We start from the raw sequence: 71252 nt of genomic DNA on the forward strand, positions 1-71252 counted from the left end.
ACAGACAGGTTTTTGATTGATTTCCAAACAAACAATTTTGGTGTATAACTCAGCTCAGCCACTACCTTGACAAAGCGAAAGTTTAAGCCACAGGGTGTGATAACAGCACAGGTAGGCTATTTCTAGTCAGCTGGGTGGCTAAACTTGAAGAGCCACTAGTTGAAATGACAAAGTTATAGAAAGACAACATTAAATGATTTGAAGAACCACTGATTGCAAGTGTCGGATATAAATACTTAATTTTAAACTATTTTAATTCTGTTCATATTAGGCTTCCTTCTCTCAATGGATGCACACACATCAGGCTAGACATTTACATTCAAGATATTTACATTTAGAAATGCTTATAATTGCCTTTCCAATTAAAAACTGTGACAGACCCATCCCGTGTTGTGGTTTGAGCAGGGATGCCCATGGAAGTAATGAAAATAATGCTTTTTGTATTTCATCCCACATACATTGTATGTCCGTTGTTCAAGCATGACAAAGCCATAATACCATTTGCATAAGTAATGTGATTTGCAGCCATTTAAATAAGCCAGACTCTAGATATGTTCGTACATTTAAATTTTCTTTTCATAATTTTTTTTGTACCAACAGCTGTTTGGAAGTGTCACTGACTGAAATTGGTCCTTTTTAATATGGCCTTCATGAAAAACCAATTTGCCTCCGTATGCAAAACATCCAGCTACTCCCTAGTAGGCAGTAATAAAGTCTTGAGTGTTCCCTATGCTCCTAAATTGAATTTAGGGGCGAAAGGATTACATTTAGAGCTTCATGCTGAGTATTGACTTGACATTGATGTCATGGGGCTGCAATGACACAGTTAGAATACTATGCTGAGCATAACAGCCTCCAATATGACCGTGAATCACTGATTCCCTGATCATTTCTGCCACCGTGTGGAGAAGTGATCTACTCATTGAGAAAATTTGTCAATTTGAATACAAATAACCTGTATCATGCTATAATATACTCTAATCAATGTTTTGTCACACAAAAATAATAAACCAAAAATTATGTTTTTTCCCCCCCTTCGCAGTGGCTCCAAATATAAGGGAAGGCAGGGAAAGTATGGTAGGGAAAGCATGGTAGTAAGAGAGAGAAAAGGATCTGGATTAGGGACAAAGACATAGTAATGGAGAACGAGGAGTATGGTAGATAGTTCTGGAGCCTAAGAGTTTAAATAAACTGCATGTCAGGACCAGAAGGCTCCTTCAAAATGGAACCAAAGACTGATATGGTGTTGGTAGTGATCTTTCTCAGCATTGTGACCCTGATCACTGCCTTAATGAACAGTGCAGTCATATTGACGATCATTAACACACAAAAACTCCACCTGCCCGCAAACTACCTGATCTGCTCTCTGGCTGTCACTGACTTCCTGGTGGCCATCTTGGTGATGTCCTCTACATCGCCACAAAGAAGTGGCTGCTGGGATGTGTCGTCTGTGAGGCATGGCTGAGCGTGGACATGACCTGCTGCACCTGCTCCATCCTGCATCTGTGTGCCATCGCACTGGACCGCCACTGGGCCACCAACTGCCACCAACGCCCTGGAGTACGCCTGCAAGAGAACCCCGCGCCACGTCGCCATCATGGTTACCATCACGTGGACCATCTCTGTCCTCATTTCAGTGCCGCCTCTGTTATGGAGGCACAGCGGGGATGACAACTTCGGCAATTACACTAAGTGTCTCATCAAGCATGACCACATCGGCTACACCATCTATTCCACCTTCGGGGCCTTCTACATCCCAATGGCCATCATCTTCATCCTCTACTACCAGATCTTCATCGCAGCCCGGACCTTGTACCACAAACGGAGCTCCTCGGGAGCCCAGTGTAAGAGGAGAGCCAGCAGCCACAACTGCCTCAGTAGCAGTTTCAGTCAGTGACACTTCGCACCAACGTCTCTCTGTGCGTCTGAGCAGTCTGCCTCGGACCCCACGCTAAACACAGAGCTAAATATACTCAAATATGACCGGGGGGGACCTGTGATGAGAGGACCCAGATCTGTGCATCCAGAAGGCTGCCCGCACACTGGGGGCTTTTATCGTATGCTGGATGCCTTTCTTTGTTAAGGAGTTACTGGTGGGCCTCCGGGTGTTTCATGCCTCAGCACAGGTGTCAGACTTTCTCACGTGGCTGGGATACGTTAACTCACTCATCAACCACCAGCTTCAATGAGGACTTCAAGCAGGCCTTTAGGAAACTGCTCCGATGTAACGAGTGCAAATATGACTGCTTTCTTGGATATGTCTGGGCTGATTTTTTTACCCCCTTTTTCTCCCCAATTTTGTAGTTTCCAATTATTAGTAGTTACTATCTTGTTACTATCTTGTCTCATCGCTACAACTCCCGTACGGGCTCGGGAGAGACGAAGGTCGAAAGTCATGCGCCCACCGAAACACAACCCAACCAAGCCGCACTGCTTCTTAACACAGCGCACATCCAACCCGGAAGCCAGCCGCATGTGTCGGAGGAAACACCGTGCACCTGGCGACCTTGGCTAGCGTGCACTGCGCCCGGCCCGCCACAGGAGTCGCTGGTGCGCGATGAGGCAAGGATATCCCTACCGGCCAAACCCTCCCTAACCCTCCGTGCGTTGCCCCACGGACCTCCCAGTCGCGGCCGGCTGCGACAGAGCCTGGGCGCGAACCCAGTCTCTGGTGGCACAGCTAGCGCTGCGATGCAGTGCCCTAGACCACTGCGCCACCTGGGAGGCCCCCTGGGCTGATTGTTGATTGGCTGTAAACAATATATTAAAAGAAGCCATATGTTTTTATACATGAAGAATACATTTTCTTTTGGAATAAAAGCTGGTTTCATTCTAACTGAAACAATTGTATTGCTCCTTTATCCAGAAGAGTTCTAAACAGATAATTTACAATAAGTAAATACAGTGCATTTAGTTGACGATATGTTAATAAAAACAAAAGTAATAAAATACTAAAAGCAATTAGTCTTAATGCTTTACAGTAGCTTATAGAATGAACATTTTGAATCCAATAATACAATTACTGAGTGGAGTAAAGTTATGACTCATGACATTGTTGCTGAGCTAAGAAGAGCCTTTAATGCTCAGAGATTTCATGTGCCATCCTCCACGCTTATTGAGTTACATCTGCCAGGGCCTAGTGTCCAACGCAACCAAGGCCGGGAGACTTAAAAACACAGGTAAACGGAGAGATGAAGAGATACTTCCGCAACTTAAAGGGGCAATCTGCAATTTAAACAATAACAAAGCCCACCCCACCACTGTTTCGGTACAGCTAAAAGATGGTGCTGGAGAAATGTAACCACTCAAATTCATAAACAACAATAGATGCAATGATCAACATTATAGTTTTATCTATGTTTTTAGGCCATAAAGTGTTTGTTTACAATTACATGGAGTATAACAATGGAGTACAACAAGCTTATATTTTGGGTTCTGGGGGGGTATGACAGTTGAGCTAAGCTCATGAAGCATGTATAAGTTATAGTCTTCCAAGAATCAATGGGTAAATATAATTCATTTAAATGTCCACAATTATTTTCCCTTTGATATACATCCTTTACATTTCCAACTTTCAGAGGTGGATAGATGGATATATTCCTGATTATTCTTCAAGCATTCATGAATTGTCATTACCTATTGTAATTACAGTTGAAGTCGGAAGTTTACATACACTTAGTTTGGAGGCATTAAAACTCGTTTTTCAACCACTCCACAAATTTCTTGTTAACAAACTATAGTTTCGGCCAGTCGGTTAGTATATCTACTTTGTGCATGACACAAGTAATTTTTCCAACAATTGTTTACAGACAGATTATTTCACTTATAATTCACTGTATCACAATTCCAGTGGGTCAGAAGTTTACATACACTAAATTGATTGTGACTTTCAACAGCTTGGAAAATTCCAGAAAATTATGTCATGGCTTTAGAAGCTTCTGATAGGCTTATTTACATAATTTGAGTCAATTGAGGATTTGGCTCTCTGTGAGGGTAACATTATTTCACATACAGTATTTATTGCTTGCACACATGTTAGCACTGCCGCAGAGGATTCTAGATCAGGGCCAGGGTCTAGCCCTCATGGTTTATTTTAGAAACCCTGTTTATTTCATGAGAAATCTTTCACTTTTGTGTGTACATATTTACTCATTTTTGGGGTTATAATCCAGCATCGAAAGATTAATCAAATATTCAAAGTATTAAAAATTACCTTAGATGTTTTTAAATTTTTACCTTCATTTAACTAGGCAAGTCAGTTAAGAACAAATTCTTATTTTCAATGACGGCCTAGGAACAGTGGGTTAACTGCCTGTTCAGGGGCAGAACGACAGATTTGTACCTTGTCAGCTCGGGGATTTGAACTTGCAACCTTCCCGTTACTAGTCCAACGCTCTAACCACTAGGCCTTTGTAATGATTTACAAAGCAAAAGACCATGAACATAAGGTAAACTAATGAACCAATGATCCCGCCTCACCCCAGTTGCATAACAACAGTTACCTAGTAACATCCCATCTGTTTAAGGGATTAGAAGCTCCCATCCATAGTCAGGATGGAAGTTTGTTTTGTCTTTCGACTGCAGTGCAGTTCCTTTTTTCATTTCAAGGATTATGAGGCATGTGGCTAAGTGGCCAATGACTCGCACAAAGAGATCACTGATAAGGTTGGAGGGGTTTACCTAATCCCGGTTGAGCACATGGGCAGAGGGACAGCAGTATAAAAGTTCACGGTGGGAGCAGTATGCTCTTCACTGAGCACTGAACAGGCTTCCACCAAGAGAAACACACAACAGGTAATGCTTTTTCCATTCAGTATGTTGTTTCTCCAATGTATATTTTACAGTCTTTTTGTGTTTATCAGCTATCAACTTCTGATATGTTAATATGTTGGTTTTGAATGATTTGTTAATTTTTCTTGTCAGATTATTGCCACCCGCCACTATGATGTGCTTGTTGAAATCAATTGGAGTATCCCTCATCCTGTCCATACTTCTGTACATGGCAGACTCTTATCCAAACAGTGACATGCCAAACGGTAAACTTTACGTTACCGTGAAAGTACTGTTTTTGTCCAAATGACCAGTGAGTTATTCTTGGAGATGATGGCCTACTGTTGTCATTAGAGAATATAAATCGGTACATAACCTCCTTATTGCCAGTGTGTGTTTACAAGGATGAGAGACACACATTTGCAGTACAAGGTGAATAAAGTTTACAGATCAGATTGTTCATTCGATTTTCAATTAAATGTATGTCTTCACTATCTTCACAGTGGGCTGTGAGGAATGCAAACTGAAGGAGAACAAAGTATTCTCTAACCCGGGCGCCCCTGTCTACCAGTGTACAGGCTGCTGCTTTTCCAGAGCTTATCCAACCCCACTGCAGTCTAAGAAAGCCATGTTGGTCCCAAAGAACATCACCTCTGAAGCCACATGCTGCGTTGCAAAAGAAGGTGAAAGGGTAAGACAATATATTTATCTAATTAAGTGTAAGAGTTGGGATTGATATCCTCAGTTTGATCATCTGACATGAAGACATTCCTAGTGTCATGCACATAACGTGTAAATGTAACATTTAACAACAACTAGAATGAACCAGAATGTGGTTTTTCAAACCATCTCTCTTTCTCTTGATTCTTCTTCTTCTTCTCCTACTCCTCCTCTCTCAGGTGGTGGTGGACAACATCAAGCTGACGAACCACACAGAGTGTTGGTGCAACACCTGTTATCACCATAAGTCATAAACTGTCTGTGAGGCCAGAAATATCCTTATCGCAGAAGTAAAAGCTTGGCAACAGATACTAGGCATTTTGCACAACTTATTCCTGAAGTGTTTTAAGAGAAATCACATATTAAGAGATCATTGGCTGCATTTAAACAAGCAGCCCACTTCTGTTATTTTTTCCAGTAATTGGTATTTTGAACAAACACCTCAACTCTTTTCACATCACATATTTTTTCCAGAGTTGATCTGATTAATCAAAAGACCAATTAGTGAAAAAAATATCAGAATTGGGCTGCCTGCATAAACCCAGCCAATGTCATCCACAAAAGGTGATAGTCTGCTGATAATATTTATAGTGCTCTTAATATATTACTGTCACAATTATGAAGTTGTATTCCTGTAGCCTACTGTGTTGATCAAATGTAGACTTTACTATATGAATTGAATACTGATTAAAATGTTTTTCAGTATTTTACCACGTTGTGTCCTCTACTTCTTTTTTTGAGCAACGGATGCCTTGAAGTAAAACCAATGTTTATGGGTTTACGAAAAAAAGAAAAAAAAATAGTTTCTCTCCCAAGCCACACCACACAATAGCCTATGGATCAAAACTCAGGATTTTATCTTCACACAGCTGTCTCAGGTAGGCTTAGAAGGCTGTTACACAGGCAGCCCAATTCTGATATTATTTTGTATTATTAATTTGTTTTTTGACCAATCAGATCAGCCCTGAAAAAGATATGATATGAAAAGATCTGATGTGATTGGTCAAAAGACAAAATTAGTGGTTGAAAAAAATAACAGAATTTGACTTTAACTGCTGTCTATTCTTCTTCTGTGGATTACCCCAACAAGAGAAGGTCACAAGTGTTTCCCTAAAAGCTGTCTGGGTTTAAACACCTTCTATTGTACAGAAAGTGAATAGCTTAATCAATTGATAGTGACAGAATTAGATTACTTCGCAAGCAAAGTCAATTTTTTGTCTCCTCAGCTATGAAAGGTTATAGCTCAGCTTCTGAGTGTCAAAGAAACTAAACAATGATATCCTTGTTTCTAGCATAAAGCATAGTGGATCAAAGCACTGTTATAGGTCCCTTTATATAATCAGATCTGCTTAATTTTCTTCAAAATCTTAAGCTAACAAGGGGTAAGTCTGTGTTTTCTGCCATTTTCTTTAATAAACTGTAGGCCAATGGCATACCATCTCTCAATTCGAGTTTTAATTTAACAGCCTTAACACAGAGGTAGGCTATTTAAAGAGTGCATGGTGGGTGGAGGAATTGACCGCCAAATCTACGATTTTAACAGCCTATAGCCTAATTTTGTCTGTCAAACAGGTAGGCCTACCTCTTGTTTCTTAAATAGGAAGAGAATGGCTCCAATGGCTCCAACACAAAGACCTCTTGTTGTTAGTAAAAACGAATTAAAATGGAGATGGTTGAAATAAATAATGCCGAATGGAATTTGACAAGTTCCAGCACCATGAACTGCCCATTTCTGATTGATTTTATTGCGGCTCCTGCTTCAAGATTGACCACCACCAGTGGCAGACTGTCATTCAGGGATGGTGGGGCAGGTGTTGTGAGCCCCACATTTTTATCAATTGTTATTACAAAATTTAAATTAAAAAAACATTTTAAAAAATGGGGGGGGGGGGGGCTCTGGCCCACCGTCCCTGAATGACAGTCTGCCACTGGTGGTGGTCAATCTTGAAGCAGGAGCCGCAGCAAAATACATCAGAAATGGGCAGTTCAGGGTGCTGAAACTTGCCTGTTTGGCATGTTATTTTGACATGAATAAGTGCAATATATCAGTTCATAGGCCACAAATAAAATTACTTCAAATCACATTATATATTCAGTAGCGTTCAAAATCTTGGCTAGCAGTCATCATCATGAATCAAGGCGACAATCTACTGGCAAATTCCTTTTAATCCTTGTCATATGAAGATAAATAATAAAGAGAAATTATAGACAAAACGTATGCTCATCAACAATTGGACATAAATATTACACAAGTTGGAAATCTCAAATTCAATAAAGAGTGGTTTGGAAGGAATCAGTGGCTAACTGCAAGCATTGCAAAGCAATCATTAGCCTGCTATTCAGTGGAGTGGCTGTGAGGTCCCAAATCTTAGATTAAGGATCTGTTTTAAACATTGGCCATGCTGTCACTGAAGCATGATTTGTGCTGTGCTCAAAACAACTGTTAATTCGGAACTGCAAAATCTGACTTTAGTGAGTTCAAGACATCTGGAAACTTAGGAAAAACGAGCTACGACTGGGAAAATAGGTTTTGAACTTCCATCCAACTCGGAATTGTAAATCGGGAACTCGGGCCTCTTTCTTGAGCTACGACCTGAAGATTACTCACGTCATCATGATTCAACCATTTTTCCCCCTGAGTTCCCAGTTGTCTTGAAAGCACCATAAATCCAGACAGACTGGAATGACAGACTTTGATAACAAAATTTGCCCACGAAGGACCGCCACTCCACCTTCCTGTTCACAACAATGCTGCTGCATAAATGGCGTAATATGCATACTGTGGCTAAGAAAGTAATATTATGTGTCTCACATTAATAATTGGGTCTATTTTCACCTATTAATTTCACCTACTGTTCTGACTTTTTTATTTAACTAGGCAAGTCAGTTAAGAACAAATTATTATTTACAATGACAGCCTACCAGGGAACAGTAGGTTAACTGCCTTGTTCGGGGGCAGAACAACATATGTTTTACCTCGACAGCTCAGGGATTCAACCTAGCAACCTTTCGTTTACTGGCCCAACACTCTAACCACTAGGCTACCTGCTGCCCCAAACTTGGTGGTGCACATGTAGCCTATAACCCGCTTTTGAGAAACGGAATCATTGGATATTGTAAGAGCTTTCATTGTCTGCTTATATTCCCCCTTTATTTATCCTACGTCCGTCCTCTCTCGCTCATTAATGTCTTAATAGAAATTACAGATGGCCTCTTATCCGCTTGTCGTCCCCTTATGCCAGGACTGGGCAATTATTTTCCATGGAGGGCCACGTTAGAATATATATTTGCCTTTGCGGGCCAGAATCATATTACAGGATTATACATCATGTGTATGACTGTGTTGACAGATATATCTACTGTAAATCACATCCCAGATATGCTACTTATTTTACTTTTTTAACATGGCAAGAAATGAACCACATCCATGTTCTCCTTTTGGTAGGTATTTTCATTATTAAACATTCAATGAACTACACGGAGGGAAAAGTACACTGTGCATTCAGCACCACGGACAGAACTCTTGTTATCGGGTATGCACAAAAACCCAAGAAAGCGAGAGAGCTCAACATCACATTTAATCTACGCCATCAGTGTGAGGAGTGAATTCTCTGATGGGAATTGACTAGAGCAGTGAAGTCAGGTATAGTTTCTGACATCACTATGCACAGGATTTCTGAGAGGTGAGAGTCAGTAAGAGATGATCTGTGCCTTGACTTGTTATTTTTTCATCACTGAAAATATCTGTTCACATACATAGGTTGACCCAAACAGTACAAATATCTTCTGAGCATGACTCCTAATCTTTGGAAAGTTTTGTTCATCGAGAGATGCATAGAACCTCATTAGTGCCATTGTTTTGAATAGTTCTCCAATCACTGCATCAGACTGAAGATCAATAAGCTCAATTTGCAGGTCATTGGGAGCATTATCTACATTGATGGTGAAAGGAGAGGAAACCAACAGCATGTAATTTTCCAACACATTGAAATGCTCAAAATGACGAGAAAACTCACCGTTCAAAGCACGCAGTAGTGATGTATACTTCTCCCGCTGGTCATCTGATAGGGAACAGACTGGTAGTGTCAGAAGGTGGGTGAGATTGTTGGCTTCTACTTGGCGGGTCAGGAGGAGTAATTTTCCCTTGAAGGCTTTGACAAGGATGTACATCCGATGTGCAAAAAGGCCCTTCCCTTGTAGTTTGGAATTCAGTTCATTCATGAAGGCCATGATGTCCACGGTGAAGGCAAAATCAGCCAATCATTCTTTATCTTGCAGTTGAGGGAAATCCAAATATTTGCCTTTCATTTGCAAAAACTCAGCAATATCCGACTTCAGGTCCCACACCCTTTTAAGTACCTTCCCCAAACTCAGCCATCTCACCACGTTTGTGTGGTAGGGGAGATCTGCATGACTCTGTCTCATCCAACAGTGAGACAAACTGCCTGTGGTTTTAAGATTTTGCTCTTATGAAGTTTACCACTTTAGTGACTGTATCCACAATATGGCTCATTTTCAGAACACATTTACAGAGCACCTCCTGATGTATAATACAATGCAGGAAAATAATTTTCTGATCTGGCTTCAGCTCAGCTACTTGATCTTGTATCCTTTTCAAAAGGCCAACGTTTTTTCCTGTGAAGTTTGGGCACCCATCAGTGGTCACACTGGATAACTTTTCAAAACTCAGTACCAGCTTTACCACACACTTATTAACCTCCTCCAATAAATCTTTCCCTGTGGTTGTGCTCTTCATTGACTGCACTGAGGCTCCTCTGTAATTTCAAAGTCTGGGGTTATGTCTCGTCAGAATATCAACAACTGTGCCGTTTCGTGGGCATCCCTGCTCTCATCCAGGGCCAAGGAGAAATAGGTTAAATCCTTTACCTTGTCTCTCAATTGCTGTTCCATATTATCTGCGATGTCTCCAACATGCCGTGTCACTGTTCGTCTTGACAGGGAAACATTTTCAAACAGCTCTTTCTTGTCGGGGCAAAGTATTGCTGCAGAGTCAAATGGCTTGCTATGTTTAGAAATGTTGTGGGACAGTACATAGCTAGCTCTCACAATTCCGTTGTTTGCTGAATGCAGTTTTGTGAAATGTCCTTGCTGCTTTTGCAACTGAGAAAGCAACTCTTTCGATGCATTTGCCCTCTGCTCAGAAGACTTATTCCTATATTTCTCTGCATGCTTCGTCTGGAAATGGCTGGACAAGTTGTAGTCTTTCAAGACAGCGATGCTCTCTTTGCACACTAAGTACACAGCTTTCCCTGATACCTTAATAAATAAATAGTTCGATGTCCACTCTTGCTGGAGGAACACCCTACATTCATTGTCTACTTTCCTTTTCTTTAAAATCTTTGAAAAACACTTTTTTGCGCAATTTCGAGCTAGCTACTATTTATAACTGTGACTGTGTCAGCCTGTCAGTCACTATCTGTCCTCGTGCAGTTGTTATTTATACGTGCCTTCAAAATAAATGTCCCCCAGGCGGTGGGAGTTAAATCATTGCATAAAGGCGAGTATTCATTTGGCTTTTAATTTGAATAACAAATACATTTTTTCAAAACTTTTCAATCTCAAATTCTTTATGTGATCTGAGCATAATTCCACAGGCCACATTGAATCAAGTCGCAGGCCGCATATTGCCCCGGGCAGGCCTTTGCCCAGGCCTGCCTTATGCCATAGTTTGTACATCTCAATTGTCAGTAGAAACCACATTTGTTTAAGCAAGTCAGCCATCTCAGCTATGTTTTTTTAGTAAATGTGGCTGAATGAAATGTTTTGCTGCCAGACAAGGCTCCACTGATAGCCAGGTGTAGCAGTGGTAAAGTGTTGGGACTGCAATTGGGCCCTAACAGTTTGTGGGCACCGTTTGTCACCTTTATAGTGCAATTAATGTATTGTTTAGTGTTGTGTGTAGTGGCTTTGCTGGCATGCATCTAACATATTATTTGTTTTGCCTCACCAAGATTTACATGCTAAAAATGCCACTGACCACCATAATGACAGTTACTTGAATCTGTCTTATTGTGAGGTCAATAACTCTGATAAATACATCATAGGCAATAAACATATTGTTTTTAATAAAATAAATTATAGTAGTAGCAAGCTATCAAAGTTGACATCCAGTCTTCAGCAGCATACCACCCTGCATCCCACTGCTAGCTTGCTTCTCAAGCTAAGCAGAGTTGGTCCTGGTCAGTCCCTGGATGGGAGTCTGATGGAAGTGGTGTTGTAGGGATGGTAAGAAGCACTCTTTCATCTAGACTAAAAAACGTTATTGATCAGCAAGAGCAGAGCAGGCAGGGGCTCAGGGTTGGAACATCCATTGCAGTGTGTAATGCAGCCTAGTTGTATTTACCAGCCTCTATCTTGGAAATATAACTTTGCACTGTGCTTCTCCAAGCATGCACTTCGTAGCTTTAGGCTATGAATCACTTGATTGAGACCACACCAATCAATAGCCTATAGGCGCAATTGATATTGCGGCCCAGTACAGAATCAGAGGGGCAGCACCAGGCACACATCCATAGATAGCCTAAAAAGCAACTCTTGTAAACGCTGAGAAAAATCGACATTTCATCAATTACAAATTACATGACCCTCCCTTGGACTAGATTTAAAAAATAATAATACTAAACCCTCCCCTTGACTGAAAAGGAAAAAGCATGACCCTCCCCCATTTTCCTAACGGTAACCATTCGGTAAATTTCGATCCATCTCTTAGGGTTGGCGAAAAGTCACTTCGAAGTGGCGTGTTTTTAGGCAGACCCTCGCCTCTCCCTTCCCCCCTTTGCGTGTGCGTGTGCGATTCTGGCAGCGTAACATCTGTGCGTACGCGGTCGTGATTGTGTTGTGAAGATGGCGGAGGGAGAGACAGAGAAGGAATATGCCACAAGAAAAGCTATCGAGCGGCTCCGAGAACGGTTCCAGGAATTGACTACAACACTCAAAGAAAGCCCGGAATCGCCGTCGGACGCCTCTTTGCGTTTCTGCCAGGAATTCTGCCAGGTCCGCATGTTTTTCCAACTACCCATCCTAGCTAGTTTGCAGCCTTCCATCCAGCTTCCTGGCTGATGATGCGCGTGTACGTTAGCTACAACAATGTAGCTAGCTAGCTAGCTCGCGCTAGCCACATCAGAACAGATATATAAACACACACCATTACTCCCTGTTTTACCGTTTGATTATTGTAGTTAGTAAAATATATACATTAGTTTTTTTCCGATATGTAGTTTAATCTATTACTTTGGCATGATATCTTATCATCACTCATTTTCCCCTGCTAGTTGACGTTAGCTAGCTGCTAGATGAATGTTGGCTAGTTAGCTAGTTGATCAGGCTCCTTCATGCTGAGAAGAGCTAGCTTGGTTTTTGTGCGGATTTGCATTTAAATGCACCGGTGTTTTAGGTTTGTACGACACGAAACGAATTTCATCCATGTAAATGTGCATATTTAAAATAGAAATTAAGGCAAATTAACGTTTTTCCATTCGTCCATTGTGTTAGTGGATCAATATTGAGTGTGCCTATAAAAGTCTAATGTATAGGCCTGGCCTACCAAATACCTAAGTAGTATTTATTTTCATGCAACTCATAGGTTAACTACGTGTGTAAGGTTTTAATTGTTAGAAAAACAATTATTAACTCATCAGCCTGTCAGTTGGTAGGTTTATTCGGTTCTGTGTATTGTATGACAAACCTGCTGGGCCTTGTTTGAAACCCCTCCAGTGCGAAGTGATGAATTTATTGATTTATTTTACCAGGTAAGTTGACTGAGAACTCGTTCTTATTTACAGCAACGACATGGGGAATAGTTACGGGGGGATGAATGAGCCAATTGGAAGCTGGGGATGATTATGTTAGTGATGATGCATGATGCACAATCTCAAACTATCAGGTCAAATTTGGAGATAAAACTGCAATGGTGATTAATCATCTGACACAGATTAGTAACAATATACACATAAGATAGCCTTGTACCATATGTTTTCTTACTAAGAAATGGTATTTAGACAGTTGCAGAAAAAATACTTAGTCACTTCAAGATTGTGTTATCAAGTGTTTATTTTTTATTTTTTACATGTGCTGTGCAATGTATTGAAATACCATGTTACATTTAGCAATAGCCACACTTTGATGGCTTAGCTACAATTTGAAAGGGCGGTTATATGTGAATGCTTCCATACAGCTTATAGGCAGTGTTAATAAGCAGGGTTTCCCAAACTCGGTCCAGGGTTCTCACCTGGGTGCACGGTTTTTACCCTATCAGTACACAGCTGATTCAAATAACCAACTCATTGTCAAGCTTTGATTATTTGAATCAGTTGCATAGTGCTAGGGTGAAAACTAAAACGTGCAGGACCGAGTTGGTGAAACCCTGATGTAAAGCATAGTACAGAGAATTTTGGACCAACCTTGGTGATACTTTCTCAATTCCCGACATGGAAGACAATACATATTCTAAAGTTAGATATTTAGTTGCAGGGGTTTTGTTTTAAAATTGAGAAAATTCTTAAATTAAATTTAAAAAAAATGTTGCTCCATGAAGTAATCCAACAGCAATGCGCCATCGTGTCTATTTCCAATCTTCTCACATTGATTGAGACAGGTGGGTGTCCACTCCGAAGTGCTTCATGTCATGATTACATTAGTCTCTCTCGATCAATGAGAAGATTTTTAAATAGACAATATGGCGGCGTACACATTGTTGGATTACTTCATGGAGCAAAGAATTCATTGAATTGAATAGCGGAGCCTCTTCTAAATTCAAATTAACCCACTGCAACTAGACATGGACATTTAGCAGACGTGTTGTCTTCCAAGTCAGGAAGTTAGAAAGTATTTTTTCTGCGCAAAGGTTGGTCAAATTCTCTGTGCTATGCTTTACACTATCTACCTTGTAACAACTGTATGGAAACGTTCACATATCGCCACCTTTTCAAAGTGTAACTATAGAAGAGCCACACTCATTTGCGCAGAGATTAGGCTTCCCCTTGAATGGGAGAAGGGATGACGGACAAGGAAAAGATTGTCAGTACTTGTAGTATTCAAGCTTGTCTCACTCAACTGTGAATATTAGGCCTGCATCCTACATGGTTAGCCTACTCACTACTCGGTGTGGTTTAGCCTATTATAGGCTACTGCATGGCTTCCAATTAGCCCTCACTATAGCCTTGATTCAGCAGCCCGACTTATAGAATTTAAAGCAGCATCCCGTATACTGCTCGTCTAGCAGTGGTGGAAAAAGTACCCAATTGTCATACTTGAGTAAATGTAAAGAAACCTTTAATAGAAAATGACTCAAGTAAAGGTCACCCAGTAAAATTTTACTTGAGTAAAAGTATTTGGTTTTAAATATACTTAAGTATCAAAAGTAAAATTATAATAATTTCATATTCCTTCTATTAAGCAAACCAGACTGCACCATTTTCTATTTTTTTTTAAATGTATGGATAGCCAGGGGCACACTCCAACATTCAGACATAATTTACAAACAAAGCATGTGTGTTTAGTGAGTCCGCCAGATCAGAGGCACTAGGGATGACCAGGGATGTTCTGTTGCTAAGTGCGTGAATTGGACCATTTTCCTGTCCTAAGCATTAAAATGTTCCGAGTACTTTTGGGTGTCAAGCAAAACATATGGATTAAAAAGTACAATATTTTCTTAATGAATGTAGTAAGAGTAGTCAAATATAAATAGTCAACTACAGATACCCCCAAAAATAACTTAAGTAGTATTTAAGTGTTTTTTTACTTACGTACTTTACACCATTGTCATCTAGCTATGTTGGTTCATCTTACTTTTTTAATCACAGTAATAAAGAGGTTGTTAGCAGTCCAACAGTCTTCATTACATTGGTGATTGACATAAATATTCCTACCAGGAGACTTCACTAGGAATCGTATTATTAGCTGTTCTCAATGTTATATTTTAATGGAATGTAGCGTAATTTACCTAGAAGGACTAATAATTATTGCAATTGTGCAATTACACTTTGTATGGTAATTGTTAAGGAGTTAGCTAGTTGAAGAAATACATTAATTTAATAGCAGGCACTAATCAGCTTGCCATGCTTTTGTTTGCAGATCCTTGTGGAACATGCAGGTCGATGGAAGGCTGAGGAGGAGCCGCTGCCTTTACTGGAGGTGTACACAGTGGCCATACTCAGTTATGCAAAGGCCATCACCTGTCTCTCCTCCGAATGTGAAAATGTGCCACTCGTACTTGAAAACCTAGGACTGTGAGTACTCAAAGATAAAACGTCAATATCTGATTTACATGCATGAATGCTTCATGGAACCAGCTGTGCAGTTTTTCAGATGATGACAGTGAGCATTCCATTTTTATTAGCGCAAGTGACCAATACAACTGTACATTTCCCCACTAATTTGACAAGATAAATAAATTAGGCTTCATGTATATGAGCTGCGGCAGAAGGGGGTAGTGCTCCTTTAATTTTAGTAATCTGCACACAACTGTAGCATCATTAGCATGAACCAAAACAAACTCATTGAATGACCCTGTTTTACTTGCAGGAGCTGTGTGGAGCTCCTGCTCTCATTGCCTGAGAGTGTCCCTGGTGCCTTATGGGAGGAGTTCCAGTCCTGTGTCAAGGTTAGTCTCCAGTGCTGCTCTATTTTTCTTCGAACAGCAATGTTTGTAATGAGCCTATTATGCCAATTATCTTTTGAAAAATAATGACTAGGTGACCCAATCAAAGTAAAAAATATATGATATGTGCATGCATTGAAACATGCACATATCACCCTGTTTGACATAATTAGTTAATCTAGGCCTATGTTTTGAAAAGTTTAGTTTTTTTGTTGTGCATAGCTCTAAAGTATTAAGTTATATGCTCTCCTTTACAGTCGGCACACAGCCTTCTGCAAAAACATGGGAACACACAGCTTCACATGCTATCAGCTATGGCACAGGAGCCTGGCGTGTGGACCAACACCACTCTGTGCAGCATTCTGTCTAATGAGATGCCTGAAATTGACAGAGGTTAGTTTTAACCTACCTGTGTAGTTTTTTGTTGCAAGAACACATGAGATGACTGATTTTTAAATGTTGTGGTGACTGCTCAGTAGTGTTATTTGTAATCGTGTTCCCTTTTTCTACTCCCCAGTTCATGAGTTCCTGCAAATGGAAGGTCCCACACTCCTTAATATGCGAATAAAGCACCTTATCAAACAGAATCGAGCAGAGAAAGCAGCTGTCTTAGCGAAGATGTGCTCAGAGTATCCAGAGTATGAAGGAAAGGGGAACTTCAAGCAAACGTACCTTGTTTGCCTGTGTATGACAAAAACACAAGAACAACTCATGCAAGAGGTGAGTGGATAGCATTTTTTACATCAAGTCGTTTAACAGACTAGTGCATTCAAAAAAGGAGGTTGAACAAGGGCTTGTCTTTTTTAATTTTTTTAATTTAATTTTTATATATAAACATTTGAGTCATTTAGCAGACACTCTTATCCAGAGTGACTTACAGTAGTGAGTGCATACATTTTCGTGCTGGTCCCCAGTGGGAATCGAACCCACAGCCCTGGTGTTGCAAGCCCCATGCTCTACCAACTGAGCCAAACTGATGGAGTTTTGATGAAGAAATGAAATGACAATCTCCATTTGGATAATGATGAATGAAAATAACCCTGATGGAAAATCAACTGTGGGTGACTGTAGAATACCATAATTATGACATGTTATCTCTGGGTCAGATCATGCAGGTAGACTGTAAGGATGGATTGGAGATGATTTGTAACTTGGAGTCAGATGGGGATGAAAAAGGAGCCCTTTGTTTGTGCTCTGCATTCCTTGAGCGGCAGCTTCTCCAGGGAGATGTGTATTGTGCCTGGTGAGTATTGCCCTCTAATTTCCATTTTCCACTTGCTTTGTTTAATGTGGATGTGACGTAATTTGTATTTATTTAGTTATTTTTTTCCGTGGGGTGGGGTGTAACAGGTACAATATACATTTCTCTAAATGTTTTTCTTGAAATTATATGAAAGGTACATAAATACTAAGTATGGATGATTATGATCATATTACAGAGTTAGAAAAGTAATAATACATTTAGTATGTAAAGGAGACAAAAATAAGTGAGCCAACCTCCTAATGGATGTCGTATGTCGACGACAAACGTATCTCTTGTAAAGCCCTTCATGTGTGACAGACCAATGATGATACACTTTTCTTTTTACAGGGAGCTCACACTATTCTGGAGCAAGCTTTTAATGCGGTCAGAGTCTTCAGCTGATGCATTTCTTGGTCAATGCAGAAAGTTGGTTCTGCTTTCCAGGAGCGTCTGTCATATCCTCTTCCTCATCAAGGTTATCCAATCGGAGGTGAAATTCTTGAATGTGTAAAATTGTATAGGTTACTGCTTGTATATACCGTGTAACGATTTATATTCTCATGACTGACTTTGGCTTTATTTTTTCTCAGGTTGGAGAAGTGGGACTGCCGGTGTGCATTGAAATGTGCATTCAAGCTCTACAAATGGCATCCAGTGACAACACGGACAGCAGGACCACCATCTGCAAAACTATTTCCTGCCTTTTGCCCACTGATTTTGAGGTGAAACGGGCATGCCAACTAACAGAGTTCCTCTTTCAGCCAACTGTGGACTCATATTATGCTGTTGAAGCACTCTATAATGAACCTGATGAAAAGCTTGAGGACGAGAATCTTCCAGTACCCAACTCACTACGCTGTGAGTTACTGTTGGCCTTGAAGACACAGTGGCCTTTTGATCCAGAGTTCTGGGACTGGAGAACCTTGAAGCGCAATTGTTTGGCATTGATGGGTGAGGAGGGATCCATTGTGTCATCTATCGACACTCTCAATGACACTGATGAGGGACTTGAGGATGATGCAGCAGAAAAAGGTCCAGAATTCAAAGACCTTGAGGACTTTATTTTGAATACTACAAATGAATTGAATGAAATTGCAGATGAAAAAGAGAAGAATAGGGAAGCTAAGAAATTAAGGGAGAAAGGGTTTGTTTCGGCAAGATTTAGGAATTGGCGAGCCTATATGCAGTATTGTGTTCTATGTGATAAAGAGTTCCTTGGCCACAGGATAGTCCGCCATGCACAGAAGCATTTTAAAGATGGGGTCTACACCTGTCCAATTTGTGCTGACAGCTTTGACACTAAGGAGATTCTTGAGCCACATGTAGCATCCCACGTGAAGCAGTCTTGCAAAGAGCGACTTGCTGCTATGAAAGCAACAAGGAAATTGCCCAAGCCAACACAATCTACCAGTAGTCATTGTAATAATTTTAAAGACGGAGCTGTGGTGAAGCTTGAGGCAGAGACCATTGTCAGTCCAAATGATGCTCATTCTCTGGATGGAAATTGCAACAGTGCTGAAACGGTCAAAGTCAGTCCTCCAAAGCCTGTACAAACTAAGGTCAGTCCTCAAAAGCCTGTACCAACTAGATATGAAGCAGAATTTACTGAGGATTGTGTCTGCCCTGTTACATACTGTCAGAAGGTATTCAAGTTTTTTCGAAGTCTTGTAACGCATGTAAAAGCCCACAAAAATGACGAGGAAGCAACACGTTTTCTGGAGATACAACGACAGAAGGTTGTGTGTCAGTATTGCCGTCGGCAGTTTGTGAATTCCAGACATCTCAATGATCATTTGCAAATGCACTGTGGCGCTAAGCCATACTATTGCATACAGCTAAATTGCACAGCCAGCTTTCACTGCAATTCGGAACTTCTCATGCACAAAAAACAACACACTGACTTTAAGTCACAGTGTATGTTTCCTAATTGTGGAAGGATTTTCAACGAGGCCTACCTGTTGTATGATCATGAGGCACAACATTACCTTACATTCACTTGCAAAATAGCTAATTGTGGGAATATTTTCTATTCACAGTCCCAACTAAATTTGCATCAGCAGAACCATGACACTAATGAAATGCCCGTCGCAAGTGAGAACAATCCTATACCTGAAATAGAACCTTCCACCCAGTGCTCCGCTAGGCAAGAGGAAACTTGCTCTGCCTCTGTCAATCTAGATCAGAAGACGGCACAGGATTATGTGACGGAAGAAGTGGTTAAATCAGGTTCGTCAACAGTTCCTGAGAACCCAAAATGCCCAATGAAAATAAAACATTCAGTCGAGAGTATGTTGAGCAGTTCTGTTGTCAATCCCAGAAAGGAGTTTCGGAAGTGTTATGTTCCACTGATCAAAACTAAGCTGGGATTGGAGAATGCAAAACTATCTCCTGTCGTCCCACGCCAAGAAATGATAGCAAATCATGTGGATCCCCAATATCACTGTGGAACAAATCCTTTGAAAGGGTGCCCAAAAGAGGAGCAGAATAACAGACCAACTGAAGCTGTTCAGAAAGTGTTACCACAGGCCTTTCCTCCACGAGAAATTAAGAGTGAACCCCCATTTATTCTACATCCATATCAAAACACTCCTGCAATAACTGGTAGAGATGAGGATGAGTATAGTTGTCCACTTGAAGCATGTGACCGCAAATACAGTACCTCCAAAAGTCTCTCCCGACATGTAAAGAAAAACCATCCAGACATTTTTGAAGACTGGAAACTGGCAAAGAAGTACAAGAAAGTTGTCAAAATAACTTCGAGAAAGGCTCCATCAGTGAACAAGACTTCACAGGACCCAGAGAACAAAACATTACTTCATCAAGCACCACTATGCAGCAATAGTGGATTACAGCAGTTTGAATATCCGGTGGCATGTTCAAATTTACCTGTAATTTGCCCCGTTTGGGAAACCCCCCCAAACCAGACTGGTCTAATGCAGTCCGAGATGGGTGACTCATGGACATCTACATTGAACGATTGCTATGCAGAGGTCTTCCATCTGAATGAATACTCCAATAAGAGCATAACTCCTTGGCAATCAGAACCGTATCAACTGTTAGAAAGGGGCAGAGAACATACACCAGCAAATATGCATGATAGTGCCATCCAACCCATTAAATCAGAGTCAAGTCTGATGAATCAGATGTCGGAATATGTGTCAAGCTCTCTTATGCTGGATAATGGAGGACAACACTATGGGATAACTAATTCTGGGGATAATGTTGATGTTTCCCTAATGGGAAAAAACTATTCCAGTATGTCTGGCCAAGAAAGTAACGTTTTGTCAGCTGGAGGTTCCCATGCTTCATATGTCCCAAATGAATATGTCCTTAATTCAAGGGCATCAATAGACATTCCAAGCAATGCAGTGAGCCATGATGGCCAAGTAGCACCAAGAAACACAGTGGAGATGACCAACATGGAGGACGTAACTCATCTTACATCACCCAATTATGAGAATCAGATGAGCAGCTCTGTAGATGAAATGCTTCTTAGTCCGCATGCTTCTATCCAAAAAGATTTATCGTACAACGAGGACACTCATGCAGAACCTGAAGCTATCCCTGCAGACGAGAAGATTGCTGATCATGAGACACAGAAAGTAAAACGCTGCAGACTCAGCAAGAGAACGAAATGGCCTGCTATCATAAAGGATGGCAAAGTCATCTGCCGAAGATGCTTTAGAGAATTCTCAAGCACAAAGTCTCTCGGAGGTCATCTTTCAAAACGCTCCCAGTGCAAGCCATTAGTTGAAATGGACTTAACGGCTGATTTGCCTATGTCATTTCTCGACTTTCTCAATGATCCAAATGTTCCTGAAACTGGATCAATATACAACATACTAAATGGTGAATTCCCACAGGAAGGTGTTGGTAATCCCTCCACGCCAAATCCTTCTAATTTGTCACAAAAGGAAACCCAAAAACCCCTGGATTCTCAATCAAACACTTTTTCTTCAGTTTCGGCCGGTAGACAATCCAAACTCAGCCCAAATAAAACCGTGTGGATAGAATTGAAAGAGTCAAAGAATTATGCTGGCAGTCAGCAGGATGGGGAGTCAAAAGGCAGTCTTGCTGAAAAAATGTCAAGTGCAACTTCCTTTGCGGCATGTCAAGATGACAAGGTTATAGAAATTCAAAATGCCCTACAAATGTTGGATTTAGTTGAAGCTGCACATGAGAAAAGTTTGCAGGAAACTTGTTCCTCAAAGTACAGTGGCAGCCAAAGCAATGCCATCTCAAGCTATAATGTCATGCAAAAAGATAATGTTCAAAACACGACAACAAAAACGATTGTCAAGAAGGAAGACCAGAATCGTGACAATGGCCCCAAGCCGTTCAAGTGTGAAATGGATTATTGTGAATATGGGTTCATGACAAAAGAGGCATTATTCAGACACCTTGGTAGAGTTCATGATTACACCATTGAGATGATTGAGGAACTAAAGAAAACCCCAGTCAAATTCTCTCCATATCCTTGTTACATTTGCCCAAAAACATTTACCAGAACCACAGGCCTAAGAATTCACTATGAAAAAGTCCACCACCTGACGCAGGCAGAGATGAACAAGTTAAAGGTCGGAAATCGCAAAAAAAGGTCAAGCAACCCCAATATTGAAACAGAGGTAGAGAGTAGTCATGGAACTGGATCTTCAGTTGTGTCAACTTTCATCAAACAAGAGCCACTTGATATTGACACTGGCTGTTCAATTCAAAGCACAAATCAAGACAGTCATGCACAATCCTCTGAGATCATTACAGCTGGAGATGCCGTTCAAGAGGATTCCATGCATCAATTAACAGTTGAGAGAGTGCAATCACCACAAGATACCTTGGATGACTTGGACAAGTCATTTTACGAATTAGAATCACCATCAAAGACCAGATATACCAAGAATGAGACATTAATGACAGCCTCACAAATTAACCACACTCCAGTGTTGAAGCAAAAATTAGGTCAAGGTGACACTGCGGAAAGGCCAGCTGCACGTTCCGATGCTAGATCTTTTAGCCATGCAACAGAGGTGGCATCCAGCCAGGCTGTGAAACCCTCACCAGAAAAAGCAAGTTGTTCAAAAAACACAATATCCAAAGATGAGGTTCATTTCCAAAGGAAAGAAAAGGTTCAGAAAAGGTTGGGGCTTCAACTGTGTGACGCTGACAATTCTTTCAGCCCATATAGGCCCTACCGTTGTGTTCATGAAGGATGCGCTGCAGCCTTTACCATCCAGCAAAATCTGATCCTTCACTCCAGGGCTATGCATCAGTCATCCCTTCCCCTGTCTTCAGGAGACCTTGATACTGTAAAGGCTGTCACTGGTGAACAAGCTGCTGAAGTGGAGAATAATGAAATCCGATGTCAAGTGAAAGACTGTTCAAGGATATTTCCAGGGATTACAACCTTGGTGCAGCATTACCTATTGCTTCATAAATTCACTCGAGATAAAACCACTGCTATGATGTCAAGCCTCAATATAGGGACATTCCAGTGTGACCGGTCAGAATGTACACTCTCCTTCACCTCTGTGGAGAAATACATTGACCACATCAAAAACTTTCACAAGGAAATAAACATCTCTGAGAGAGGCAGTGTGGATCAGACTTTTAAGTGTGGGTATGATGGCTGTGACCGGATCTACACTACAAAGTCAAACCTTCTTCGTCATGAGATGAAAAAGCATGATTTAATTTATATTCCCAGAACACAGCAACAGAGAACAACATGCGTCAAGCCCAACAATGGCAAAGAGAACATTGAAAACGCAGTCAAATTGAACAAGAAAAACACTAAGAAAGATGACGGATCGCTCGACCACTGGACTAACTTTGGAAAACCCTCTCTGAAATCTATGGATGAGGCATCTGCCATCTGCACCCAAAAATTATCTTTGCAATATCCATGCATGATAAAAGGCTGCGACACAGTTGAACGGACTGAACGGAATATATTCAAACATTACACCACACATGGCCTCACCGAGAAATATATAGAGGATCAGAGAAGCCAGTTTATGTTCTGTAAAAAGTACCCACGCTCAAGAGTCAAAGATGCAAACAAATCCGAGGGTATGTCAACAGACTCCTCTGAGGAGACGGACCCTGACGAGGATGAGCCTGAGACTTCAGAGACCAACTGTCAGAGGCAAGAAGTGTTGGATGGTGATATTCAAGCAGAGGCTAAACTTTCAACTGATGAGATTTCTGAAACCCAGTATTTTACTTCAGAGGTCAAAAAGAGGGGTTGCCCCCGAAAATCAGAGCGGAGAGCATTAGCTTGTCCGGACAGAAGGTTGACTCTGAGAAATCGGCCGGCAGATAAAGTCCACCAGTTGACAGAGGCTTCGGACCAGGGCTCCACTGCTTCTCAAGAGGAAGAAAGCAAGGGCGGTGTTGCACTGGACAGTTTCCCGAAGTTCCTGGATACTTCACCATCGACCCACACTCCCAAAAGAAAAATTAGTGGAGGTTCAAGGAGTGAGTTGCCATTAAAACGACAGCGTACCCTTAAGCAGAAGACCGCTAATATTATGTCCGCAACACCTGATGAAGTTATTGGAGCCTGTCAAAACCTTGTAGACTTCAGAAATCCTCAAAATCTTCAATCCGTGAACAATGTGAAGATTGTAATGGACAAAACCTTTTCCGACGGTGCTGATCTTTTGCTAAAGCAACTTCAAGATATGCGACCCATGGTTATAATACAAAAGTGGCTTTATAGTTGATGGATTGCTCACAGCCTGATGCTTTTATTTTTGACTAACTCAGGATTAGAAAAGTAACATGCTGCAAACAGATCTGTTAATATTGTATCAGATATCCAATGGTAAACAGTTTTGACCATTAGACAATTGAAGATGGAGTATTTTCTACTTATGACATGTTATTGTTGATTTTAAGTTTGGATAATGTATGTTACTCATATAAGAACCAGGTAATCTGTAGGGAACATAGACTTTAGAACATGTTTGTATTTATTAGGCTTCTAGTACTAAAATTGTTTTTTGCTAAATTGATAATTTTAAGGAAAAACAAGTTTTTATATATCCCTATGGGATTTTATTTTTTGTTTGTATTTATTTTATTTTTAAACACTATCTGTAATATTTACATGTCTTCCACAAAGTGTTCAATAAAATGTAACTGTTTGCTTTTATAAAAGTTGATGTACAGAACTTTGTTTTGCAAGTTATTTATTTACATTCAGTCATTATTATAAAGCAACTCTGTGGAGAGCCTATTTGGTGTGAGATGTAGCTGCTGGTTTTAAGATGCATGAAGTTCAAGACAGCCATGACCCTTACTGAATCCATAAGGGCTGACGTTTAATTTGTCATGGATGTATTTTTCCAGTCACACCTGTAATAGTTAGTTTGAACCCTGACGCATTTTGGTGTAATTTTGTTATTTTACTATCCCCTCTTGTCTCATAAACTAGCAGCCTCTATCTACGTGGTTTTCAACGTGTTATTGTTATAAGTTGTGGGCCAAATTGGGCGATCCTCTCCCCCTATCGGTCTCCTTGCAACCTGTTCAAGTTCCGCAATATATTGCAACTCACTGTTGGAAAATTGCGAGCAACATATCCCAACCGGCCGGCAGATGGCGTTATTATTCATTTTACGTCTTGTCATCAATGGCAAACGATGTAAAATGAATAACAGCGCCATCTGCCGGCCGGTTGGGATATGTTGCTCACAATTTACGCAGTTCATTTTTTTTTTTTTTTTTAAACAAAATAACTCTCAAACAGTTCATCCTTGTTTGTTGGCTTGTTTTAACGATGTCCGTTCACATGAATCTTGAAACACTCAGCCAAGAATAAAATTATAATTGAATGAACTCACGGTCTATACACAAATTCATAGACGTCACAACGGCGGGAAAATAGAGGAAGTGTGGAATGGTTACATCCGGCTAACAAAGTTTTTGTTTGTTTCTGTCAATCGTTTGGTAAAAGAAGAAATATATTTTAATGAAGAAAGTATATATGGGATTATCACAGTTCTGCTGGAAATGACTTCATCGGTGTCAAAGGTAGGCTAACGACTGTAAATTGTTGAAATTCGATTTCCTTAGCGTATTTGGAGTGAGTGCTGCATTTGTAATTTTACCACAATGGAAGTCAGTTGGAGGGGCGATCCAAGGATCCCTAATAGCAAATAATTTAAGTATTTGCTGGCATGTTCATTTAATTGTTCCAGTGATTGCGTCATCATAATCTGTATATTCCCCGTTTAGGGTTGCTTTGTGTTCAAACCCAGTGCCAAAAAGAGAAGGAAGACTCCAACAGTGGGTGAGTGATCTTATAGATAACTAGCTGGGTCGCTGGTCATATTTAATCATATCTATACTTTAAATATTCAGTTTCAAGAAATAAAGTATCGGGTAACATTGACTATCGTGTGTTCTCCAGAGGATTATTTCACTCATGGCTGTGAGGACACGGAGAACAGCAAACTACGTTTCAGAAACTGTCAGACATTATGGGAGAAAATGAAGGCAGACACCGAGGTGAGTGTCCATCTGCACCTTGTTCATCATTCTCCCAACTTTGGGCATTGCCATCATTGTGCTCATGCCAGGATGCTAAGGAATGTTCAGACAGACCACCATATCGGTTTAATATAATTATGTCTGTCATGCAGAATAGGGGATTGTGCTAGCTTTACTTGCAACGTTTCTCTCTGTGACGTTGTGAACATTTCCTTCACCGAATACACCCCAGATCAAAGTTACTAGCTTTTGTCAGACATGACAGTTTACATTGTTTGCTTTCTACAGCTTCTGCAGGATGAGCTGAACAGGAAAATCTTAGACAGCCTCTTGGCGTTTATCAGAAAGAGCGTCTCCACTTTTCAGCGTGGCACGGATGACTGGGCGTCGAGTATGAGAGCCCACGAGATTCCGACAGCAGCTCTAGTGCTTGGTATGTGGCTCAAAAGACAATGCACATGCACAAATATTTTGGTATGACCTGGGCCCATGATATAGGCCTAAAGGAGTGTATTTTGATAAATGCCACAGTACAGACAGAGATTGCACTAGTATAGAGCGTTTTGGCTGGAGGAAAGAAAGTATGTAAGGCATATTTGTAACGTTCTCTTACTTAATGAGGCAAGTCAGTTAAGAACAAACTCTTATTTACAATGAAGGCCTTAACTAAGTAACTCTACCTGTAGGAGTGAATGTACCAGATCATGATATGACCTTCCAGTGCCTCTCTGACCAGTTGCAGCAGTCGGTGACTCCCTTTGTGGTCTCTGTACAAGCCACAGAGTGTGCAGGTCAGTCCTGTGTGTGTGGTACTCGAGAAATGTCCCTATTGCTATTAGCCTTTTTGTATTATGACACGTGGATACCTAACTCAAATAATAATATTTTAATTTGTTCTGTCCTCAGCCCTGAATCACATGCTGCAGAGGGTTCTAGAGAGACTGATGGGTACTAGTGTGTCTGTGGATAATGAGGAAGAGCCTGAGCAGCGCAGTACCAATGTAAACCAGAAGAGGGTGCACTGCTCCCTCATCACACTCTGTAACTGGTACAAGACTGTGACAAAGGTATGTAGCTACTGCAAAGAAATAAGGACTATTATGATGCTTTTATGTACAACTGTCAAATGTATAGATGTTGACCTTACAATTTCTGCATCAGTTATGAGCTTTTGTCATTACAAATCATGCATCCTGTGTAAATAATTTGCTCCTCTCAGAAAGCTGCTTCCGGCACCGCAAGAAAAAAGCGTACTTCCGTTGGCAAAGACATGCAACAGCATCCTCCTATTGTAGTGATCTTCAAAGACCTAGAGGCTTTCAACCCTAAAGTGCTGCAAGATTTCATCCTCATCTGCAGGTAGGAGTTCTAACCTCCATCTCTGTTAGGGGCGGCAGGTAGCTTAGTAGTTAGAGCGTTGGGCCAGTAACTGAAAGGTTGCTGGATTGAATCCCCAAGCTGACAAGGTCAAAATCTGTCTTTCTGACCCTGAAAAAGGCAGTTGATCCACTGTTCCCCTTGGTAGGCTGTCATTGTAAACAAGAATTTGTTCTTAACTGACTTGCCTAGTTAAATTTTAAAAATAATAATATTGATTGAATATATACATAATCTGAAAGTACACTTGTAGCTGTGTGATGGCACCTCACATGAAAACTGTTTATGCATTCCATGCTGCATAATCTCCCTGTTCTCTTCAACAGTCGGTACGTTGAACAGCTTCCGCTGATGTTCGTTTTTGGCATTGCCACGTCTCCCAGCACCATTCAACACATGCTGCCCCACTCTGTGTCCTCTCTGCTGGGCATCGAGCTCTTCCAGTCACTGTCCTGCACCCAGCACCTGGCTTCTGTCATAGACAAGGTAGGTACTTAAAAACGAGTCTGTAGCCACCTTGGATCCATCCAGTCACTTTGTGAATGTAGTTGTATTGGAGACACAGTGCGCATGCTTGTCTGTGCCCTTTTCCTAAAACCCAACAGGGTTCTCAAGTTGCAGTTTGCAAATGTCAACAAACATTTTCACTCAAGACCCCCATTGATGATGACATGTCTTGTGTTACTCATGTTTATTTCAAGTTAGGATTCAGACTTTAGTTTGAGTATTGTTTTCCCTCTCTTTCTCCAGGTGATCCTAACTTCCCAGTTTCCCTTCAAGCCCAATGGCAAGGTGCTGCAAGTGCTGGTCAGCATCTTCCTCTACCACGACTTCTCTGTACGCAACTTCATCAAAGGCCTGCAGGTGAGGACTGCCCTCTGATTGTTGGGGTGACTGTCAAATGTGTTGTTGGGGTGACTCAAATGTGTTGAAAGGCCATTCTCCTTTAACTGATGTTTAACCCACAATGTTGGTTGTGCTCTGTACCTGCTTTCAAAGACTAACTTTGAGATACGCTTGCTGGATGTATTCTGTTGGACTGTGTATTCCTGTGAATTTGTGTGTTGATCTTGGTGGGCCCCCCTCAGTTGGCTCTGCTGGAGCACTTCCACAGCCAGCCTCTGAGCGTGCTGTGCTGTAAGAAGGAGGCGGCCCTGGTCTACGCCACTGAGCTCAGCCACAGGGATGTAGAGCGGCTCCAACAGCTGCCCTCCTTCATGAGGTGACTGTCACTCACACTCTTCTACCCATAGGATGGTGGAGAACGTTATCAGAATGTTGTGTGATTTGTCTGTTTAAAAACTTGTTGATGTTCTGTGTTTACCTCCCCTTTCACCCAGGTACGTAGAGGAACAGGGTCCCCAGGAGCAAGTGGAGCTGTTGACTAGTGATGACCATGTGAAGGTAAATATTGAGGGCTGTCGAGAGGTTCTGAACAGTATATTGACATGAATAATGAGCTTAACAAAAATGGTCTTGAGTGATTGCGTGTCCTTCCCATTATTTTAGGAAGTGTGTCAGAAACTACTGAAAGATCTTTGCAAATACCACAATAACTACTACCCCACTCTGAGGTGTCTCCACATTCTGACGGCTTCTCTACCCAAATACCCTCTGGGAAAACAGGTTGGAACATTTTGTTTGTCAAGGTTGCCATTGAAATAATACATACATTAGGAATGGAATTGTAGAGCATGGCACAGACTGTTTCACCTGTTCCACATATGCCTCTATTTTTAGATAAGAGAGCTGCACATATCCTGTCTGGAGAAGAATGTGTGGGAGAATGATGAGTATGTGTCTGCCATGCAGCTTCTGAGGTGATACATTTGAGATTATACATTTATTAATTACAAAATCATTGATATAAAGGATAAACATTGCTTAGCAAAACACAGTTTTATATTCAAGCTGTCATACTCTTTTACCTGCTAAGATAAAGTTAAGTTTGTTTGCTCTCCTTTTGTCAACACTCAACTTTTCACTCCAGGATGATGGCTAAAGACGAGCTCACCTCAGCGCTGCAAAAGTGTGCTGAGATCCTGAAATCTGGCAAGACAAAGAAAATGAGGGCTGCACTGCTTCAACTGGACAATTTACTCTCCAAATTTGACCAGCCAGGTGGTAAGTAGTGATGATGGCTATAACAGTTGACCATTTCACATAATGCTTTCCTGACCCATTGAAATGTGCTTCTCTTGCTTCTGCCCAATCAGATCTTGTTGAGAATGCAGCAGGGGAGGACCCCACTTCTCCAGGGAAAGGCCTCCAGAAGAAAACAGACTTGTTCCAACTGCAAAAGGTAACAACTTTCTGCTATAACGGATAGTTATTTTGCTCAAACGGTTTCATACACTTCTGATGTATAATGGATCTACGCCTCTCTAAAAAAAATATTGTATGTAGTGCTTGTGATATGAAGGGCCTCAGCATTTACTGTCCTCTCTGTTTAGACTCTACTGGAGATGAAGAAATCTCGAAGAACCAAGAAAATGAGTCAGTTCGAGATACTCCGAGACCAAGTCTTGGAGTTCATTGACAGCCTTGTGAGGTGAAGTAGTATACAGTAATGATACAACCCAATCAATTGACTGACTCAACAGTGGCTGGATAGATTACGTTCATTCTTTTAGATGAGCTCGGTGTAAATGATGGCACAGTATTTGATGGTGCTGCTCACCTCTGTGTGTTTTCAGGTCCCACCTGGCCCCACCCGAATCCCAACCACTGTACGAGGTATGCTACTACAGCTCCTCTGCTGTCCTGAGACGCCACCTCAACGCCACGCCACGCACCTCCATCCAGACCGCGCTCAGCAACCCCTACCACTACCTGAAAGTAAATGGCTACCACTGAGAGGCTGTCTCAAAAGTGTCTAGTGAATGCTGTTCTTTGTATCCTAATCTGCACCAATCTGGAAAATTTGATGGGTGGGCTGCCATTATTGGCCTTTTACCTGTTCACAATTGTTTCAGATCAGTGCCGACGAAAGATAGACTGGCCGCATTCCCTGTCTTTAGACAACTCAGCCAAAGTTTATAGTGTTAAACAGTAGCTCATACTGATGCTAATCTGTGCTTCAGAATGAAGATCTGCGGGCCGAGGACGGGACAGTCTCCAATGCTGCTCCTGACATCTGCATTGTGTACAAGCTGCATCTGGAGTGTGGGAGACTCATCAACCTGTATGACTGGCTGGAGGTAGGTTTAATAAAGAATTAAGTGAAATACTATTGGTATCATATTCACTGCGTGTACAAAACATTACGAACACACCTGCCCCTTCCATGAGACTGACCAGGTGAAAGCTATGATCCTGTATTGATGTCACTTATTAAATCCTCTTCAGTGTAGATGAAGGGGAAAAGACAGGTTAAATAATATTTTTTAAGCCTTGTGACATGGATTGTGAATGTGTGCCATTGAGGGTAAATGGGCAAGACGAAAGATTTGTCTTTGAACGGGGTAAGGTGCGCCTGCTGGGTTTTTCATGCTCAACAGTTTCTCGTGTGTATCAAGAATGGTCCACCACCCAAAGGACATCCAGTCAACTTGACACAACTGTGGGAAGCATTGGAGTCAACATGGGCCAGCATCCCTGTGGAATGCTTTTGACACCTTGTAGAGTCCATGCCCTGATTTATTTCAGCTTTTCTTTCATCACATTCCCAGTGGGTCAGTTTATGTACACTCAATTAGTATTTGGTAGCATTGCCTTTTTAAATTGTTTAAACTTGGGTCAAATGTTTTGGGTAGCCTTCCACAAGCTTCCCACAATAAGTTGGGTGAATATTGGCCCATTCCTCCTGGTGTAACTGTCAGGTTTGTTGGCCTCCTAGCTCGCACATGCTTTTTCAGTTCTGCCCACAAATGTTCTATAGGATTGAGGTCAGGGCTTTGTGATGGTCACTCCAATACCTTGACTTTGTTGTCCTTAACACTGCAATACCTTGACTTTGCCACAACTTTGGAAGTATGCTTGGGGTCGTTGTCCATTTGGAAGACCTATTTGCGACCAAGCTTTAACTTCTTGACTGATGTCTTGATGTTGCTTCAATATATCCACATTTTCCTACCTCATGATGCCATCTATTTTGTGAAGTGCACCAGTCCCTCCTGCAGCAAAGCACCCCCACAACATGATGCTGCCACCCCTGTGCGTCATGGTTGGGATGGTGTTCTTCGGCTTGCAAGCCTCTTCCTTTTTACTTCAAATATAACAATGGTCATTATGGCCAAACAGTTCTATTTTTGTTTCATCAGACCACAGGACATTTCGCCAAAAAGTACAATCTTTGTCCCCATGTGCAGTTGCAAACCGTTGTCTGGCTTTTTCATGGAGGTTTTGGAGCACTGGCTTCTTCCTTCCTGAGTGGCCTTTCAGGTTATATCGATATAGGACTCGTTTTACTGTGGATATAGATACTTTTGTACCTGTTTCCTCCAGCATCTTCACAAGGTCCTTTGCTGTGGTTCTGGGATTGATTTGCACTTTTCGCACAAGTACGTTCATCTCTAGGAGACAGAACGTGTCTCCTTCCTGAGCGGTATGACGGCTGCGTGGTCCCTTGGTGTTTATTATTGCGTACTATTGTTTGTACAGATGAACGTGGTACCTTCAGGTGTTTGGAAATTGCTCACAAGGATGAACCAGACTTGTGAAGGTCTACAATTTCTTTCTGAGTTCTTGGCTGATTTTTCTTTTGATTTTTCCCATGATGTCAAGCAAAGAGGCACTGAGTTTGATGGTAGGCCTTGAAATACATCCACAGGTACACCTCCAATTGACTCAAATTATGTCAATTAGCCTATCAGAAGCTTCTAAAGCCATGACATTTTCTGGAATTTTCCAAGCTGTTTAAAGGCACAGTCAACTTAGTGTATGTACATTTCTGACCCACTGGAATTGTGATACAGTGAAATAATCTGTCTAAACAGTTGTTGGAAAATGTACGTGTCATGCACAAAGTAGATGTCCTAACCGACTTGCCAAAACTAGTTTGTTTACAAGAAATTTGTGGAGCGATTGAAAAACAAGTTTTAATGACTCAAACCTAGGTGTATGTAAACTTCTGACTTCAACTGTGTCTCTTTAGGTTTATACCTCTGTAGAGACATATGCCTTGATGCTGGTATATTGAATGAGAAACGAGTGTGTTAATTTTCATGTGTCTGCAGGCTTATGCTACTGTGGTCTCGGCTGCAGAGGGTAAGGATCCTGACTCTGCGGACTTTGGCAAAGTGGATGAACTCAAACAGTATCCTTTAATTGTTGTATGTCTTAAAATGCTTCATGGTGACTACTTTTGAATATATGGTAAGATGTTTAATAAACAAGTACTGCATGGGGCGGTAGATTTTTGGGGGGATTTTGCCCTTGAGCAAGGCAATTAAACCTTATTGGATAAGAGCATCTGCTAAATGGCTAATGTAAAATACTCTGAATAGACAAGTATCCTATCATAAGCACTTTCAATTTAACTGGTATGCAACTTAATATTAGGAAGATGTTAATGTTTTGTACAGTGCATTTTAACACATCAGACTATTCTCAATTTAATCTTATATTAGTAAAGACATACATTTATTTAGAATGTCCCGTTATGAAATTGGCAGGAACAGTGGCAGGGGGAAAAGCGCATGTCGTCCATATGCACTTGAATAGTGAATGGAGGCTGCGCCTTCCCGGTTCCTTTTTCAATCATGCCAGGTATGCTACTACGGTTTTACAGTGGAGCAATGTGATTAGCATGAGGTTGTAAGTAACAAGAACATTTCCCAGGACATAGACATCTTATATTGGCAGAAAGCTTAAATTCTTGTTAATCTAACTGCACTGTCCAATTTACAGTAGCTATTACAGTGAAATAATGCCAATCTATTGAGTGCACAGTTTTGAATTTGAAAAGTTATTAATAAAACAATTACACATTTGGGCAGTTTTGAAATAAAATTCTTACCATAAATGCAATGGTTCATTGGATCAGTCTAACATTTTGCTCATACACTGATGTCATCTAGTGGCCAGAATCTAAATTGCACAGGGGCTGGAATATTACATTACGGCCTTTTCTCTTGCATTTCAAAGATACAAAAACATTATCTTTTACCAGATCTGTGTTAGTTTCCTACAATGCTTTCACATTTCCACAAACTTTCTTTCATTTCAAATGGTATCAAGAATATGCATATCCTTGCTTCAGGGCCTGAGCTACAGGCAGTTAGATTTGGGTACGTCATTTTAGGCGAAAATTGAAAAAAGGGGCAGATTATTTTAGTAGCAGCTGAGAAATGAATATAGTAGCACCTGGGATCCTTTTTTTGTTGGCAAGTTGCATGTAGAAATGTCTGGGCCTATAAGAACCCTTATTTCACTCCATGCATTAACCACTGTTTGAGCAGCAGCCAGCCTCTTGCTGTGCGACAGGTGATATTCTGTATGCCATGAGCTCTCCAACCCTGTTCCTGCAGCTACCCAATGATTAGTTTTGGAAACCAAGTGAAATCTGTCCGGGAACATCAATAGTAACATGTTTTCACAAATTGTATTAAACTGTTGACAGCCCCTCTGTGCTCGAGAAAGGAATATAAATATGTGTATGCATGTTTTGATAAATTAAAATATGCTTTTTCACAGTTGTTCCTCAACTCCTACAAGTGCTCGTTTTATCCAGGCGGTATCTGAGCTGGAGTTCCTGGGATTCATCAAATCCACCAAGCAGAAGACGGACCATGTGTCACGACTGACCTGGGGAGGCTGCTGATTCACCGTCTGGGAGCTTGTGCTGTATAGTACATGTCAGTTGTTTTTGAATAAAATGTGATTTCAATTGAGTACCATGAATTGCTCATTGTGCTCTTAAAAGGTGTGGAAAATGCAAGTGGTTAACTCCAGTAACAAACACTCTGAAAGAAGTGTTTACAATATTATATGAAACACCATCAGTCTTATCAAGTAGCCAGGGGTACATTCATTTGTAAAGATGCTGTGGGAGCAGATGGGTCCTCATGGGTGGCGACTGCTGCGAGGTGATCATTCCACCACTTCAGGGCTGAATCAAAGATGAAGTGTTAACTGGGACTTTAACTCCATAGTGCTGGCAGGGAGCCAAGTTGTGATGCAATGCCAGAAATGACTGAATTGACATCTCTATTGTAGGTATTTTATCTACTTGATTACTCATTAGCTTAACATCAAATCAAACTTTATTTGCCACATGCGCTGAATACATCAAGTGTAGACTACTGTGAAATGCTCAAGACCTTAACCAACAGTGCAGTTCAAGAAGAAAATATTTACCAAGTAGGCTAAATTAATGAACAGTAACAAGAATAACAACATACAGGGGGCACCGGTACCGAGTCAGGGGTACAGGCTAGTTGAGGTCATCTGTACATGTAGGTGGGGGCGAAGTGATTGTGCATAGGTAACAAACAGCGAGTAGCAGCAGTGTACAAGAGGGGGGTCAATGTAAATTGTCCGGTGGTGATTTTTTAAATGAATTGTTCAGCAGTCTTGCCGTGCGGTAGCAGAGAAAACAGTATTACTTGGGTGACTGGAATCTCTGACAATGTTATGGGCTTTCCTCTGACACCGCCTATTATATAGGTCCTGGATGGCAGGAAGCTTGGCCCTAGTGATGTACTGGGCAGTTCGCACTACCTTCTGTAGCGCCTTGCGGTCAGATGCCGAGCAGTTGCCATATCAGGCGGTGATGCAACCGACCAGGATGGTATAGCAGTAGAACCTTTTGAGGATCTGGGGGCCCATGCCAAAGCTTTTCAGTCTCCTGAGGGGGAAAAGGTTTTGTCGTACCCTCTTCAGGACTGTCTTGGTATGTTTGGACCATGATAGTTTGTTGATGTGGACACCAAGGAACTTAACCCTCGACCTGCTCCACTGCAGCCCCGTCGATGTTAATGGGGGCTTGTTCTGCCCGCCTTTTCCTGTAGTCCAACATCAGCTCCTTTGTCTTGCTCACATTGAGGGAGAGGTTGTTGTCCTGGCACCACACTGCCAGTTCTCTGACCTTCTCCCTATAGGCTGTCTCATCGTTGTCGGTGAACAGGCCTACCTACCACTGTTGTGTCGTCAGCAAACTTAATGATGGTGTTGGAGTCGTGTTTGGCCTTGCAGTCGTGGGTGAACAAGGAATACAGGAGGGGACTAAGTACACCCCCCCCGAGGGGCCCCAGTGTTAAGGATCAGCGTGGCAGACATGTTGTTGCCTACTCTTATCACCTGGGGGCGGCCCGTCAGGAAGTCCAGGATCCAGTTGCAGAGGGAAGTGTTTAGTCCCAGAGTCCTGAGCTTCGTGGGCACTATGGTGTTGAACGCTGAGCTGTTGTCGATGAACAGCATTCTCACATAGGTGTTCCTTTTGTCCAGGTGAGAAAGGGCGGTGTGGAGTGCGATTGAGATTGCGTCATCTGTGGATCTGTTGGGGCAGTATGTGATTTGGAGTGGGTCTAGGGTGTCCGAGAGGATGCTGTTGATGTGAGCCATGACCAGCCTTTCTCACCAAAACTCAAAATTCTTGCTTGTTTTTCAAAAAACGGATTTACATAGTAACAATAGGTTTCCATTACAAGAGCCTGGGACCTCAAAAAAATAAATAATTCAGGTTGGTTTTTCTTCAGATCTTTGCCTGCAATATCAATTCTGTTATAGTCTCAGACATTATTTTAACAGTTTTAGAAACGTCAAATTGTTTTCTATCCAATGCTACCAATTATATGCATATCCTGAGTAACAGGCAGTTTATTAAGGGCACGTCAGTCAGGCGGAAATTCAGAAAACTAGACCCTATCCCTAAGAAGTTTTAACAGTTGGTCCGCCATGCTTTGTGTACACGTCCTGGTAATCTGTCTGGCCCAGCGGCTTTGTGAATGTTGACCGTTTTAAAGGTTTTGTTCACATCGGCTACCGAGAGCGTTATCACACAGTCATCAGGACAGCTAGTGCTCTCGTGCATGCTTCAGTGTTGCTTGCCTCGAAGCGAGCATAAAAGGCATTTAGCTTGTCACTGGGCAGCTCGCGTCTGCGTTTCCCTTTGTAGTCCTTCATAGTTTTCAAGCCCTGCAATGTCCGACGAGCGTCAGAGCCGGTGTAGTAGGATTCAATCTTAATCCTGTATTGACGCTTTGCTTGTTTGATGGTTCGTTTGATGGTTCATCTGAGGGCATAGCGGGATTTCTTATGAAAGTCTGCATTAGTCTCCCGCTCCTTGAAAGCGGCAGCTCTAGCCTTTAGCTCGATGCGTTGCCTGTAATCCATGGCTTCTGGTTGGGATATGTACGTACAGTCACTGTGGGGACTACATCATCGAATAACTTATTGAAGAAGCCAATGACTGATGTGGTGTATTCCTCAATGTCATTGAATGAATCCTAGAACATATTCCAGTCTGTGCTAGCAAAAGTCCTGTAGTGTAGCATCCGCGTCTTCTGACCACTTCCGTATTGAGCTAGTCACTGGTACTTCCTGCTTTAGTTTCTGCTTGTAAGCAGGAATCAGGAGGATAGAATTGTGGTCAGATTTGCCAAATGGAGGGCGGGGGAGAGCTTTGTATGCATCTGGAGTAAAGGTGGTCTAGGATTTTTTGTGACATGTGACAAATTAGTTTGCCACCTAGGGGAAACACTGACTAAGTTCATTGCAGTTTCAAATCTAATTTCCTGCAATTCTACACATTTTGCCATGGAGCAGAGAGAAAATATGCCGTTTTAAATAAAATTTCCTGCAATTATACACATTTTGCCTTGTTCTTATGCTATATTAGTGACTCAAACATAACAATCAATGGGGACCCCATGCCATTTTTTGGTGACTGTCAGTTCTCAAAAATGTTGTTCCATTTAAAAATAAGGTGTGTTTCCTGACCGATTCCATGTTTGGTTAATGAGGTTTCAACTCAAATGTTATTGGTCTCACACATTTTAGCTCTAACAGTGCAGTAGTATCTAACAATTCACAACAATACACACATCTAAAAGTAAAATAATGGAAATAAGAAATAATACGGTACCAGTCAAAAGTTTGAACACACCTACTCATTCAAGAGTTTTTCTTAATTTTGACTATTTTCAACATTGTAGAAGACATCAACACTATGAAATAACACATAGAATCATGTAGTTAAAAAAAGGTGTTTAACAATTCAAAATATTTGATATTCTTAAAAGTAGCCACCCTTTTCCTTGATGACAGCTTTGCACACTCTTGGCATTCTCTCAACCAGTCTCATGAGGTAGTCACCTGGAATGCTTTTCCAACCGTCCTCGAGTTCCACATATGCTGAGCACTTGTTGGCTGCTTTTTCTTCGCTCTGCCGTCCAACTCATCCCGAACCATCTCAATTGGGTTGAGGTTTGGTGATTATGGATGCCAGGTCATCTGATGCAGCGCTCCATCACTCTCCTTCTTGGTCAAATAGCCCTTACACAGCCCGAAGGTGTGTTTTGGGGTCAATGTCCTGTTGAAAAACAAATTATAGTCCCACTAAGTGCAAACCAGATGGGATGGCGTATCGCTGCAGAATGCTGTGGTAGCCATGCTGGTTAAGTGTGCCTTGAATTCTAAATAAATCACTGAGAGTGTCACCAGCAAAGCACCATCACACCTCCATGCTTCACGGTGGGAGCCACATATGCAGAGATCATCTGTTCACCTACTCTGCGTCTCTAAAAGACACAGCCGTTGAACCAGAAATCTTACATTTTGACTCATCAGACAAAAGGACAGATTTCCACAGGTCTAATGTCCATTGCTCGTGTTTCTTATTGGTGTTCTTTAGTAGTGGTTTCTTTGCAGAAATTTGACCACGAAGGCCTGATTCACGCAGTCTCTGAACAGTTGATGTTGAGATGTGTCTGTTACTTGAAGCGTTTATTTGGGCTGCAATCTGAGGTACAGTTAATTGCTGATTTCTGAGGCTGGTAACTTACGAACTTATCCTCTGCAGCAGAGGTAACTCTGGGTCTTCCTTTCCTGTGGCAGTCCTCATGAGAGCCAGTTTCATCATAGTGATTGATGGTTTTTGCGACTGCGCTTGAAGTTCTTCACATTTTCCGGATTGACTGACCTTCATGTCTCAAAGTAATGATGGACTGTCGTTTCTCTTTGCTTATTTGAGCTGTTCTTGCCATAATATGGACTTGGTCTTTTACCAAATAGGGCTATCTTCTGTATACCACCCCTACCATGTCACAACACAACTGATTGGCTCAAACACATTAAGGAAAGAAATTCCACAAATGAACTATTAACAAGGTACACCTGTTAATTGGAATGAATTCCAGGTGACTACCTCATGAAGCTGGTTGAGAGAATGCCAAGAGTGTGCTAAGCTGACATCAAGGCAAAGGGTGGCTACATTGAATAATCTCAAATATAAAATATATTTTGATTTGTTTAACACATTTTGGTCTACTACATGATTCCATGTGTTATTTCATAGTTTTGAAGTCTTCAATATTATTCTACAATGGAGAAAATAGTACAAATAAAGAAAAACCCTTGAATGAGTAGGTGTGTCCGAACTTTTGACCGATACTGTATATATTAGGACAAGCAATGTCGGAGTGGCATTGACTAAAATACAGTAGAATAGAACACAGTATATACATATGAGATGAGTAAAGTAGTATGTAAACATTATTAAAGTGACTAGCATTCCATTATTAAAGTGGCCAGTGATTCCATGTATATGTATATAGAGCAGCCTCTAAGGTGCAGGGTTGAGCAGCCTCTAAGGTGCAGGGTTGAGTGACCGGGTGGTAGCTGGCTAGGGTTGGCTATTTAAGTGTCTAATGACCTTGAGATAGAAGCTGTTTTTCAGTCTCGGTCCCAGCTTTGATGCACCTGTACTGACTTTGCCTTTTGGATAATGACAGGGTGAACAGGCTGTGGCTCAGGTGAGGGATGTCCTTGATGATCTTTTTGGCTTTCCTGAGACATTGGGTTCTGTAGGTGTCCTGGAGGGACCATGTGCCATCGGTGATGCGTTGGGCAGCCCGCATCACCCTCTGAAGAGCCCTGCAGTTGCGGGAAGTGCAGTTGCCCTACCAGTCTGTGATACAGCCTGACATGATGCTCTCAATTGTGCATCTGTTATAGTTCGTGAGGGTCTTAGGGGCCAAGACAAATTTCTTCACCCTCCTGAGATTGAAGAGCCGCTGTTGCGCCTTCTTCACCACACTGTCTGTGTGGGTGGACCATTTCAGATGGTCAGTGATGTGTACGCCGAGGAACTTGAAGCTTTCCACTTTCTCCACTGCAGTCCCGTCGATGTGGATAGGGGCGTGCTCCCTCTGCTGTTTCATGAAGTGAACGATCAGCGCCTTCATGTTGTTGACATTGAGTGAGAGGTTATTTTCCTGGTACCACTCCACCAGGGCCCTCACCTCCTCCCTGTAGGCGAACTCGTCATTGTTGGTAATCCGGCCTACTACTGTTGTGTCGTCTGCAAACTTGATGATTGAGTTGGAGGCGTGCGTGGCCAAGGAGTCTTGGGTGAACAGGGAGTACAGGAGGGGGCTCAGCATGTACACTTGTGGGGTTCCTGTGTTGAGGATCAGCGAAGTGGGTGTTGTTGTTTTTTACCTTCACCAGCTGGGGGCAGCCCATCAGGTAGTCCAGGACCCAGTTGCACAGGGCAGGGTTCAGACCCATTGCCCTCTAGCTTGGTGGGTACTATGGTGTTGAAGACTGAGCTATATTAAATGAACTGCATTCTTACGTAGGTATTCCTCTTGTCCAGATGGGTTAGGGCAGTGTGATTGCATCGTCTGTGGATCTATTGGGGCAGTAAGCAAATTGCAGTGGGTCTAGGGTGTCAGGTAACGTAGAGGTGATATGATCCTTACTAGCCTCTTAAAGCACTTCATGGTGACAGAAGTGAGTGCTACGCAGCAATAGTCATTTAGTTCAGTTACCTTTGCTTTCTTGGGTACAGGAACAATGGTGGAAATCTTGAAGCAAGTGGGGACAGCAGACTGGGATAGGGAGATTGAATATGTCTGTAAACACTCCAGCCAGATGGTCTGCGCATGCTCTGAGGACGCTGCTAGGGATGCCGTCTGCCTGGCGAGGGTTAACACGCTTAAAATGTCTTAGGTCGGCCACGGAGAATGAGAACCCACAGTCCTTGGGAGCAGGCTTCGTCAGTGGCACCGTGTTATCCTCAAAGCGGGCGAAGGAAACAAAACATCAATGTCTGACCCCCAGAATGAATTTAAGAGAACTCAAAATCTGTAATTAATTTTTACATTTTAGTAGCACAATTGTACATTAACTAAGGTGTTTGGTGCAGTATTTCTCAAGTAAAAAAAGTGTGCAACGTGTTGTCTTATGTAAACAGTTGGAGCTGCTGTGCAGGTCTTTCATACGGTCTATGCTATTGGATAGAGAGCCATTCACGCAACTGTTCACCCCATGTTAGTGGGCAAATAGACATGGTCAAATCAAAACCCAACCTTCATTTACCAAACTCACGTTTTAGACGAGACTTTATGACCAAACGATCCTATTTACACGTAGTCTTTGGATCTAGAATAACGGTTTCTGATTTATTTCGAGGCCACGTTGGCTGTTTTCAAAGGCATTCATGGTTTTAAAGAGAGTTGCACTTTAATTTGCAGTGGCGTCACAATTTAGCAGCGGCGGTGTGCCGTATAGGGGAAACACTGGTAGTACTTGACTTAGAGCATTACCCTGTTGTGACAGCATGAAACTTTTAAATCATAAGCCTTAAAACATTTTATTGTTTGGTTTTCCACTAAGTACATAGGTTTGAAAGTAATACCAGGAAAACAAAAATGACAAAATAAAATAAACATTTTGAAAGGGGAAAACAATTATAATATCTAACTTACACTTTGTAAAGTCCCATACAAAAAAAAGTAACTGGTGCATCCGCATATTCTCTTCTCCAAACTGTACTAACTTGCATCTTCCACTTGCTCATAGATTGACCAGCAAACCTTACATGGATTTCTACATTACTTTATCATATATGATATATATATATATATATATCATATATATATATATATATATATATATATATATATATATATATATATATATATCATATATATATATATATATATATATATATATATATATATGATATATATATGATATATATATATATATATATATATATATATATATATATATATATATATATATATATATATATATATATATATATATATATATATATACACACACACACATGTAACAAAGAAATAAAACAATGAATAAAGTTTGGAATTCCTTGTAAGAGTGAGGCCTTATCGATACAAGTACAGCAGGAGAAACGTAGGCCACTGATAGAGAGGGCCTATACATTTACATTAGGAAGCACCTAGCTGCTTGCGAGAGAGTGATAACCACTGACAACGGCTTATAAACCTTTGCCCAAAGGAGAAATATGGCACAGTAAGAAAAGTTTAAATAAACCAAATCTCTTGCGGTGATTTCCCAAGATTTAAACTTGATAGCTTGCAGCAACAGGTCACCTGGCAGACTGGGACGCTTTCAGGAAACATCTGGTGAAGAAGGGATAAAAATAGATAAAAACAGAAAACCAGTCATGTTACCATAACCTTTAGAGGTTTTCCATTCAGGTGTAACGGTAGCCTTCTTGCATTCCACAATGGGATGGTACATGCACTGAGAATCTTATATAAAAAGGAGAGGAAAATAAAACTCACAGCTTGCAGGTTGCTCTCCAAATCTTCTCATCAACTGGTCATGTGTAAACTTCACAAAAGTGTCATATTGTTCTGTAATAGAAATGTGGGAGGAAAGGGAGGGAGGGGTTTAATAAGTTTAACTGTAAAAATCACATACCACCTTATGTTGCACTTTCTGAAGCCTGTATTTTGACAGTTCACACCTGCCAACTTGGAAGTCATGGTCTCCTCATATTCCTCCCGAACTTTATCTTCACGCTCCTTCAGTAGACGTTCACAAATAATTCCAACTTGTCTAAGAGTAAATAAGGGCTGTTCTTTCCTTGATGGAGAAGAACCTCCAGCCGATGTGCCTGCAGATGACACGAGGAGAGAAATGAGGTAATTTGCATGTTGAGGGGGGGGGTCTAGTTCATCCTGCACTCTGGATCTCCCCTCCTCACCTAGGTTTAGGATTTGAGCTGTTCAATTCCGGTCCTGGAGGGCCGAAACACCTCTGTTTTTTGTTTCTACCTGGTAGTTCATTGCACTCACCTGGTGTCCCAGGTCTGAATTAGTCTCTCAGAAGCAGAAGATGAAAACAAGAAGTGTTTTTGGCCCTCAAGGACCGACATTGAACCTGGCTAGGCTAACAGTACACTACAACAAACCTGGCATACTGGATCCACCTAGAGGGGGTGGAGCCTCTAGGGAGTAGCAACCCTCTGTCTGTTGGTAAACTCCATCGATGTGTTTTCTCTTCTGAATGCGCTTGTACTCCTGCTTGATGTTGTTCAGAATTCTCTCTTGAATGAGATAGTACACAGCATGAGTCAAAATCATTCAGGGAGGAAGTTAGTCAAACAACTTGTCACATCTAATGGAGGCCTCACGTTATAGTGCAATCCTTATAGCTCCTATTATGCTGTGTAACACAAAAAGGGTCAAGATGACACCATGGGAAGATCTCAATTGCATACAACTCGCGTCCTCTCTCCTCGTCTCCTTCTCAAAACCCATTGGATGAGAAAGTCTGCGGTTTCAGAGGTTGCAAGAAGTATGCAATTGAGATCTTCCCAATGTCAACATGCTATATCGACATCATGTTATCTTTTCAAGATAGTTACTCATGTTATTGCAGCATATCTACCTAACTATTGGCTAACATCTAATATGGTCTTGGAAAATAGTATGCTAAGTTAAGGGTTAGCTGGCAAAGCAGAAAGCTAGCACACTGGCCTGGGTAGCTAACGTTAGATGTATGGTACCAAATTGGGTTTATCCGGTAAATTAGTTAACTAACGTTAATTACCAGCTGATAGTCTTGACGACACCTCTCCAAATGGTGAAGGCTCCATGCGAAGGTATTTCCGTGGGGATGAGGAGGATGATGGGGAAACCGGGATACACCTTCTCCTTTTAGGCGACGTTGGACTCATCAATGGATCAAACTCCATGGTTCTTTTCAGGGTCGCTCCACACGCCATGATTTTGATTTAAGGAGGGTCCAGCTACAAAGAACGAACGAGGAACAGTGTATAGTAGCTAATGCGAAACAAAAGAAAATGGCTTTCGAGATAGGAAGGAGCTTATTATCCCGATTATGTATTTTCAGCTAGCTGGCTAGTTACCTAGCTTTGCAACTTCGACAAGTCCAGGAAGGAGTCTTGCGACTGTTGTTGGCTAACGTACAGTAACGTTATTAGGTTAAGCTAGCGTTAGCCAACAAAATCAAATGAAAACAAATTCCCACCTTTCCGGGGAAAAGTTGCCCTCCGTTCCTATCCGACGCTCGTGTATCTTTGACGTTTGTTTCACTTATATCTTACCTCTATTTGAATGTCCTTAGCTACGATATAAATTCAGACGAAGCTATAACAACCTGCCTACCAGCTTAAAAGCCAGCTAGCGTCTTGTTTTTGATCTCCGAGCCGTCTGGTTCTAGGGTTGAAGACGTCAAAAAATTGGAGCGCATGCCGGTGGGCATGCGCTGATGATGGTGGGATTTGTAGTGCAGTCAAGACAGAGGTGGTGGTTTGTGTGGTTCGAAATCACATTTAATCATTTTCGCTGCTATAATTTTTTGGTGCTGCCATGATTTTGCGCTGCTATATCTATATACATTAGCAGTAGGCCTGTTCTTCATTCACATTATTGTTACATTATTGGAAATTAATGTATTTTGTTAGCCTTTGCCACTTTATTTTGTTCTGCAAATCCATGGGCCCATAATGTAAAATGGATTGTTACACTTGTACGTTTTTTTGCCTTTTCTGTTTCATTTTTTTCACTTGGGGTAAAAACGTTGTGGTTTTACCTTTCTAACCAGCCCCATCATACTATACTCTGATTCCACAAGAGGGCAGTACAGTACATCACACAACACACGGCACATCGTCCCATGTGCCACTGCCAACTCTTTCTCCTCCTCCAGAGACTTAAAAACATACCACCAAAGCCGATATCTGATATAGGGGAAAGGGGTGTCCTAGTTAGTTGTACAACTGAATGCCTTCAGTTGAAATGTGTCTTCTTTATTTAACCCAAAACCTCTGAATCAGAGAGGTGCGGGAGTTGTCTTAATCAACATCCACGTCTTCAGTGCCCGGGGAACAGTGGGTTAACTGCCTTGCTCATGGGCAGAACGACAGATTTTTTACCTTGTCAGCTCGGGGATATCGTACATGCCTTATGAGTATTGTGCAAATTTGACTTTATTCAGAAGCTTGGAAACCAAACCATACACAGGTGTTTGAATGGGGAAACCACAATACTTTGGAATATATATTATACATGCAATATTTGCTCATTTTTTATCTTAGCAGAGACAACTGAAAAATTCAAATTCCTCTGGTTTTATACTTACTTAAAGATCTTCTGTTGATTTGACAGTTCTTGGTTGGTGAAACACTATATATACAAAAGTATGTGGACACCCCTTCAAATTAGCGGATTCGGCTATTTCAGCCACACTACTTGCTGACAGATGTATACAATCAAAGAGCTCAGTGACTTTCAACGTGGCACCATCATAGGATGCCACCTTTCCAACAAGTCAGTTTGTAAAATTTCTGCCCTGCTAGAGCTGCCCTGGTCAAGTCTAGGAGAAACAATGAGTAGTGGTAGGCCACACAAGCTCACAGAACAGGAAGCGTGTAGCGCGTAAAAATCATCTGTCCTCTGTAAATTGTCTGTCCTCGGTTGGATCAGAAGCAACATCAGCACAATAACTGTTTGTCGGGAGTTTCATGAAATGGGTTTCCATGGCCGAGCCTAAGATCACCATGTGCAAAGTGTTGGCTGGAGTGGTGTAACGCTCACCGCCATTGGGCTCTGGAGCAGTGGAAACCCATTCTCGTTCTCTGGAGTGATGAATCATGCATCACCATCTGACAGTTCAAAGGATGTATCTGGGTTTGGCGGATGCCAGGAGAATGCTACCTGCCCGAATGCATAGTGCCAGCTGTACATTTTGGTGGAAGAGGAATAATGTTCTCTGGCTGTTTTTCATGGTTCGGGCTAGGTCCCTTAGTTCCAGTGATGGGAAATCTTTATACTACAATACAATTCTAGATGATTCTGTGCTTCCAACTTTGTGGCATCAGTTTGGGGAAGGCTCTTTCCTGTTTCAGCATGACAATGCCCCCATGCATAAATCGAGGTCCATACAGAAATGGTTTGTTGAGATCGGTGTGGAAGAGCTTGACTGGCCTGCACAGAGCCCTGACCTCAACCCCATCGAACACCTTTGGGATAAATTGTAACGCCGACTGCAAGCCAGGCCTAATCGCCCAACATCAGTGCCGACCTCACTAATGCTCTTATGGCTGAATGGAAGCAAGTCCCCTCAGGAATGTTCCAACATCTAGTGGAGGCTGTTATAGCAGCAGAGGGGGGGGACCAACTAAATATTAATACCCATGATTTTGGAATGAGATGTTCGACGAGCAGTTGTCCACATACTTTTGGTAATGTAGTGTAGATGATGACATTTTTGCTGTAAGTTTTTCTATTGATGTGTTCAGATGAAAGCATTTGTGTACATGATATACATACATTGCTTATTACTAAATTAGTCTGGTCTTAAATAAGATGAGTAACTACACAAATACAAAATGTTTTTTTTCTCTCTGGAGTTTCATGAGATAAGTTCACAAGGTGCTTTCCTGAATATTTTTATTGAATCAAAACATAAATTAAGATGTTCATTCACAGAAAAATACTTAACATATATGAAGAGATGGAGGGGGGGGGGACGTATTTAATACATTACATGTCTTTATGGTTGTGGTTCTTCTTTGGGGAAATCTGTCTCCCAGTTAGTTGAAATAATGTGACTCATTGAAAAGATGTACATTATCTACTCTTGTATGGAATAACATGACCCTCAATTATACATCATTTAAAAAATAAGGCAATCAAAACAGTTTCACAAAACATACTTTATGACAAGAACTACAAACCATCACAATGTAATAATTTACAGTATAATTTACAGTGGAAAGAGCAGCCAATTTCACCTAGAAGCATTTTAATGGCTCAAACCATACAGTCAGGGCAGATCAGCATGACACTAAATACACAACTGTACAGTTAAACAATGCTTATTGTCACTATTTCCCTATGAAAATAAATTAATGAAGTGGTTCTGAAAACATTGAATTACGCTGAACAAAAATATAAATACAACATACAACAATTTCAAAGATTTTACTAAGTTACAGGTCATATAAGTAAATCAGTCAATTGAAATAAATAAATTAGGCCCTAATCTATGGATTTCACATGACTGGGAATACAGATACGCATCTGTTGGTCACAGATGCTTTAAAAAAAAAGGTAGGGGTGTGGATCAGAAAACTAGTCAGTATCTGCTGTGACCACCATTTGCCTCATGTAGAGCGACACATCTCCTTCGCATAGAGTTTATCAGGCTGTTGATTGTGTCCTGTGGAATGTTGTCTCACTCCTCTTCAATGGCTGTGCGAAGTTGCTAGATATTGGCAGGAACTGGAACACGATGTCGATCCAGATCGTCCAAAACATGCTCAATGGGTGACATGTCTGGTGAGTATGCAGGCCATGGAAGTACTGGGAAATTTTCAGCTTCCAGGAAATGTGTACAGATCCTTGCGACATGGGGCCATGCATTATCATGCTGAAACATGAGGTGATGATGACTGGCACGACAATGGGCCTCAGGATCTCGTCACGGTATCTCTGTGCATTAAAATGCCATTGTGTTCGTTGTCCGTAGCGTATGCCTGCCCATACCATAACCCCACTGCCACCATGGGGCACTCTGTTCACAACGTTGACATCAGCAAACCGCTCTCCCACACAATGCCATACATGCTGTCTGCCATCTGCCTGGTAAAGTTGAAACCGGGATTCATCCGCGAAGAGCACACTTCTCCAGCGTGCCAGTGGCCATCAAAGAAGCCGGATGTGGAGGTCCTGGGCTTGCGTGGTTACACGTGGTCTGCGGTTGTGAGGCTGTTGGAAGTACTGCCAAATTCTCTAAAACAACGTTGGAGGCAGCTTACTGGCAACAGCTCTGGTGGACATTCCTACAGTCAGAATGCCAATTGCACGCTTCCTCAAAAATTGAGGCATCTGTGGCATTGTGTTGTGTGACAAAACTGCACATTTTAGAGTGGCCTTTTATTGTCGCCAGTACAAGGTGCACCTGTGTAATGATCATGCGGTTTAATCAGCTTCTTGATATGCCACACCTGTCAAGTGGATGGATTATCTTGGCAATGGAGAAATGCTTACTAACAGGGATGTAAACAAATTTGTGCACTAAATTTGAGAGAAATAAGGTTTTTGTGTGTATGGAAAATGTCTGGGATTTTTTATTTCAGCTCATGAAACATGGGGCCAACACTTTACATGTTGCATTTATATTTTTGTTCAGTATAATAATCCACATTATTTTATGCTACAGCTACATAGACTTCAAAGCTCAATTTAAAGTTCATGGTTGGCAAACTTTCTGGACAGCGCTAATTGGGGTAGTGTCTATTCTAGATTAATTCTTCACAGTCAATACCTTCACAGTCACATGATGGCAGAAAGGTTCTCAGACCATCTCTGCGGAGACCGACAGGGTGACTTTGGCCACTTTTACAGTGGTGTTTGCACAGCTAGCCGTGGATTTGTAGGCTGTGCCTTTGATGCTCCTGCTATGGCAATCAGACTCAGCACTGTTGTCCAGTGGTTGAGAAGATCCCCTGCACGTCCGGCAGATGTTAAGGAAGGCCCGGCGCAGGTCCTTACTCCTCAGTGCATAGATGACGGGGTTGACGGTGGAGTTGAGCAGGCAGAGCATGCTGCAGAAGGCAAAGACCGTCTTGATAACGTTGTTCATCTTCCAGAAGAGGTCGTAGACCATGATGGCTAGCACAGGGCCCCAGCAGATGATGAGGACCACCAGGATCAGCACCAAGGTCTTGGCCAGGCGGATGTCCATGCGAGTCTGCTCGGGTCGCATGGTCTGAGCCTTGGTTCCATCTGCCGTGTAGACAATGATGCTCTTCTGGGAGCTGCGGCTCATCATGCGCACAGTGTGGTGGTGGGCCTTCCACAGGATGAACATGTAGGCGTAGATGATGAACAGAAGTAGCACACTGGTCATCCCTATCCAGAACATCAGGTACTTCTCGTCGATGAGCGGGAAAATGTCTGAGCACACCGAGTTCAGTTGCTTACAGTTCCAGCCCAGTAGGGGGAGAATCGCAATGACGATGGAGATAGTCCACATCATGCAGAAGGCAATGACAGCCTTGTTCTTGGTGACGATCCGCTTGTAAGCCATCGGCCTGTGGATAGAGATATAGCGGTCGATGGCCGTGAGAAAGAGACTGCCCACAGAGGCAGTGAAAGAGGCGATGACTCCACTGAGTTTAAATAGAAACACATTGGGACTGTCCTTCCGGTGCAGCACATGGAAGTCCAAGAAACTGTACACAAATATGACACTGCCCAGAAGGTCGGCTACAGCCAGGCTTCCTATGAAGTGGTATGAGGGCCGACAGCGCAGGATGTGGGAGTGGAGGATCACACACAATACGATAAGGTTCTCCAGCACTGTGAAGGTTCCCAGGGTGAGTGCCATGACCGCTACTACTAACTGCTGGCTGGGGGTCAGAATCATGAAGCACTCCATGTCCACAATGTTCTCCCCGCATTGGAGAGAACCCCCGACCTCCCATCGGGTCCCATTGCCAAGCATTTCAGAGAAGTTGGTTGGGTAAATGGAGTTGCCATTATAGATGAGCTCCTTGTCCCCAGGTACTTGTACAGGGAAGGAGTTACTAAGTGGGGCAGAGTGAGTCTTCTGTAAGTGGAATCCAGTCTTGGCGAAGCCAGAATCAATGGACGGGTCATCATAGCTCACATCGTTGGAGCCAAGATACTGCAAACCAGTAGTCATTGTTCGGAAAGTGGTGTCAGCTATTCCATCCAGAGCAGACTTCATGGCTACTCAGCTGACTGGTAAATTATGTAGCATTAGATGCGTGTCTAGACAGAAAAGAGAGTTCAAGAACATTTTGAAATCATTGATACTTTCTATTATTTGGTCAGTTTAATTGTGACAAATGTGGGGGTAGGCAAATGTGTATGGATTTAACTGTGGGGGATTTTAACTGTGGGTGATATGGGAATGTTGCTGGGTGACATTATTGGTATCCCTGTACCAGCCAGCTGACTCTACAGCAGATGTGTCTCAGACAATGGTGAGAGAATTAACAGTCAATGACAAATGATTGAGACCCATATCTAACCTTCTGTGCTGCCCCTAGAACAAAAACATTGCATTAAGATGCCAATGTAGGTCAATCTTTCCTATTAATTAAGGGGTAATACAGGATTAGGTTTAAAAAAAAATTATGATTCAATGAATGATGCATCAAAGGAGGTAGTTATATTCTCTCAAGAGAAGAGTGAATTGATTTTGTAGAATCAATCTATAGATTTTTACAGGACTATTTTTTTCTCTCAGACTCTTATTATATGGCTCAGTTTATACACTGCCCCCATCCCCAATACAAGAGTAAATATTGGACTATAACTATAACCTTCCTGTAGTCTATTATACGTATGCTAAAATGTTTATCCTATTCTACTGAGCTATTTACTTTTTGTTCGTATTCTTATCTTTTATTATTTCTTATTGTTTTTGTATTGTCGAAAAGGAACCTGCAAGTAAGCATTTCGTTGGACGATGTATACCATGCGTATCCCGTCCATAAGACTAACGAAACGTAAAACACATAGATAAACGGCACATAATCCCTGCCATTTGATCATGAATAGGACTAGATCTGTACATTTTGTTAAGAAAAATTACAATAACCTACATATGTTTTTCATTCATAAAAACAAGTAGACTAATGAGAATATTTGATAAAACATTGTCATGCGGATGTTTATAGATAGGCAAAAAAAATTCTGGTAGTGATGTAGGCTATACAACAATGTGACGATGCCCCTTGTCCCATTTATGAATTAGTAAAACAGACCAACAACAAGGAAGGTTATGGAGAGGCTGCAAGCAAGTAATTAGACTCGATAAACTCTCACTAAGGGTACAGCAAAATCAACAAATAAATAGATTATGCATTAATGGCACATTTGCATTCCATTTGAGTAAACAAAAAATAGTTCTTACCTTCATATTCTTTGCACAAATAATTTGCGTTGTTTCTTATGCCAGATTTAATTTATGACATAAAGACAAGAGGAAGTGTGTCCACTAATCCAATCTCAGGAATTGTATTATATTGATGTCAACAGTTGCTTTTATCAAAGTGTATCAAATCGTTGAAAATTATTTTTAGCAGAGTGAATGTGTCATAATGAGCCTCGCATCCCTGTATAGTAACAGCGATGTGTCTGTCTGTCTGAGCTACGCAATTATTTTTTATAAGGATTCGCTTTGTGCGCTTCTGTGTCACGTGCTCCGAGGTGCCACAGCGCCTTGGACCAGAGTAGTGCGCTCGCGTCGCATCCTACATTCACGCTCACTCAGTAACGAGACACTCCATCATTTTGAACCCACACCCCATCATCATCGACCAGCGTGATTCAGGAAAACGAAACTATTATTCTATTTAATGTTAAAACACTATAATTTATTTCGTAGACGTATTTTCATTACTATTGTAGTTTAGACTCTCACTTCAACCTATAAGCAATTATGACCTCCTCCCAGCTTCTCAGGGTTAGGCTGTGTGTGTATGTATGATGTATATATGTTATTGTATGCATGCAAATGTCACTGATGTGAGAGTATACCATTTATTTTGACTGGCAGAAATGCATGATGTCTAATAGCCTGGAAGGAAAGGTAACCATTAATGGTTAAGCAATATCCAGCCAATTTGTATATATTTAACCACGTGTAGCATAGGATGAAATGCCTTGTATATCTTGCCAGTGTATAGGAATAGTAGGAGCTGCAGAGGTGTCGAATGAAGGTGGGTGAGGTGTGTAGTGGGACAATAGCAGAGAATAGGCTATGTCTCTGGTAAGTGGGTTATCTGAGTCAGCTGCCTATCATCATGTGCCCAATTCCAATTTAGGAAATTATGCCTTTCCTTATTCACGCCTTTCCTACAGACTTCTCAGTAGTTGGTATTCAGACTTACAGTACCCTATGAAGGTGCATAAAGGGCTTTGCAGGCGTGGTTCCCTTGGCACTCTGAATCAATTTAATTCAACTGCTGAAAACCCTCCCACACGCTGGCCAACATATTTATTCTTCAATAGGGTTTTTATTTTAGTACATTTGTCTTTAGCCATCCCTTTAAATATGGTGTACTTTTTAGTTTGAATTTTGAAGACAGACGGAATAGAATATATCAATAAAACAGGTTCAGAATATTAGTTAGGGATCAATGAAAGAAAGACATATGTCTTCTTTTCAGCACCAATTTGTAGGTTTTAAAATACTCTGTAATCTTGTAGATTATGTAGGGTTAGGAAAGTATTTATGAATAATAAAAACTGGTTTGGAAAGCCTTTACGGTGGTTTGATTCACTTAAATTCACTTGTCACATTCAGTTATTTAACCCCCCATTAGGCCTTACTGATGGTCAATGCTGAGAGTGGCTAAAATGAATCACGATAGAAATAAGAACAAGCAGAGACAGTCAGGGTAGTTTATAATTAAGACAATCCAGAGTGCCTATCCCTGCTCGTTAAAAGGCCATACAATTTAAATTCTGCATATGTCATTCCATAAACCTTACTGTGTTGATATGCTTCAGTTATGCTGCTATATGGATGGTTTCACAGTTGTCTTCAGCGATTATAAGGTAAATTACAATGGGGCAAAAAAGTATTTAGTCAGCCACCAATTGTGCAGGTTCTCCGACTTAAAAAGATGAGAGAGGCCTGTAAATCCAGAAAATCACATTGTAGGATTTTTAATGAATTTATTTGCAAATTATGGTGGAAAATAAGTATTTGGTCACCTACAAACAAGCAAGATTTCTGGCTCTCACAGAACTGTATCTTCTTCTTTAAGAGGCTCCTCTGTCCTCCACTCGTTACCTGTATTAATGGCACCTGTTTGAACTTGTTATCAGTATAAAAGACACCTGTCCACAACCTCAAACAGTCACACTCCAAACTCCACTATGGCCAAGATCAAAGAGCTGTCAAAGGACACCAGAAACAAAATTGTAGACATGCACCAGGCTGGGAAGACTGAATCTGCAATAGGTAAGCAGCTTGGTTTGAAGAAATCAACTGTGGGAGCAATTATTAGGAAATGGAAGACATACAAGACCACTGATAATCTCCCTCGATCTGGGGCTCCACGCAAGATCTCACCCCATGGGGTCAAAATGATCACAAGAACGGTGAGCAAAAATCCCAGAACCACACGGGTGGACCTAGTGAATGACCTGCAGAGAGCTGGGACCAAAGTAACAAAGCCTACCATCAGTAACACACTACGCCGCAGAGACTAATATCCTGCAGTGCCAGACGTGTCCCCCTGCTTAAGCCAGTACATGTCCAGGCCCGTCTGAAGTTTGCTAGAGAGCATTTGGATGATCCAGAAGAAGATTGTGAGAATGTCATATGGTCAGATGAAACCAAAATATAACTTTTTGGTAAAAACTCAACTCATCGTGTTTGGAGGACAAATAATGCTGAGTTGCATCCAAAGAACACCATACCTACTGTGAAGCATGGGGGTGGAAACATCATGCTTTGGGGCTGTTTTTCTGCAAAGGGACCAGGACGACTGATCCGTGTAAAGGAAAGAATGAATGGGGCCATGTATTGTGAGATTTTGAGTGAAAACCTCCTTCCATCAGCAAGGGCATTGAAGATGAAACGTGGCTGGGTCTTTCAGCATGACAATGATCCCAAACACACCGCCCGGGCAACGAAGGAGTGGCTTCGTAAGAAGCATTTCAAGGTCCTGGAGTGGCCTAGCCAGTCTCCAGATCTCAACCCCATAGAAAATCTTTGGAGGGAGTTGAAAGTCCGTGTTGCCCAGCAACAGCCCCAAAACATCACTGCTCTAGAGGAAATCTGCATGGAGGAATGGGCCAAAATACCAGCAACAGTGTGTGAAAACCTTGTGAAGACCGACAGAAAACGTTTGACCTCTGTCATTGCCAACAAAGGGTATATAACAAAGTATTGAGATAAACTTTTGTTATTGTACCAAATACTTATTTTCCACCATAATTTGCAAATAAATTCATTAAAAATCCTACAATGTGATTTTCTGGATTTCTTTTTCTCATTTTGTCTGTCATAGTTGAAGTGTACCTACGATGAAAATTACAGGCCTCTCTCATCTTTTTAAGTGGGAGAACTTGCACAATTGGTGGCTGACTAAATACTTTAATGCCCCACTGTATATCTAAACAAGTTCCCTTATCCAAAAGGATTGCTCATTTACCTAGCTCTCATCCATAGCTCTTATCAAGTGGTAAATTGCAGTACGTGCAGAATGTTTTTTCAGATAGATATAACACCAAAGTAGATGTTTGTTCCGCTGTATTCATGGTTTCCTCATGTGTAATGGTGGTGGAATTATGAGGGAATTAAGTCAAGGTCAGAATATGGTTTATCTGTAGACAGACCTCCGCCTCTGCTTCATTTATTCCATCTCCACCCAAAATTAATAGCATGCTATTCTCCTGCTTAAGTTCAAGGTCAGAATATGCATAGAGAGAAAAGTGCATAAAAAAAGGAATAATGTTCCATTTATGCATGCTTAACTCGGGTCGGAATCAGGCCCCATGTAGATTCAGTCTGAGGAGGACTTTGCTATGAAGAAGGAGATTAAGGAAATTAGAGTGACTCTGGCTCTACCATGCTGGACCAGTCTTTGTTTACACAGGGTTTTATGTATTTTGTTATGGTGGCTATTTTTGCTAGTATTATTTGTGTGTTTTGTGTGCCTTTTCTCACATTTCACCCATAAAAATAATGAAATAATGTGTGAAGACTGGAGTAGTTCCTCTATGTGTTGCGCAGCTGCAAAATGACTTCCACCTCCATGCAACCCAAATACCCCCAGCACCAAATTACAAACATATTTTAGGGATAATAACATGCTATTTTGTGACCTCTCCAACACAGCAAAGGTGGAATTCAGCACTTACTCTTGGACTGGCACATAAAATGTGTCCAAAGGCAACACTGTATTCAGATGCCAATGATAATGTAATCTAAACACTTTATCAGGTCCATTAAGTATCCTCTGTTCCATGTCACTGTATTTTTAGACTGTAAAAGGTCAGGTGTTATGAATGTAGGAATGCATTCATTTATAGTTTCTGCTTGTCTTTTGTTGCTTCATGTATAAGCCTGTTAGACATAGAGAAGCAGTGGAGTAACAGTGTTGATGAAACCTGCTGTCTCTCCCGTCATATGAAACAATATGAGACACAATATGCCAATCTGTTCCATCTAGCTCAATTATGGCCATCATTTGAGGTGTCATCAACAAAGAAAAACACCAAAATGCAGAGGGACTTCAAACAAACAGAGTGCTTTCTGTGATGCTCCCAAATTACAAAGGGCTCATACAGATAGATGGCTGTCATGACAACAAGTGCCATTTCTTCAATAGAAGAGCTATCATACCACACAAATAGCCTCCATTGTAGATATGGTTAGATGTGAGACTTTTGCTGTTTTTGATGTGTGCAAGTGCTGAGTGATCTGTGAGGTATTCATTTTCCACTGTTTTCCAGTGTTAGTGAGTGATACTGTATATTTGCAGGGGCACAACACTCTTTCCCTTCTCTGGAATTTTGTGGCTGCCCGTAAATTTGGCAGGTTGAAGATTATTGGGATGAGCAGAGTACATTTGTCAGGTGGACGTTTATTGGGATGAGCAGGGCCGGCTCTAACCTTTGGGGGCCCTAAGCAATATTTGGTTGGGGGGGCCCCCCAACTCACGCCAAAACATTTCAGTGGCCCCCCTCTTGACAGTTGAGAGAAAAATGTCATTTTTTAAATTTAATTTCCTGCAGTTCTACACATTTTGCCATGGGGAAGGGTAGAGAAAATAATGCAGTTTAAAGCAAATTTTCAGCAATTCTACTCTTTTTGCCATGGGGCGGAGAGACAAAAATCTGAAGTTTTACAGCTAAATCTACCCATTTTTACATGGGGTAAAGAGACATTTCCTGCAATTCTACACATTTTGTACTGACTTATGCCATGTTAACATGATAGCTGACTAACAGGGGGGAGGTCAGGGCCCCTGGACAAGCGCCCGGTAGGTATTCGGCCATGATTACTGCAAGTTTAGATAGTCTAGCCAGCTAACTACCAATCTAAAAATTGTTAGCTGACACAGCTTATTGAATGACTGACATAACAAGAGAAAAACTGCTGATGCACAGCCAAATTTGGAAATTGCACCTGGTTACACCTCTAGTTTCCAGGGGATCTGCAGCAGCCAGGGGGCCCTAAGCAACCGCTTATGTTGGTTATGCCTGAAACCGGCCCTGGGGATGTCTTGTCCTGGAGGCAGAACTGCAAGATTTCAGTTAGATGGGCCAGTTGAAAATTGTAAAATTGCTTTTTAGTCTTAATTTAAGATTAGGGTTAGGCATTAGGGTTAGCAATGTGGTTAAGGTTAGGGTTAGGTTTAAAATCAGATTTCAGGACTTTGTTTCTGTGCCATCTAGTGACCACTCTGTAGAGCTGGCTCCAGAACAAGATTTACGAGGAACATTTTTAACCTGTATAATTTTCTTGGTCCAGCTCAATGTACCTGCAGATATTTTCTGTCTCAAATGGATTATAGGGTGATAGAGCTGTAAATGTTTCCATTTATTATTAGTTATGAGAAAATGTTGACATAAACATAACATAACATAAAATAACACTTCATTGTCTTCATAGTCCAAATATGGATGTTTCAATGGACTCAATGGAGGATATAAAAGTCATCAATGTTGCCTCTGACACCCATTCTATGTATATCATTAGCTATCCTATTTGTATTGGCCTCACTGCCTTTGTATGATAATTGGAAACAGGCAGCACAGAACAAAAGATGATTGATGATTATTGCCATGAAAACGGTTGTCTTTAGCTAGTAGGCTAATGGTTCCAGTTGCAGGTTGCTTGTGGAAGGCCAGGGGACAAGGGGAGGAAAATAATCTTACCACTACATATCTGTACGGTGAGAATGTTGACAGGGGACTGGGAGCTTCTATGCACAATATTTTAAAAAGCCCACAGCAAAACATTTATTATTAATTTTGCGGTCTCACATTACAATTAATCTCTCTGTGCACACCAAACAGACATTATCTCCCTGGGCTGACAGAAAGAGGTGGGAGAGACAGGCACAGTCTGTGGACGGTGATGTTCGGTCCTAAGCAGCGTGCACATCATGAGTTATGTTTCACCAGATAATTGTTATCTTTGAGAAATGTTGGCCAAATGAAAGCAAATGGGTTAACAATTTGGGTAAACAAGATGGGCAAAGAATTTGTTGAAACGATGGGGGTATACTTGGGGGTAAACGATGGGGGTAAACAACTAATCAGCACTGTCTTAAATAACATCATTAACATCGTTTCCAGATGGAGGAAGAGGAAGTAAGGAGGGAGAGGGAGGCTGAGGGAGTAAGGAGGGAGAGGGAGGAAGAAGGATGGAGTAAATAGGGAGAGGGATAAAGGGGAGAGGGGGAGGAAGGAGAGGAGGAAGATGGAGGAAGGAAAGGAGGAGGAAGATGGTGGAAGGAGGGAGGCACCCCCCTCGAGTTCGTGCCGTGGAGGAGATCTTCGTGGGCTATACTCGGCCTTGTCTTAGGGTAGTAAGTTGGTGGTTGAAGATATCCTTCAAGAGGGTGAGGTAATATCCTGCCTGGTTGGCCCTCTCCGGAGGTATCGTTGGACGGGGCCACAGTGTCTCCCGACCCCTCCTGTCTCAGCCTCCAGTATTTATGCTGCAATAGTTTATGTGTTTGGGGGGCTAGGGTCAGTCGGTTATATCTGGAGTATTTCTCCTGTCTTATCCAGTGTCCTGTGTGAATTTAAGTATGCTCCCTTTAACTCTCTCTTTCTCTCGGAGGACCTGAGCCCTAGGACCATGCCTCAGTCCACCTGGTCGTGCTGCTGCTCCAGTTTGAACTGTTCTGCCTGCGGCTATGGAACCCTGACCTGTTCACCAGACGTGCTACCTTGTCCCGGACCTGCTGTTTTCAACTCTGTCTCTCTCTAACGCACCTGCTGTCTCTAACTCTGAATGATTGGCTATGAAAAGCCAACTGACCTGTTGCACCCTCTACAACCACTGTGATTATTATTATTTGGCCCTGAAGGTCATCTATGAATGTTTCAACATCTTGGCCATGTACTGTTATAATCTCCACCCGGCACAGCCAGAAGAGTACTGGCCACCCCCCAGAGCCTGGCTCCTCTCTAGGTTTCTTCCTAGGTTCCTGCCTTTCTATGGAGCTTTTCCTAGCCAGCGTGCTTCTACATCTGCATTGCTTTCTGTTTGGGGTTTTAGGCTGCGTTTCGGCTTAGCACTTTGTGACATCGGCTGATGTAAAAAGGTCTTTATTAATACATTTGATTGATTGAGGGGGAGAGGAAGGAGAGGAGGAGGAAGAGGGAGGAAGCAGGGAGAGGAGGAATAATGTTTTTTTTTCTGTGACCTGGACCTAAGAAAAACATGCTTTTTAGATTATGAGATAATACAACTATCATGCAATAATTATGAGCAATGGGTTGAATGAGCTCATTTCAAGAATCCAGCTAGCACTCATATATTTTTTCTGCCCTAAAACCTGCGCATGATCGACCATCCAGTCTCATCATCCACTTCAGAGACCAATTATGTGACTCAACCTGAGCCACTGGCTTCATTAGGCTAATTAGAGGTGTTTGTCAGCCGTGACCTACTTCTGTGGGCCCTGGACTGAACAACCAACTCTGGCTTTTCACTCAGAGCAGCATTCAGAGCCAGCTTTGTCTGATCAAATGAATGCCATTATGATAATAGTCATGACTTTGTGCAAACTATAGTTCTATAAAGGCCGTAATTGTAAATAAGAATTTGTTCTTAACTGACTTGCCTAGTTAAATAAAGGTTAAATATTCCTGGTTGATGTTTTCAGTAGCTATAAATGCATTACAAAGTTGGAATCACAGGGAGTTCTCTGTCAGTTGTTTCACTCGACATAACTTATAGGTATGGGGTATTCCTTGTCCCTACAGTTTGGCTGAAGTGACAGTATAGTCACCACGATATGCTTAAGAGTTGTGTCCATCCTAGGATTAATCTGAGCCTCCCAGAGGGTGCCGTACAAACCCCCTGCGACATGGCACTACATCCGTTTCCTTATCCCTTTTACCTATACCAGCAGAAGAGTACTATTGCTATTTAAGATAATTAGCTAAAGGATCATTGCTTTTCCTACATAGGTTAGTAGTGTATTTCTCTTGTCCCTCATTAATGGAGAAGCCACATTTGCCTCAGAGAGGTAGAAATGACACAAAGGTTGTTACATGTCAGCAGTGAGAAAGTGATTCTGTTATTAGTGTCATACTGTACAGCATTACTGCCATCGCACATACCCTGAAGAACATCAGATATCTACTCAGTGCATCGTTGTGTAAACCACCTCGTGTCATCATGAGGTGTCCCCAAATCCCAACATTTTGACAGGTTATAACTGTACAGCGTGGGTAGTGTGTGTAACAAGCAGAGTTGGGGGTCAATTCCATTTCAATCCGTTCATTCCAACCCTGGTAACAAGTGTGTAACAGAAATATACTCTTTCCATCTTCATACAAAAACAAGCAAATGAATGCAACGTGACAATGCCATAGTAACACGAAACGAGTGAAGACTTCATCTGACTAAACTGCTCCCACTTACAATGTGTGATCACATGCACACATGATCATTTTGTGGGAGTAATTTCTGTCTCAAGTGCTCCCTGCAGTTTTAGACTTACATAACGATCAATACATTCACTGCCATCATTCTGTAAAACAGTGCTGTTTGATCCCACTTGATACAGTTCATCATGGGGAGCTCAGACAAAGGAGGCTTGAGGGTGTAAAAACATGTTCCGTGATGTGATACAATATAAAACTAGTGGGCAGGCTGATACTTTTCCAAAAAGTGGGGAAGATGACATGGAGTGTGGCGCAACGCCACACCATCGATACATGCTGGGACTGAACCACCTGCTGAGATCTTTATTAAGGCGACTGCTCCAGCTATGACACATCGTATAATGAAACCTGATGCAGTGAATCACACAGAGATTAGACTAGATTAGGAGGACAGGCATGTCTCTGAAAACCACCAATACAAACACCTGAAAATAGACTTCGATTTTTGATACATTTAAATGAAAAGCAAAAGAACTGGACTTTTTTTTCAACTTCCTGTAGACATTGTTGATGGCCAACATTTGCAATATCTCCTTATTCTATATGAACACTCCTTTCATCACTGGATGATAATAAACGTGCTGTTTATTATCTATGCACCCCTACCTACATGTACATATTACCTCAATTACCTCGACTAACCTGTACCTCCACACATTGACTCTGTACCGGTACCCCCTGTACATAGCCTCGTTATTGTTACTTTTATTTTTTACTTTAGTTTATTTACTAAATATTTTTCTAAACTCTTATTTTTCTTAAAACTGCATTGTTGGTTAAGGGCTTGTAAGTAATAATTTCACCTGTTGTATTCGGCGCATGTGACAAATACAATTTGATTGGCATTTTGATTTGCTTTGATTTGCTTTGATTTGGAGTAAAAACACATATTCAATTAATCTGAACTAACAACTTGTGAATTTGCCCTCTACCTAGTAGATGATGTTTATTAGAAAGAGTTCATGTGAAACTTGGTGGAGTGGGATCGGATGGGTTTGGGTGAGGTGAGGGTTAAAGAGATGGAAACGGGTTTGGTCAGCAGCAGACATTTTAGTAATCTCAGGTCTCCAGACACTCTTGACTTAGATTTCTTCACTCCACAGTTCGCTGAAGACTCCACAAAGCCCCACACGTTTCTTATTCTCTGGGGCTGGAACAGTCCATAGAAATGTTTGGCTTATTGATTCATGACATCAAAATGACCTATATGGTATTATCTGATAAGTTAACAGATCGAGAAGTCCCACATTGTCAATTGTCTATGTCCGCATTCCTGGGCTTCTCAGCAATGGGCTGTAAACAGAGTAGATCTGAGGTAACTTTTATAAACAGCTGTTGCACTTGACACACTGGTAGAAGTTCTTTGCAGTACTTTGTGAGATATATATAGCCATAGAAGTGTGATGGTTATAGAAGCACCAGTATATACTTCAACTAGTGATTTTATAGCTCCTCTTACCGTAGGGGAGGGTGGGGTAAGTTGAGCCAAAGGGTTAGTTGAGTCACCCCTTTTTTCTAGGCAACCACACAAGAATGAGATGTAAACACAATAAAGAATATGACAAAAACGAAGGTAGTTATATTACCAAGTTTCAAGTTTTTATTGTCACGTGCACGGTGAAATAGCTATATACAGGGTCAGTTCCACAGGGTCAGTAGCTATATACAGGGTCAGTTCCAGGGTAAGTAGCTATATACAGCGTCAGTTTCAGGGTCAGTAGCTATATACAGGGTCAGTTCCAGGGTCGTCATGTGATCGAGGGCGGTGCAGTTGCCATACCAAGCAGTGATAAAGCCAGTGATGATGCTCTCAATGGTGCAGCTGTATAACTTTCTGAGGATTTGAGGGCATGTCATGCCAAATAGTGTACCCCTGCCAAATAGTATACCCCGCTGCGTCACAATGGGATTTGATGAGCTCTAGTTTCCATTGCCAGGGTTGTTGCTAGAACTTGCACAATTCTGACCGGTCTACGTGTCCTCAACCATAGCCTCAGGGTTGGCTGCGATAGACCTGTGTACGGTAGCCCTGTCCTTTAGTTTACCGCCAACCTCTGTGTTCATCCAGGGATTTTGATTGGGGAAGCAGTGAACCTTCACTGTGGGGACAACTTTGTTGATGCATTTCCTTCCATACCTTAAAGGAACATTTCGGCATTTCGTGTATGATCAGTGAGAAAGTCCATATTGCAAATGTACGGTCCCTTACTAGACGTCCGAAAACATTTGTAAAATTCGCGGTCGGCGTCGGGCCGTGCGGTAGGGCCAGACCTACCGGGAAGTCATCAAATGAACTTTGTCGGACATTCGGTTTCCGTTTTATAAAATAAACAAGTTTTTGACCGTTTTTCCGCTATCCCGGAATTTCCCACAAGAGGGCACACGGAATCATATGGCAATTTGGCAAAACATCACGAATCACGACGGGGCCTTATCTCGAAAACGGAAAATATTTTGAAGCCGAAACTTGGTGAGCGTAGGTTTGGCATAATGGGCAGTTGGCCCCGAACAAGATGGCGTCTAGGCCTCGACGGTTTTTGAGTTATGGCCGTTTTTCTGGGATTAAAGGTCCTAAATGGAAATAGAGAAATTATTTTTCCACTTCAGGTCAAAGTCAAGGAGCCTCCGGTGTCAATAAAAAAAGAACCAGCCATTTATCTATCGTCATTTAAGAGAAACGGAACAATGACAACTTGGTGATGGTCAAAAATAGGCGTTTTTTTTTTTCAACGGTTACAGATCCAGTTGCAGGGTGTTCATACGAATCTTTTTAAAGTGTGCTGCGGAGCTCTGCGAGATTTCTGTGATTTTCTATGATTTTCTGAAATAACACACACATACTAAACCCTCCGTAAATAACTCAGTTCTTAACGTAAAGACTTAACACTCAGGATTCTGTAAAAGCATACCCCAATGAGGATATGTGGTGAATTATAGCTTCCTGTGCCAACCGGAAGTGCCTTAAATGGTGTCTCAGGGGCTGTTTCGAAGGGTTAAAAAAGTCAGATCTGTCCAAAACTTCATATATGTGATTAGGCAACCCCCATGAACTGTAAATCAGTCATTTTTCCCCCAAAAATTCAAAGGAAAAAAAAATCACACTAAAACACAACTTGAATGGAGGGACGTATTGGGGTGCGTAGAGACAGACAGTGGCTGCAATAGTTAGCTTTGTTTGAGCTAAAAAAGAACCGTCAGACCTAGAGTTCCGAAACTTTAGAAACCTGTTCTAGACCTCCGGTCGATGGTGCGTGGTGAGTTACGTGGCTCTAGAAGGTTCTCGGACCGAGAAACAGCCTCGTACATTTGCAATACCTTCAATTCATTTTGACCATTACGAAAATGACGACGTTTAGAAAAGTCTCAGAGACGCAAGGCTAGGTGCATTGAAACCGGCTCGGCCCATAGAGACAGACCCCAACGTTTCTGTCCGATAGCTCGTTCAAGGACCCCGTAGCACCAATTAGGGTTTTTCTCGGACACCAAATGACCTATCGAGCCGAAACTCGGGATTCGGGGTCGCCTCACATAGGACTTCACATAATGTCCGAACTGGACCCGCAGCTAGAACGTAACTATGTGTTTTACCTTTTTAGTATGTTTTAAACTAAAGGCGCTGTGAATTATGGGACTGCTCTGACATATGTGATAGTTGGCTTCTAAATGAGTAGTAAAAAGTGGGTTTGGTGTCATAATGACATCTAATTGACTGATGGACACTGACTTGCTAGTTGACTTTTGTGCATTTGCAATATGTTTAAACGGAGAGGGACCATCACCAAAATGGCATCTTGAAATCAACACAAAAAATGGCATCACCATAGTCTCCAGACTGTGCTGAGTTCAACGAGCTATCCCGCTTGACCGTAGCTCGCTCGGTCTAAGCGCAACGACCATTAGAAAAGTAGGCCCAAAATGAAGCCTGCCCCACAATGTCATTTGCTTTTGAGTGACAGTGAGAGAACCGTTAGGGTGAGAAGAAAAATTACACCACATGAATGTTCCTAAGGTCCTCCCGATCCGTGCAAGCCTAACCTTGACCGTGTGGCATTAACCCTTAACAGTAAAACAGTGTTTTTTGATCTCACAGATTACAGTGTCATCTCTCCCCATAGGAATACATTGCCTGCACCCCTAATTTCAACCTGAAGTCTATATGGGTTATGAATGCCGTATGAACCTGTCTTCGGTACCAGTCCATCAGGCCACTATGAGGTCTACCTGTGTTGATTCTGAGCTTCCTGGACCAACCGGAAGTGGTTAAAATGCCCCTAAAAGTGTTTACCCATACCCTGCCTGCAGTTTGACAGACATAGTGCATTCAACCCTGTGTAAATCAGTCAGTTCTTAACGTAAGGACTTAAAACTCAGGATTCTGTAACAGCATACCCCAATGAGGATATGTGTTGATTTGTAGCTTCCTGTGCCAACCGGAAGTGCCATAATTGGTGTCTCAGGGGCTGTTTCGAGGGGTTAAAAAAGTCTGATCTTTCCAAAACTTCATATGTGTGATTAGGCAACCCCCATGAACTGTAAATCAGTCATTTTTCCCCAAAAAAATCAAAGGAAAAAAAAATCACACTAAAACACACCTTGGATGGAGGGACGTATTGGGGTGCGTAGAGACAGACAGTGGCTGCAATAGTTAGCTTTGTTGGAGCTAAAAAAGAACCGTCAGACCTAGAGTTCCGAAACTTTAGAAACCTGTTCTAGACCTCCGGTCGATGGTGCGTGGTGAGTTACGTGGCTCTAGACGGTTCTCGGACCGAGAAACAGCCTCGTACATTTGCAATACCTTCAATTCATTTTGACCGCCTCACATAGGACTTCACATAATGTCCGAACTGGACCCGCAGCTAGAACGTAACTATGTGTTTTACCTTTTTATTATGTTTTAAACCGAAGGCGCTGTGAATTATGGGCCTGCTCTGACATATGTGATAGTTGGCTACTAAATGAGTAGGAAAAAGTGGGTTTGGTGTCAATTGATATCCGTTTGGTGTCATAATGACATCTAATTGACTGATGGACACTGACTTGCTAGTTGACTTTTGTGCATTTGCAATATGTTTAAACGGAGAGGGACCATCACCAAAATGTCAGTCTGAAATCAACACAAAAATGGCATCACCATAGTCTCCAGACTGTGCCGAGTTCAACGAGACGCCCCGCTTGACCGTAGCTCGTTCTGAGTGCAGCAAACTTGAAAAAAAGAAGGCCCAAAATGAAGCCTGCCCCACAATGTCATTTGATTTTGGGTGGCAGTGAGAGAACCGTTAGGGTGAGAAGCACAATTCGACCTCAGGTACGTTCCTGAGGTCCTCCCGATCCGTGCAAGCCCAACCTTGACCGTGTGGCATTAACCCTTCACAGTAAAAAGAAGGTGTTTACTTGAAACAGCTTGCTTTGACTTCTCTCCCCATAGGAATACATTGCCTGCACCTCTAAATTCAACCTGAAGCCTATGTGGGTTATGAATGCCTTATGAACCTGTCTTCTATGACAGTCCATCAGACCACTATGAGGTCTACCTGTGTCGAATCTAAGCTTCCTGAAGCAACCGGAAGTGGTTAAAATGCCCCTAAAAGTGTTTACCCATACCCTGCCTGCAGTTTGATAGACATAGTGCATTCAACCCTGTGTAAATCAGTCAATTCTTAACGTAAGGACTTAAAACTCAGGATTCTGTAACAGCATACCCCAATGAGGATATGTGTTGATTTGTAGCTTCCTGTGCCAACCGGAAGTGCCATAATTGGTGTCTCAGGGGCTGTTTCGAAGGGTTAAAAAAGTCAGATCTGTCCAAAACTTCATATGTGTGATTAGGCAACCCCCATGAACTGTAAATCAGTCATTTTTCTCCAAAAAATTCAAAGGAAAAAAAAATTACACTAAAACACAACTTGGAAGGAGGGACGTATTGGGGTGCGTAGAGACAGACAGTGGCTGCAATAGTTAGCTTTGTTCGAGCTAAAAAATAACCGTCAGACCTAGAGTTCCGAAACTTTAGAAACCTGTTCTAGACCTCCGGTCGATGGTGCGTGGTGAGTTACGTGGCTCTAGATGGTTCTCGGACCGAGAAACAGCCTCGTACATTTGCAATACCTTCAATTCATTTTGACCATCACGAAAATGACGACGTTTAGAAAAGTCTCAGAGACGCAAGGCTAGGTGCATTGAAACCGGCTCGGCCCATAGAGACGGACCCCGACGTTTCTGTCCGATAGCTCGTTCAAGGACCCCGTAGCAAGTCATGGAAAATAGTGGATTTTCAGCACCAATTAGGGTTTTTCTCGGACACCAAATGACCTATCGAGCCGAAACTTGGGATTCGGGGTCGCCTCAGCTAGGCCAACACATAACTTAAGAAATGGACCCGCAGCTAGAACGTAACTACGTGTTTTATGGTTTTTTTATGGTTTGAACCCAAGGCGTTGTGAATTTTGGGCCAGCTCTGAAGTATGTAATAGTTGGCTACTAAACGAGTTGGAAAAAGTGGGTTTGGTGTCAGTTTGTATCAGTTTGGTGTCAGAATGATATCTAATTGACTGATGGACTCTTGTCCACTTGACTCTTGTACATTTGCAATATGTTTAAACAGTGAGGTACCATCACCAATAGCGACATTCTGAAATCAACCCTAACGAGCGATTGAGATGAACCAGAATCACTGCAAAGCCATCCCGAGTTCATCGGGCCAGTCAATTTCACATTCCTGCAGGATTTTTATAGCATGACCAATTCGTGATGGTACCTGCCCATTAAAACATATTGCAAATGTACAGTGACTTTGAAAAAGTAAGGAAACATAAACAACATTTTTTTATTTTTGGGTGACCAGTTGCACGTGCATTTGCAATATGATTCTATAGTGAAAAAACATATTGCAAATGCACAGTGACTTTGAAAAAGTAAGGAAACATAAACAAAAAAAATCCAAAATTTGTATTTTTGGGTGACCAGTTGCACGTGCATTTGCAATATGATTCTATAGTGAAAAAACATATTGCAAATGCACAGTGACTTTGAAAAAGTAAGGAAACATAAACAAAAAAAATCCAAAATTTTTATTTTTGGGTGACCAGTTGCACGTGCATTTGCAATATGATTCTATAGTGAAAAAACATATTGCAAATGCACAGTGACTTTGAAAAAGTAAGGAAACATAAACAAAAAAAATCTAAAAATGTTTTTGGGGGGTGACCAGTTGCACGTGCATTTGCAATATGATTCTATAGTGAAAAAACATATTGCAAATGCACAGTGACTTTGAAAAAGTAAGGAAACATAAACAAAAAAAATCCAACATTTTTATTTTTGGGTGACCAGTTGCACGTGCATTTGCAATATGATTCTATAGTGAAAAAACATCACCAAAAGCGACATTCTGAAATCAACCCAAACGAGCGATTGAGATGACCCAGAATCACTGCAAAGCCATCCCGAGTTCATCGGGCCAGTCAATTTCACATTCCTGCAGGATTTTTATAGCATGACAAATTCGTGATGGTACCTGCCCATTGAAACATATTGCAAATGCACAGTGACTTTGAAAAAGTAAGGAAACATAAACAAACATTTTTTTTTTGGGTTACCAGTTGCACATTTCAGATCACCAGTTGCACATTTCAGATCACCAGTTGCACGGAGGAAAATCGTTACTTTTGACTTTGACTTTTGACTTCCTATGACATCATATTGCAAATGGACAAAACATATGCCTTATGCACAAGTAAATCAAAAACAAATTATGATAATACAAGTTGACAAAGGTATAGTTTGAGCAAAGTATAGTTTGAATTTTGAGCATGACAAATTCGTGATGGTAAAACATATTGCAAATGCACAGTGACTTTGAAAAAGTAAGGAAACATAAACAAATGGAGATAATGAAATCATCATTTTTTTTTCCCCGGTTACCAGTTGCATGCGCATTTGCAATATGATTCTATAGTGAAAAAACATCACCAAATGGACATGATGAAATCAACACAACGAGTGATGGAAATGAACAACTATCACTGCCCGGCCGTCCCGAGTTCATCAGTTCAGTCAATTTTGGCCCCCCAAAAAATTGACTTTTGACTTTGACTTTTGACTTCCTATGAAATCATATTACAAATGGACAAATCATATTCCTTATGCACAAGTAAAAAAAATAAAATTATGATAATAACATTTTACAAAAGTATATTCATACACTTCTTACAGATGATTAATTGTCTTAAAATCGAAACAATTTCGAAAAACGGTCCAGAAAGCACTTTTTTTAGTTTAAAAAAAAAATCAAATTTTCGACTTTTGACATCCTATGATTTTAAATCATATTGCAAATGCACAAAACATATGCCTTATGCACAAGTAAAAAAAAAAAAAAAAAATTATGATAATAAAATACGAATAAAGTATGTTGATACAGTTCTTATACGTGTGTAATTGACACAAAATTCAAAAGAATTTTGAAAAACGGTCCAGAAAGCACTTTTTTAAGGGTGTGTGAAGTTTTTTACCAAATTTTGACATTTTTGACTTTTGACTTTTGACTTCCTATGAAATCATATTCCAAATGGAGAAAACATATGCCTTATGCACTAGTAAAAAAAAAAAAAAAATGATAATAAAGTATGACTAAAGTATGTTGATAAAGTTCTTATACATGTGTAATTGACATAAACATTGAAAGAATTTTGAAAAACGGTCCAGAAAGCACTTTTTTAAGGATGTGTGAAGTTTTTTACCAAATTTTGACATTTTTGACTTTTGACTTTTGACTTCCTATGAAATCATATTGCAAATGGACAAAACATATGCCTTATGCGCATGTAATTAAAAAAATAAATATTTGATATCAAAATTGGACAAAAGTATATTCATACAGTTCTTACACATGTGTAATTGACAAAAAAAAGCGAAAGAATTTCGAAAAAAGGCCCAGAAAGCACTTTTTTAAGGGGTGAAAAGTTTTTGAAAAAAATATCCTTTTTTCAAAATGTTTCTTTTGGATGTTGACTTGGGTTGCATTTCCAATATGAAAAACCCCGGTGGAGCGCACTCGCCCCCTGTTGGATTTTTGAGGTGTTACAATTGGCAATTTCCTTCCATAAGTGAGTGAGAGATGCATGGGAAGTTGCTCCAGACTGAGGACTCAGCTCATAGCTAATAACCCCAGAGATGAGGTTCTGACAGCAGGGACAGTGATGAAGTGAGAGAGCCTCCCTGAGCCCCTGTCTAGGAGGTTGCTATATCCTCATCCAGCAGAATAGGAATGGCCTGGGTCTCATGATATATGACCCTGAGTCAGGGTGAGGCACCACTCCCTGCTTGTGTCAGACTTGACAGACAGTGTGAATGCTGGCAGTGGGGTGATATTGCTGGTCTGCTCAACCGAGCTGCATGAAAGCACATAACACCATGCCTGAAAATCTCCACAATCCATTTGAGCAGACTGTCCATTCCTTGAATCAGCCAAGTTAAAGGAAAATTCCACCCAAACTTGTTAACATTCAAAATAGGTGAATCTTTCCTTTAATGTTTTTCTTCTACAGAGACAAATTCATCTCTCTCTCTCAGACATATTCTTCTGTGTTACACTTTGCAGACATCAATGATTTTCCCCATGACTACACTCAGCTTAGAGATATACACTGTCTCTGAGTCCCTCATGTACTGGAAGTGTGTCACAGACTTTAGGCTAAACAGCAGATGACAGGAGATATACAACTGTAAACAGTAGCAGATTTCTGTGTAACCCAGACTCCTGAGAGCTTAGAGAGCGAGAGTGCTCCCGACAGGGCCTGAGCCCAGGGAGGAGACACAGTATTGTGGACATCGCTAGAGCCGACAGAGGATCGGTTGATGGAACGTTCTGAAACATGCTGTTAGAATCTACTCCAGAGAGAAAGCGCTCTGAGCATACAGGACAGTGAGCAGAGAAATGGATAGTGCCTTGAGTCTCTCTAGTTTCATGTTGGAGGGCAAACTATGTGTGTCATGTAAGCAGAGAGGCACATCATATGAAATATCTAGCTATGTGGCCGCCACATACAATACTGTACATCATAACCCAAACTAAAGCAAACCTATTGCAATGCCAAAAAGTCCCGTGGAGTTGTCCAAACTGAGCTTACAGTTTTACCTGTCAGGTAATATACACTGAGTGTACAAAACATTACATAGACTGGCCAGGTGAATCCAGGTGAAATCTATGATCCCTTATTGATGTCACTAAAGAAGGATTTTCAAGCCTTGAGACAATTGAGACATGGATTGTGTATGTGTGCCATTCAGAGGGTTAATGGGCAAGACAAAACATGTACTGTATGTGCCTTTCAACGTGGTGTTAGTAAGTGCCAGGCGCACTGGTTTGTGTCAAGAACTGCAAAGCTGCTGGGAGTTTCACGCTCAACAGTTTCCCATGTGTATCAAGAATGGTCCACCACACAAAGAAATCCAGCCAACAACTGTGGTAGGCATTGGAATCAACTTGGGCCAGCATCCCTGTGTAACGCTTTTGACACCTTGTAGATTCCATGCCCTGGTCACGACAGTTAATATAATTATCCAAACACACCCAGAGAGTTTGTGCATATTGTAATTTTCTTTCACTCCTTGCAGGCCAGTGATTCACAGGTTCAGATTTATTCATTAGCTCCACACCCAGCTGTAAGGTTGGAAAGACTGACTGCGAACCAAATGGCCTTGACTGGCATAATGTACAAAAAGTAATTTTTACGTCCAATCACTTGCCTCTGTCTGCGGAATGAGTACTTTTTACACCGTTTTCAGCAACTGAAAATTTATAATTTTATGATTTTGTGTGTCATGTGGAAAAGGGGAAATTTGTCAGTCTAAAATGTGATCAATTTAATGACTTTGAAACCCCTTGAATGTACTAGTAATGCACAAAGAACAAAAGATATTGGGAGAGAACAGAAGTTTTGAATTAACATGCCTTAATTTTGCTTTTGAAATCTGTTTCCCAATATATTACTTTTGCAGTGTTTTGGGCAGAAATGTGAACAGCAGAGCATAAACTCTGTCACTAGCAGTTGAGAGAGACATTCGATGAGCTGTGAGACACTTCTAAAACTTTGCCTGGTGTTTGATGAGGGATGAAAATTTACACTAGCATAGACAATAACTGTTTGAACTTATAAAAAAGGCAACTGCTTGACCACCTTTCACATCAAATATACATTTTGAAAGAAAACATTATTTGACAAATTATGCATATGACAAAGGATTTTGTATCATAGTGCACCAGGGACCGAATAGGTCAAATTATAAACATTTTTAGGAGAGACTTACTAACCTTGCTGTTCCTGGCTGGGGGTCCTTCAGTATCTTCTTTCTGATGCAATGACCTGCCATATGACTATGGCAGCGCATTATGGTCTGTCTGTTATACTGAATGACATTGTATGAAATCCCAATGTAGCGACAAAAGTCCTTGAAGCATACAAATGTAATGTCACAATATTTGTTATATTGATGCAAACAGCAAACAATTATGCCCAAGGGGTTGACTTGTCACACCCTCATCTGTGTTTCAGGTTTCACCTGTCTTTGTGATTGTCTCCATCCCCTCCAGCTGTCACCCATCCTCCCCATTATCCCCTGTGTATTTATACCTGTGTTTTCTGTCTGTCGGTGCCAGTTTGTCTTGTTTGTGGGGGTGCTTTGCTATGCTATGGGGGAGCTTTGCTGTGTATATACTGTATGTGTATACGTTAATGTTTTTTCCTGCAGTAGTGGATGGACGCAGATATCCAGACTGGTAAATTAACAGAATGAATGAATGCTGATCCGAGTATTATTAAAGGATACACCATAAAAGTAGTGCATTTGAATCAACATTTGGGTATTAAAATTACTCTAGAAGAAGGAGCCTCCATGTTTAAGAATCGGAATCCAAACTACGAGTATGAATGAAGAA

At 41.4% G+C, this 71252-nt stretch overlaps 5 protein-coding genes, 1 non-coding gene and 1 pseudogene across 9 annotated transcripts; 4 read left to right on the top strand and 3 right to left on the bottom strand.

Moving 5' to 3' along the window:
* Positions 1-1222: 1222 nt before the first annotated feature.
* LOC139374525 (5-hydroxytryptamine receptor 1E-like) lies at positions 1223-2304 on the top strand (annotated as a pseudogene).
* A 2638-nt stretch (positions 2305-4942) lies between these two features.
* On the top strand, positions 4943-6025 carry LOC139374332 (glycoprotein hormones alpha chain 1). The gene is made up of 3 exons (XM_071115367.1): positions 4943-5036; positions 5274-5461; positions 5670-6025. Exons 1-3 carry the CDS (start codon positions 4943-4945, stop codon positions 5742-5744), a joined length of 357 nt encoding a protein of 118 aa, XP_070971468.1. The 3' UTR covers positions 5745-6025.
* Positions 6026-12174: 6149 nt separating this feature from the next.
* Positions 12175-24523, top strand: LOC139375374 (zinc finger protein 292-like). The gene is made up of 8 exons (XM_071117097.1): positions 12175-12504; positions 15583-15737; positions 16033-16111; positions 16366-16501; positions 16626-16828; positions 17215-17351; positions 17700-17841; positions 17942-24523. The coding sequence occupies exons 1-8, from the start codon at positions 12355-12357 to the stop codon at positions 24071-24073; spliced, it is 7134 nt and encodes a 2377-aa protein (XP_070973198.1). The 5' UTR covers positions 12175-12354; the 3' UTR covers positions 24074-24523.
* On the bottom strand, positions 17013-17082 carry trnaa-ugc (transfer RNA alanine (anticodon UGC)). Its single transcript has one exon. It is a non-coding gene; the product is annotated as a tRNA-Ala (tRNA).
* A 713-nt stretch (positions 24524-25236) lies between the features above and the next one.
* LOC139375375 (origin recognition complex, subunit 3) lies at positions 25237-34054 on the top strand. Its single transcript, XM_071117098.1, has 20 exons — positions 25237-25385; positions 25590-25644; positions 25765-25862; positions 26133-26277; positions 26531-26635; positions 26751-26911; positions 27064-27203; positions 27548-27707; positions 27972-28085; positions 28310-28443; positions 28562-28625; positions 28731-28847; positions 28962-29041; positions 29212-29345; positions 29438-29523; positions 29675-29772; positions 29918-30059; positions 30305-30421; positions 32399-32478; positions 33879-34054. The coding sequence occupies exons 1-20, from the start codon at positions 25365-25367 to the stop codon at positions 33982-33984; spliced, it is 2157 nt and encodes a 718-aa protein (XP_070973199.1). The 5' UTR covers positions 25237-25364; the 3' UTR covers positions 33985-34054.
* Positions 34055-41436: 7382 nt separating this feature from the next.
* On the bottom strand, positions 41437-43840 carry LOC139374333 (akirin-2-like). 4 transcript variants are annotated; one of them, XM_071115371.1, is made up of 6 exons: positions 43656-43840; positions 43215-43413; positions 42574-42708; positions 42127-42276; positions 41942-42013; positions 41437-41776 (listed from the first exon to the last, which is right to left on the bottom strand). In XM_071115371.1, the coding sequence occupies exons 2-6, from the start codon at positions 43387-43389 to the stop codon at positions 41766-41768; spliced, it is 543 nt and encodes a 180-aa protein (XP_070971472.1). In that variant the 5' UTR covers positions 43390-43413; positions 43656-43840; the 3' UTR covers positions 41437-41765. The 4 variants fall into 4 exon arrangements, with proteins under 4 accessions (XP_070971472.1, XP_070971471.1, XP_070971473.1 ...); XM_071115370.1 differs by having other exon boundaries at positions 43534-43834; XM_071115372.1 differs by having other exon boundaries at positions 43732-43828.
* A 2235-nt stretch (positions 43841-46075) lies between these two features.
* LOC139374334 (cannabinoid receptor type 1A-like) lies at positions 46076-50805 on the bottom strand. The gene is made up of 2 exons (XM_071115373.1): positions 50580-50805; positions 46076-49429 (listed from the first exon to the last, which is right to left on the bottom strand). Exon 2 carries the CDS (start codon positions 49383-49385, stop codon positions 47988-47990), a length of 1398 nt encoding a protein of 465 aa, XP_070971474.1. The 5' UTR covers positions 49386-49429; positions 50580-50805; the 3' UTR covers positions 46076-47987.
* Positions 50806-71252: the final 20447 nt, after the last annotated feature.

The sequence above is a fragment of the Oncorhynchus clarkii genome, chromosome 19, assembly GCF_045791955.1.
Source record: "Oncorhynchus clarkii lewisi isolate Uvic-CL-2024 chromosome 19, UVic_Ocla_1.0, whole genome shotgun sequence".
In the NCBI taxonomy this organism is placed as follows: domain Eukaryota; kingdom Metazoa; phylum Chordata; class Actinopteri; order Salmoniformes; family Salmonidae; genus Oncorhynchus; species Oncorhynchus clarkii.

Coding starts and splice junctions, on each gene's coding strand:
- LOC139374333 (XM_071115371.1), bottom strand. CDS start 43,389: ATGGCGTGTGGAGCGACCCTGAAAAGAACCATGGAGTTTGATCCATTG. Junction 42,709..43,214: donor GTCGTCAAGACTATCAGCTG/GTAATTAACGTT, acceptor ATCTCATTCAAG/AGAGAATTCTGAACAACATC. Junction 42,014..42,126: donor CATGACTTCCAAGTTGGCAG/GTGTGAACTGTC, acceptor TTTCTATTACAG/AACAATATGACACTTTTGTG.
- LOC139374334 (XM_071115373.1), bottom strand. CDS start 49,385: ATGAAGTCTGCTCTGGATGGAATAGCTGACACCACTTTCCGAACAATG.
- LOC139375374 (XM_071117097.1), top strand. CDS start 12,355: ATGGCGGAGGGAGAGACAGAGAAGGAATATGCCACAAGAAAAGCTATC. Junction 16,829..17,214: donor AAGAACAACTCATGCAAGAG/GTGAGTGGATAG, acceptor TCTCTGGGTCAG/ATCATGCAGGTAGACTGTAA. Junction 17,352..17,699: donor GGAGATGTGTATTGTGCCTG/GTGAGTATTGCC, acceptor TTCTTTTTACAG/GGAGCTCACACTATTCTGGA.
- LOC139374332 (XM_071115367.1), top strand. CDS start 4,943: ATGATGTGCTTGTTGAAATCAATTGGAGTATCCCTCATCCTGTCCATA. Junction 5,037..5,273: donor AAACAGTGACATGCCAAACG/GTAAACTTTACG, acceptor CTATCTTCACAG/TGGGCTGTGAGGAATGCAAA. Junction 5,462..5,669: donor TTGCAAAAGAAGGTGAAAGG/GTAAGACAATAT, acceptor CTCCTCTCTCAG/GTGGTGGTGGACAACATCAA.
- LOC139375375 (XM_071117098.1), top strand. CDS start 25,365: ATGACTTCATCGGTGTCAAAG. Junction 29,524..29,674: donor ACTTGTTCCAACTGCAAAAG/GTAACAACTTTC, acceptor CTCTCTGTTTAG/ACTCTACTGGAGATGAAGAA. Junction 29,773..29,917: donor TTCATTGACAGCCTTGTGAG/GTGAAGTAGTAT, acceptor GTGTGTTTTCAG/GTCCCACCTGGCCCCACCCG.